A 72089-nucleotide genomic window follows, 5' to 3' on the forward strand; every position below is an offset into this window, starting at 1 on the left:
AGGCTCAGTAGTGTGTGTGGACTCCACGTGCCTGTATGACCTCCCTACAACGCCTGGGCATGCTCCTGATGAGGTGGCGGATGGTATCCTGAGGGATCTCCTCCCAGACCTGGACTAAAGCATCCGCCAACTCCTGGACAGTCTGTGGTGCAACGTGGCATTGGTGGATGGAGCGAGACATGATGTCCCAGATGTGCTCAATTGGATTCAGGTCTGGGGAACGGGCGGGCCAGTCTATAGCATCAATGCCTTCCTCTTGCAGGAACTGCTGACACACTCCAGCTACATGAGGTCTAGCATTGTCTTGCATTAGGGGGAACCCAGGGCCAACCGCACCAGCATATGGTCTCACAAGGGGTCTGACGATCTCATCTCGGTACCTAATGGCAGTCAGGCTACCTCTGGCGAGCACATGGAGGGCTGTGCAGCCCCCCAAAGAAATGCCATCCCACACCATGACTGACCCACCGCCAAACCGGTCATGCTGGAGGATGTTGCAGGCAGCAGAACGTTCTCCACGGCATCTCCAGACTCTGTCACGTCTGTCACGTGCTCAGTGTGAACCTGCTTTCATCTGTGAAGAGCACAGGGCACCAGTGGCGAATTTGCCAATCTTGGTGTTCTCTGGCAAATGCCAAACGTCCTGCACGGTGTTAGACTGTAAGCACAACCCCCACCTGTGGACGTCGGGCCCTCATACCACCCTCATGGAGTCTGTTTCTGACCGTTTGAGCAGACACATGCACATTTGTGGCCTGCTGGAGGTCATTTTGCAGGGCTCTGGCAATGCTCCTCCTGCTCCTCCTTGCACAAAGGCGGAGGGAGCGGTCCTGCTGCTGGGTTGTTGCCCTCCTACGGCCTCCTCCACGGCTCCTGATGTACTGGCCTGTCTCCTGGTAGCGCCTCCATGCTCTGGACACTACGCTGACAGACACAGCAAACCTTCTTGCCACAGCTCACATTGATGTGCCATCCTGGATGAGCTGCACTACCTGAGCCACTTGTGTGGGTTGTAGACTCCGTCTCATGCTACCACTAGAGTGAAAGCACCACCAGCATTCAAAAGTGACCAAAACATCAGCCAGGAAGCATAGGAACTGAGAAGTGGTCTGTGGTCACCACCTGCAGAACCACTCCTTTATTGGGGGTGTCTTGCTAATTGCCTATAATTTCCACCTGTTGTCTAATCCATTTGCACAACAGCATGTGAAATGTATTGTCAATCAGTGTTGCTTCCTAAGTGGACAGTTTGATTTCACAGAAGTGTGATTGACTTGGAGTTACATTGTGTTGTTTAAGTGTTCCCTTTATTTTTTTGAGCAGTGTATATAATACTTAGTGTTAACTTGAATTTGTTCTGGATTTGGGGACTGTGAAGAGACCCCTGCTGGAATGTCTGGTGAGGTAAGTACAGTGCCTTCAGAAAGCTCTTGACCTTTTCCACATTTTGTTGTTACAGCCTGAATTTAAAATGGATAAAATTTAGTTCGTTTATTGTCATTGACCTACACACAATGCAACATGTCAAAATGGAAATATGTTTTTCAAACTTTTTACAACTAAACTGAAAAGCTGAAATGTATTGAGTCAATAAATATTCAACCCCTTTGTTATGGCAAGGCTAAATAAGTTCAGGAGTAAAAATGTGCTTAAGTCACATACGTTGTGTTTAACATGATCTTTGAGTGACTACCTCATCTCAGTACCCCACATATACAATTATCTGTAAGGTCCCTCAGTTGAGCAGTGAATTTGAAACAGATTCAACTTCAATAAGAAGACATTGAATATCCCTTTGAACATGGTGGAGTTATTAATTATACTTTTGGATGGTGTATCAATAAACCCATTTGCTACAAAGATCCAGGTGCCCTTCCTAACTCAGTTGCGAAAGTGGAAGGAAACCGCTCTGCGATTTCACAATGTGGCGAATGGTGATTAAAACAATTACAGATGAATGGCTGTGATAGGAGAAACTTGAGGATGGCTCAACAACATTGCAGTCACTCCACAATACTAACCTAATTAACAAAGTGACTAGAAGGAAGCATGTACAGAATAAAAAAACTTAAACTTAAAATAAACTTTATGTCCAGGATACAAAGTGTTATGTTTGAGGCAAATCCAATCCAACACATTACTGAGTACCACTCTTCATATTTCCAAGCATAGTGGTGGGTGCATCATGTTATCCTTGTGGGTATCCTTGTAATCGTTAAGTCCTGGTAGTTTTTCCGGATAAAAAATGGAATGGAGCTAAGCACAGGCAAAATCTTAGAGGAAAACCTGGTTCAGTCGGCTTTCCACCAGACACTGCGAGAAAATTCACCTTTTCAGCAGGACAAAAAACGAAGGCCAAATCTACACTGGAGTTGCTTACCAAGAAGACAGTGAATGTTCCTGAGTAGCCGAGTTACAGACTTGATTTAAATCTACTTGAAAATCTATAGCAAGACCTGAAAATGATTGTCTAGCAATGATCAACAACCAAATTAACAGAGCTTTATTTAATTTACACAAAAAAAAAAATCAAACTGTAACAACAAAATGTGGAATAAGTAATTTAAAAAAAAGCAAAATGCTTGTACTTCCTGGAGACACTGTCAGTCAGCTTAGCTGTCAGAGATATATGTAAATTGATTATACAAACAATTTGGAATTTTGAACACAATATTGCCACAAAAACAAGAATTGATTCAGCCAATCTCTCCTCTACTTTGCACTGAGAGAGACTGATTACATTGAAGGGTAAGGTGTAACTCTGTTCTGGGCCAGCTGCAGCTTTTCTAGGTCCTTTGCAGCACTTGACCATATCACTGGGCAATAGCTATGATTAGATAAAACTAGAGTTTACAGGACTTGTTTCATTGAGCAGCCATCACTAGCTCTCTCTCTGTCTACATTGGGATTTACAATCCTATAATCTGCACAGGCCTACGTGCCAGAAATCTGGAATGTACTTTATAACATCTCAGGAACCAGTGTGACATAATAATCTTATCTTCTACAATGTGTGTGACAATTAATCTGGAACACACCCTGCCTGGGATAGGTCTTTGCAGTGCTCAAAACATCAATGACTCTGAAAAGTTATATAGTCAAGACTATTGACACAAAGATAGTATTTTCCCTCTCCTTCTAGAAATGATCAAGAATACATGTGTTGATCATTTCAATTATTTACAAAACATCTTAAATCAAGCCTGAATTAACTTTGTCCAAAGGTTATTTTGGTATGTGTGAGGTGCATGACCGATTTCAATCTGTTCAGGAGTGATGATGATGTGGAAGATGGGATTCCCGAATTGGGTGGTATTTGACATCGTGTATATGGTTTGTTCAATGCCAATGATATGCCATTCATTTTTGTCCATTTCAGGGGGGTATTCCCTTACACTAGTTATCACAGCCACAAAGTCAAAATTGGCTATATATTTATATATTTTTGTAAAATAGCTTTTTTATGGTTAGGCAAAATGTTAGCAGTGTGGTTAGGTTAAAAATCCAATTTTAACAAGATAAATAGTAGAAATAGGCTGGATTTATGACACTGTGGCTGTTGTTACTAGTGACGACCGAATAGATGTGCTTGTCTGAGTCCGTGAACTGTATAATTGCAGACTACAATTAGAGGCTTTTTTTCTGATATCGGCGTTTCTTGATGTCAAGTTACACCCATTAATGCTCGCCATTGGTTCATGGCCGTTTCTTTCCCTTTTGGGGGGGACAACAGTTGTTGACAACTGTAGCTAAGCCTAACCAACATCATTTTCTAACCTGCAACAATGTTATCTTAACGCCCATGTCAAGAAACGCCCCCAAATGGCGGTCTGCAATTACACCATATTGGAGAGGCCGGGAAAATATTGGGGAGTGGAGAACACAAACGACTCGTAACGTTGCAGAAAAAGACACCAAGGTAGGAGCTTAATCACTCCAAAATACAATATTAAATTTTATATAGCTAGCTGACAATCTTGTCTATTAAGTTAGTAAACAGACCCAGTTAGCTGGCTTTGCTGTGTGTCAAACTGGAGAGCTAGCATTGTCAATGTAACGAGCTAACGAAGCTGCTGAGTTGAAGAATGCAGTGATACGCGGTGACTACACTGCAGTCTCGGATGGTTTTGAAAATATTTACAGTAGATAGCTAGCTAATCCAGTAACGCAACAACTACCTAACAGTTAATTTAGGATTTTGCACATTTATAAGGTTATTTCAACAAAGCGAGAATAGTAGCTAGTTCGCTACTAACTAACGTTAGGTGGTCTCTAGCCCTAACTATCTAACGCATTACCTAGCGACATTCCGTAGGTAAGGTGGTACCCGGTCAGCTAGTTAACGTTAGCTAACTAAATCAATGCACAACTGCCAGTAATGTACATAATTAGCTAAGTGAGTTACAGTAGCTAATTAGTTTGCAATGCATAAAATGAGACATTGCAAATGGGGTAGGCTAGCCAGGAAAGGCTAAGATGCAGTCACATAGATGGTAAAAATGAGTTTTTAGGCAACATTAGCTAACGTTACCTCTTGGGACTTGACTAACTAATTTGTCAAATGTTTGCTTTTTTTCTCCCTAGAAGTAGGTCACGTTAGTTTCAGATGGTCTTTTCCAGAAGCTGGCACAGAGGAACGTATTACTATTGGGATGCAAAGTGTTTTAATGGGGTAGTTTACCCAAATAACATGTTTCCTAACCTTTACTGAGAGGTATTGTCTGCAAGAGACTAATATATCAGATGTGTTAACTAAGTGCCTTGCTGTGGAAGCCCACATAGGAATGTAACAGTGGTTTGGGAAGGGATTCAAAAACATATCAAATGGTTTACTCATTACATGCTATTAATCTCTAAAGTGGTTTGGTTGGTTGGGTCAGTGAGCACGAAATAATTACAATTTAGCAATTAAACACTGTAGTGATAGATGTGCAAGTAGAGCTACTGGGGTGCAAAGGAGCACAAAACGGGGAAAAAAACAATATGAGGATGAGGTGGGTGGGATATTTACAGATGGGCTATGTGTTTAGCGAAGGCCAGCCACCTGGAGCATACAGGTCACAGTGGTGGGTAGTATATGGGGCTTTGGTGACAAAACGGATGGCACTGTGATAGACTGTATCCAATTTTTTGAGGAGAGTGTTGTAGGCTATTTTGTAAATGACATTGCCGAAGTCAAGGATCGGTAGGATGGTCCGTTTTACAAGGGTATGTTTGGCAGCATGACTGAAGGATGCTTTGTTGCGAAATAGGAAGCTAATTCTAGATTTAGTTTTGGATTGGAGATGCTTAATGTGAGTCTGGAAGGAGAGTTTACAGTCTAACCAGACACCTAGAATATGTGGAAAACTACAAATACCTAAGTCAGAACCGTCCAGAGTAGTGATGCTGGACGGGCGGGCAGGTGCGGGCAGCGATCGGTTGAAGAGCATGCATTTAAGAGCAGTTGGAGGCCATGGAAGGAGAGTTGTATGGCATTGAAGCTTGTTTGAAGGTTCGTTAACAGTGTCCAAAGAAGGGCCAGAAGTATACAGAATGGTGTTGTCTGCGTAGAGGTTTGATGTATACAGAGAAAAGTCATCCCAAGAATTGAACCCTGTGGCACCCCCATAGAGACTGCCAAAGGTCCGGACAACAGGCCCTCCGATTTGGCCAGGTCGATGAAGACAGATGAACAGTATTGTCTTTTATCGATGGCGGTTATGATATCGTTTAGGACCTTGAGCGTGGCTAAAGTGCACCCATGACCAGCTCGGAAACCAGATTCGATAGTGGAGAAGGTAGAGTGGGATTCGAAATGGTCGGTGATCTCTTTCTTAACTTGACTTTCGAAGACCTTGGTAAGGCGGGGTAGGATAGATATAGGCCTGTAAAAGTTTGGGTCTAGAGTGGCTCCCCCCTTGAAGAGGGGGATCTCAGACGATATGAAAGAGGTTGAACAGGCTAGTAATAGGGGTTGCAACAATTGCAGCGGATAATTTTAGAAAGAGAGGGTCCAGATTGTCTTGACCAGCTGATTTGTAGGGGTCCACATTTTGCAGTGCTTCCAGAACATCAGCTATCTGGATTTGGGTGAAGGAGAAATGGGGGAGGCTTGGGCATGTTGCTTTGTGGGGTGCAGAGCTGTTTACCGGGGTAGCCAGGTGGAAAGCATGGCCAGCTGTAGAAAAATGTTTATTGAAATTCTTGATTATCGTAGGTAGATGCAGTGGGCAGCTGGGAGGAGGTGCTCTTATTCTCCATGGACTTTACAGTGTCCCAGAACTTTGAATAATAATCATGTTTACATGGACACCTCTGAAATCAGGCTACTGATGATGGGACTTTTGATAAATGCAGAAAATTGCTAATCAAAATAAACTTCATGCCATAGTGACCATGTTATTTTGACGAATACTTTTTGATTCTGAGTTCGGACATAAGGTTTGTATGTGAACTAAGATGAATACCTAAAAATCTTCACTTCATTCCTGCATAAGAGGGAGGTTTGCACTACTGGAACTCCAATTAAGCTGTTTACATGTTCTAATAATTCGAAAGATTGATCAGAAAACCAAGTGATTTAATCGGTGTATGCTTACTTCAATTATTACCTTAAGCCAATTAAGATAAGCAGAGTAAGGTGTTTACATGACTGATACCATACTCTGCCATAGTTAGTTGAATATCGATTTATTAGTGTTCATGTAAACGTACTTACAGTGTGGTGTCCTTTTTGATTACACACAGCAAACTTAAAAAGCTGCCCAGATTCTAAACATAATCATTTTCTACATTTATTAGGTCTATTCGTAAGGAAGCACACAGCCTGGCGTCATTGAGTCTCATGTGGTATAATTTGTAGTCTCTGCAGTCCTAACAACTTTGATCAACACAGGCCCAAATTTCCAGATTGTGCCCTTTATCTGTGTGTTTTGTGAGTCAAGACCCTGCAGCACTGATTGAACTACAATGCTGTTCACAAGACAGTGGGTTGCCAACATCTTGTGTGATGACCCTTGTAAATTTGGCTCAGGCTTCAAAAGGACATCTTATTACAGTTTCATAAATTTGCTAGTCTAAAATTCTTCAGGTTTTAGAATCGAGGCTAATTAATTAAATATGTATTGCCTGGTCCAATTCAGTGTTTTGACTAAATCAACACATGGTGCGTAATCTACTAGCACCATCCCTCTTGATAAACACAACGTGTCCATGTCTTGGCTTACTTGTTGACAGTGCTTATGGTTCGACGTGTTTAAAGGTGTGGTGGCATGCTATGAAATGAGTGCCTGACTGTGACATGAAGGGATAATGAAAAGGGTGTGGATTTGCATAGTTTAAGTTTCCCTTTCCAGGACTGCTGAGTCAAATGGAAACCTAAGTGGGAAACAGCTGGCCCATAAATGACTCCACAGTTTGCTGAGGGTGGTGTTCAAGGTTCTCAAGTACTTGGCATGATCAAACTGATTATGGACATTGCGTCTGTCAGCAAGTTAACTTGGCATATTGGCTAGTGTCAATATGTATTGCTAAAACTTCATTGTGACAAGCTATCTGTATGTCTGATTTTTGAAAAATCCTAACTACCTACTCTACTATTACAAATTCAACATGATCTCAGAGTACGTTTACATTCACACTAATTCAATATTAAATTGATTATGGCAAATGGCCAAGTATGACGTTAGTCGCGTAAACGCCTTACTCTGCTTATCTTAATCAGCTTAAAGTTCAAATCGAAGTAAGCATACGCCGATTTTAAACACCTGTTTTTCTGAGCAATCTTTCTAATTATTAGGACATGTAAACACCTTAATCAGCGTTCCAGAAGTGTATTTGAATGTGCCTGCACCGGTAGCACATTCCTTCCTCTAATGCACATAGTTTTTCCCCCGAACTCACTTCACTAAGTATGCATCTTAGAAATAGTTTTCACATGCAAACTTTATATGTCCAACTCTGAATCGAATAGGCTTCGCAAAAATAACATGGTAGCTGTGGTAGAACGTTTAATTTTGATGGGTGATTTTCTAAATTTATTTAAGTCCCATCAGGTAGCCTGATTTCAGATGTGTCCATGTAGACAGGATTATTGGAGAAATCGTTCATCTTCCAAAGCATGAAAACGTTTTTAACTATTATTAATCTGGTTATCCACAAACGTATTATTGAGTGCATGTAACTGTACTCAAAGATTTGTAGGCCTTCATATGATTTGTTTTGGAGGGTTTAACAGTTATTAGTTTAGTTAAATTATTTTAAAACTGCATCACATGCCGCATGTCTAGGTCAGATTTAACTCACCCAGAGGAACTAAACTAAATCATGATTAAAAGGTTTCTTCGACTGCATTATAGCGAAACTGAAAATATGCTGCTGCCATGTACAATATTGAGTCCAGAGTGTCTAGAAGGATGTCCCAGACTGAGTAATTTATTTAAATCTGTTTTTCATCACGTTTTATGACTTTTGAGCAAAGGAATAGTTTTTTGTGAACGTGCATGACTATTTCCAGTTCTAGACCATGCACATGCATTGTCGTCTACATTTCAAGGCATTTTCCCTAGAATAGTCTAGTTATAGACTTAACAGCACCAATGTAATAGTTCTTCTCTGAATATGCTAAATGTTACAACCATTTTATTTTGTGTACATTTGTTGGGCAATATTAATTATGAACTACTAGGTTTTTTCTGTCTGTTCACCTTAGGTCATCTCATGCAACTCTTTCTAATCCTCTCTCCTTATGACATCAACCCAAGACAGTAACCTTATTTCTGTCTCATTTTTTAAGAATTGGATCAACTTTGGGGAGAACGGAGAAGAAAAGTTGAATCCAAGCCGACGTGGTGGAGGCCTGATCTGCCCCTGCCTCCTTTAACCCCTCCCACTGCCAGATTTGTGAGCCTTTGTTGGCATCCTGTCTGAGGGGAAATCAAGGAGGAACATTTCTACACATGAAGAGCTGAAGTCTCCATTTAGGAAACTAGTTCAAACTGAATATCTGGAAAATAGTTTTTATTGATTTGTTTTTGACTTGAAGAGCTGTACTCTGGGGCACTTATCAGCTGTGACCTACTTACTTTTTGGATTAGTGGAGTTACAACATGGCGAAGAAAAACAGCCAGAAGGGTATGTATGCTGTCATTCGTCTCTGCTATTTGTTTTTAAAAACAGATAAACGAGCATTGAAAATGCTATAACCAGTGTTGGACTGCATTTTAATGTTGCATTGTAACTTTTTGGGTGACCCCTGGCCAAATTCACATAGACATTTTAGTTATAGATCTTTAATTTTCATTGAAAGCAAGTCTAAGAAGTGGTAGATCTGTTCTATGTTCGCTGTTTCTATGCTTCCCATTAAATTTCGTCTTTGCATCTTTTAGTTTTGTACACCAGCTGAAAATACAATTTCTGGTTATGGAAAATATATTTCACAGCGGTTTACATGGTACAATGATGGTCTCCACTATACTTGCTTGTTTTGTTACAAACTGAAATTAGGCAAACTATTACAATTTTAGCAACCAGGAAATGGTGGAGAGATTTCTGCATTGTGCACCATTAAATGTGTGAAGCTGATTCTCAAAGACACTTAAGTCAATCGGGACACATTTTTATAGGCCCTCCCTTGACCTAGTGATTGTGTCCTCCTAAATAAATGTTTGTAAATGGTGGAAGTTTAATCTGCTGCTCTAACTTGTGTTGCTGTATCTCCCTGCAAGAAGCAGTAGCCTAGCCCTAGATATGTTTGGTCATGTCAACTCATTGTCATGCCAAACATTAATTGGCACATCATATTTGGCATGACAAGGAGTTGATACGATAGCACACAGAGCTGGCATCAGGCTAAATAAGCAGCACTCAACAAATTGACATGCGATTTAATCAAGTGGGTCTGTTTAGGCCATAGACTCATCTCATAGTAGGCAGGGCAAACCTGTTTTGGTGATTTCTGGTAGGCCTATATCATCAAAATAAATAATTCACAGCATGTTTTTGGACTCATGTTTATGCGCTGTTGAAACTACCACAACTCAACCACATGGAAACTGGATATATTTTTACATCACTGGTTGGAGGGCAACCTGCAGAATAGTCAGGTACTTTTTGGAATGTTGCATTTTGATACGGGGGCCACCAGAACAGAAACGCAAATTTTTTTCTCACTCCCTCCTAACGATTATCCCGTTGAAATCAATTACGCAAGAGGGGGGAGATGAGGTTCCACATCCTGTTAAAACTAACACAGCTAAAAAAAACAAGGAATCTGGGAACAAATCTGTACATCACTGGTTAGAGGACAATTTTAAAGAAGACTGCTAACTACATGTTGAAGTGTTGCATTTTGTTTCAAGTGGGTCTCCAATGCAGTAAGTATAGCATAACACTTTTCCTGTTAATCACTTCCATGGATATCACACTGAAATCAATAGAACAAGGGGCAAACGTTTGGGGTGTAGTGCTGTTTAAACTAACGCTATTCAAAGGCCACAGGGAAACTTGGAATAACCTATACATGGTTGGTTAGATAGAAGCCTTCTATAAATTCTATCTATATTTTGGGATGTTGATTTCGTGAAGCTGCCATCACGGAAAAGGGAACAAACGACTTTTTCTCTTCAACGAATCACGACCCGCCATATGACGTGACAACAGTTGGCTTCTATGTAAGTGAAGGTTAGACTTTGAAATCTGTCTATTTGTGTGTGGCCAGCGACTTTTTATATAGTGACCATCATGAATTATGACAAGATATTGATCTGCTTTAAGCAATTGATCTTGTCATTGTGTTAACTATAAACGTTTGTAGTAACATCACCAATCTGAGGTAAAAAGCATATGTAATCCCCCCCCCCCCCCCCCCCCAAATTTGATGTCAAAACATCAGCTTGTGTAATGTAGTAACCCCTACTGTCCACGTCAAAGGAAAGTAGAGTAATTATACATTAATTAGATATGGCAAAATAATGACATCTTAATTTACATTTTAGTCATTTAGCAGACACTGTTCTGCAGAGCGTCTTAGTGCATTCATCTTTAAGACGCATATCTCAGTTCCTCTTGCTGCTCCATAGGCAAATACCTTGGTCTTGAAGTGGATGCGAGCTTTGACTGGAAGCCAGTGAAGTGTGCAGAAGAGCTGGGTGACATGGAAGGTTGAACACCAGGCGGGCTGCAGCATTTTGGATAAGTTTCAGGGGTTGATTTTAAATAAAGCAAATGCGTTTTTTTTTATACCCCAATCACATTTAAAATTGAACCATTTAGAGATGTTTTTTTTCTGTACAATTTAACCAGGTGCTCTAGAAGAGCGTCCATAGGGGCTGAACGTTTGACGTCCCTACTCAAAGCTATGAACTCCTGGCAAATTTCTATTTTAATATCTGGAGGTTGCATGGTGGAAGTCCCATCAGATTTTCCTGCTCTGCTATTGTACTGTAGACAAAAAAAACATTGACTGTCTCAGACCAAACATCATTGCCACTGCTGCTTTTGGCCAGAACCACTTTTGGAAAGGATACATTCTAAGACATCTTATTGAGGTAGAATGGATCCTTTCAAACACAATAGTTGAGAGAGATGGAAAGCAATTTGAACTGACATTCATGCAGTCCACATTGGATAGTATATACCCTTTTAAAGGTTCAAACTATTCTAAGATAAAGTTAGGCTATTTCATGAACTTTCTGAAATAAAGCCATCCATTAAGGCTGTTGCAGAGTACTGCAAAACTGTCTTCTGGCATTCTTTGCTCATGCCACATGTCTTTGGGTTGCAGCAACGCATCTGTTTCTCATCTCATTGAGCTTATTTTGTTTAGGGCGGTATTCTTATCCGTCTGATGCGTAAACCCCTGCTTTGCTGACTCATTCTGTTTCTAGAACTGTACATCCGTTATAACCTGTTCAAATTCAATGCAGATCTCAGATCATTTTGGGCCAGTCCAGATGCTAAGATTTCTTAAGACAAGTTTCATTTCTCTAGGGTTATTAGTTATTTTTGGTTCTATCCTAAATAAAGCCCATAGAAGTGATGTAAAATCTTTAGGCCTAGTCCTCAAGCACCTTATTAAAAAAGTTGTTAAACAAGTGCATATTTTACTTAAGAGGTCATCAAGCAAGCATCTTCTCATTATTCACCCAGTAAGGAAATGTCCAAGTCCTCCTGTCATCTGTTCCACATGATTTATGACAATCCCTGTGTTCTCAGCCATGGTTGACTTTCAACACAAATACCTTTGAATGTACAGGAATGACTAGGTATGAGGAGATCTTTGTTTGAACAAATGATGTGCTTATGCATTTACAACTTGTTTTGCAAATAGACCTAGGTCCAGCAAAAAACTGAGATTCCAAATCCACATTTATTTTTTCAAGCAATCTTCTCTCTCTTTCCCCCCAGATACTTCTGGTATGGTGTTCGACACTAACTTGAAAATGGTTATGTCCCAGGGAGGGACGTTTGAAAGAATGAAGGAGAAGGTAAGGACTGAAAAGGATCATACACCAAAATATTTCTCTCTAGGTTTGAGTACATTCCAATTGCATTGATTTGAATACAATTCCAGTTTTGCTAGGATGGGCCTCTTTTTATATCTGTTGTGTAAATTTCACAGTAAAAAAGAATATGTACGTCTAAAATATATGATTTATAAACATGGCGCATACCATACACATGCATGTTTTCCATTATAAAGCCTTCCTAAAACTTGTGTGTGTATGAACTAGGATTATAGCCTCGCCTGAAAAATGGCATCATTCACAATGGTGACAATAACACCCTTTATTTGTTGTATAATTTGGAACTATTTGAATTAGTCTATGGAAGTTTCTAAAAATAAAAAGCAATGGTTAATTTTATCACAATTATGTGTAGGTGTGGGTGGAATGTTTTGATATTTTGCCATGACTTCTTCTATTCAAATATGCATGCTGACTATAGCGAGTGCCATACACTGTCCTTGTATTCTGCAAGATTAATTATATATTCAAAACAATTTTAAAGTAAATGCTACATCCTAGTGTTTCCTCTGGAGAAAACAAAAATGCAGTGGGGGGGGAAGGATGTAAAGGTTATTTTAACATATTGGTCCATGCATATAGCCTATGTATGATCCATATTATCAGGTATGCAATAAGCATTATCACCTGTAGCCCAATTAATGCAGCATAGTGGCTAGAAATAAATAAATTGGGTAAATTGCCTAGATCCCAAATGTAGTATTTTAACTAGTTAGTATCCAATTTATTAATTTGATGTCCTATAAAACTTGCATAAACACAGTAAATAGAATGTAGGTCTACCTGTTAGGGTCACTTGGGTAACACGGCTTCTGCCTGTACTTCTCACAGAAACCACTTTGTCACAATCCCCCCCCTCCCCCCAACACTTTCCCTGGTTGCCACTTCTCTTGCTCAACAAAAAATGTAATCTGCCCCATCACTCCCCAAAAATTATTTTGAGCTAGGGTGTTTTTTTGTTGTTGTTTTTTACCCCAAGTTACCCTACAATTGACCCATGTTACATTTAGCCCTACTCTTCCCTATGCACTCAGGGAAAATTGGGTAACCTGCTTAATTATGAAACTGCTAAAATATGGTGCAGGTCACGCATATTTCGGAGAAAATCGGAGATCGCTCTCTTTTCAGTGGTGTAAAAATACTAAGCAATTGTTTTGCAGGATCTGTACTTTTGTATTTATATTTGACAACAACATTCCTAAAGAAAATGTAGTTTTCACTCCATACATTTTTCCCTGACACCCAAATGTACTTGTTACATTTTGAATGCTTAGCAGGACAGGAAAATGGTCCAATTCACACACTTATCAAGAGAATATCCCTGGTCATCCCTACTGCCTCTGATCTGGCGGACTCACTAAACACATGCTTTGTTTTGTAAATTATGTCTGAGTGTTGTAGTGTGCCCAGGCTAATAAATAAACAAGAAAATGGCGCCGTCTAGTTTGCTTAATAACTTTTGATACTTAAGTATATTTAAAACCAAATACTTTTAGACTTTTACTCCAGTAGTATTTTAGTGGATGACGTGACTTTTACTTTAGTCATTTTCTATTGAGGTATCGTATTACTTTAACTCAAGTATGACAATTGGGAACTTTTTCCACCACTGCCTCGTAACAAAGGCCATTAAAACTGCTGTTTTCCCAGTGATTACAAGAATTGTTGTGCATTGACTGCTTGTCAAAATGCATGTTTCCTATAGTGCTCTTAAATTGAAGGAATATAATTGAGGAATATCTATCTCGCATAGAACACACAACAACAAGCCAACTAGGTAAATATTCTGAACAAAAACAAAAACGCTATACGCTCACTACGCAAGTTGCATAGGGCCCCACAAATTACGCAAGGGCCCTGCCTCCCTCCGTGTCAAAGCGGGTGTCAATGTTTACAACTTGGATGAGAGGATGAAGCGGAACTATCCTTCTGGTCACGAAAAGAGAAAGAAAGGAAAAAAACACAATGAGTGAATTGCGGGAACAGCAATCAGGTAAACCTGTTTTCTCCTCTCCACGTTTGATGTCGGCAAATAACAGTAACGTTAAGTTGATGTGCTAGCTTGCAGTGCATCTCTTTAGTCTGTCTTGCTAACCTAACTGGGCAGTGCATCTCTTGGTCTGACTGTCTTGCTTGCTCTCCAGCCACTTCCAGGGCTGTGTTCTGTGAATTTGTGCCTGACAAAAGTGAGTGAAATACAACTATTTATTATGTTTGATAAATGACAACGGTGTTTATAAACTGCAGCTCGGAAAAGATAACCACGTTGCGCGTGAACATGCACGAAATGAAACTTGCGCTTTCCAGTCCAGACAATATATGAGTGTGATGGCACTCCTCATAGGCGCACATCATTTTAAAACAAGACAATGATTATCTAGTCTCACAGTCAAGATTTAGTTACAACTCTGGACTAATGCAAGATGGAAAGTAATGGATTGACATTGACTATTGATTTATATATTGAATTTTAAATGTTGATTAGCTGAGCAAACTGGGCAATATGGATGCACATCTCTCAGTAAATAATAACCATCAACTATTCAGCCAAGCCATAGTATTGTATATTTGAAAATGTATAAATGGAAATCTGGGGGAGCCAGTTGGAATGGGCTTGATGCAGCTGATAAAATTAATAATATTGTTATCGATAATTTACAGGTGCTATGCTTAAGTTTGTCAGTAGAGGAGATGCTGGATCATCAGCCAGTACAAGCACAGACTCAGTTGATCCACATCCAGCCTCAGTAAGTACTGACACAGACCCAGTACAGCTGGCTTCAGCAAATACTAACACAGACCCAGGTGAAGTACAGGCAGCCTCAGCCAGTACTAGCACAACCAGAGGTGTACAGCCAGCACCAGATACAAGCAACTCACCCTAATAGAACAGTTGCTGCTCCACCAAATGACCCAGCAGATTGGCCCCAATCTTAACAGACTTTATGAGGACTGAGTTAGTGGGCAGAGGTCCATTCCAACCAGGACTGGATTTTTCGTACCGTAAAGACAAGTCTAGAAGAGGTTTCCATTCAGGCATATTACAGAGACAGCTGTCAAATGGGGAAAAGATTACCAGGAGCTGGCTTTCATACTCAATCAAAAACAACGCTGTGTATTGGTTTTTTGTTTTTGCTCTTTTCTACAAAATAATAAAGGAAGGTGTGAATGACTGGTCAAATATCAACGCCATTCTGAAACACCATGAGGGTCTTCCTGAACACAAACAATATGATTAAGTGGAGAGAACTTGATCTGCGCCTAAGTCGGGGACAGACTCTTGACCAGATACCAATTACCATTTGAGGCCGAAGGAAAGGAATTGCGGGATGTCCTTACACATTTAATAAGTACCACCCAGTCTCTGGCTGAAAGAAACCTAGCAGTCAGGGGTTCATCAGACAAACTCTTCCAACCAGATAATGGAAACTTCCTAAAAGAGGTTGAATTACTGGTCAAATTTGACCCCGCTATGGAAAATCATCTCAGCAAAATTAAAGATGAAGAAACACATGCTCATTACCTTGGGAGGCACACACAGAATGAGCTGATACAGATTGTGAGTGACAAGATTCTGGAAGCAATAGTGAATCAAGTTAGAGACTCCAAGTACTTATCCATTATCTTGGACTGTGCACCTGACATTAGTCACCAGGAGCAAATGTCCATTATTCTGAGAAGTGTAGCTTTAAAGGGAAAGCCAGAGATCAAGGAGCACTTCCTTGGCTTTGTGAATGAAGCCGGTTGTAACCTCAATCTGTCCACTGTCGTTTTAGATAAGCTGAATGAGCTCAAGATTTCATTTGAAGATTGCAGAGGACAAGTTTATGATAATGGGGCCAACATGAAGGGCAAGCACCAAGGAGTGCAAGCCAGAATGCTGAAAAATATCCCAGAGCTGTGTTCGTCTCATGTGGAGCACCTACACTAAATCTTGTCATTGCAGATGCTGCCAAATCTTTAAAAGATGCAGTTGGGTTTTTTGGGCATGTGCAAAAGCTCTTCACCTTCTTTTCAGCTGCCACACAAAGATGGATTGTTTTGAAGAAACACGTGAACATAACCGTGAGGTCATGGAGTGACACAAGATGGGAGAGTAGGCTCCAAACTGTTCATGCAATCAGGCATCAGGCTTCTGAGGTTCGGGAGGCATTACTGGAAGCCAGACAGACGATCAACGATCTTGTGGCCAAAGTGGAGGCAGAAGCACTTACAGAGGAAGTTGGGTACTACGGCTTCTTGATTTGCTGTGTCGTATGGTGCGAGATACTGACAATGACAAACAAGGTGAACAAGCTCCTCCAATCCGCCTCAATGCAGTTGAATATCGCAGTGAATTTAATCTCAAATGCAAAGGCCTCCCTCACTACATACCGGGAAACTGGATTGTCTGAGGCCCAGACAACAGCCAAAAGCGTTGTGAAGAAATCCATGTGGAGGCTGATCTGAAAGAGAAAAGACTGAGAAACAGCAGGAGGCATTTCAGCTTTGCATGTCCTAATGAACCAGTGACTGATGCACTGAAAAACCTTGAAGTCAACTACTTTAACATTGTGGTCGACTCTGCTGTGATATCCATGGATGAGAGATTTGAAATGCTCAACCAGATATGGAGTGCTGCACTGCCTCTCAGATGTCCAGGGAGTATTTTAAAGGCCCACTGCATGGAAGTTGAAAACACTCTAACCTTCAGAGTTGACTGTGACGTCAGTGGAATGAATCTGGCACACAAGATTCAGAATTTACCTGATCTGCCATCAGATAAGATGACTGCCTTTTTGAGCTGCTTTCCTTTCTCTGTGAGAAAAACCTGGAGGAACTCTTTCCTAACCTTTGGATAGCACTAAGAATTGCAGTCGCCCTACCAGTAACAGTAGCATCGGCAGAGAGGAGATTTTCAAAATGAAAGTGCATCAAAAGCTTCCTGAGGTCTTCCATGTCACAGGAACGTTTGAGTGGTCTGGCCATCATGAGTATAAATCATGACGTGGGGAAACATGTCCTATGATGACGACATTGATGATTTTGCCTCAGTGCAGAAGAGGAATATTTTGATGGTAAGATTTAAATTCAAATGTTTGCAGTTAGTAACATTTTAAGATTGTATTTGATTGGTCGACTTCATGGCTAATTGGAGAGCTGACCCCGCCCCCTCGTCAGGACACAGCTGTCTCCAATTACCAATGCCTTCTGAAGCTATATAAAAGCCAGTGTTCTGTTCAGAAGAGGGATCATTGCTGGGAGGTCATTGCTGAGAGAAAGATCACTGCTGAGAGTGATTGCTGAGGGAAAGATCACTGCTGAGAGTGATTGCTGAGGGTTATAGCATATGTTGGTTGTTTCTCAAAGAGATTTTGTATGTACTATGTTAGTTGTTGCTGAGGGAGCTGATTGGTTATGTCTGTTGTGTGTCAATAGGATGCAGTGTTTTGATTATTGAAATTGTTTGTGTTATTCTGTTTCATTTGTTCCCAGGGGGGAAGGGGAAGGCACCAAGAGAGTGCTTAGGCATATACCCGTAGTATAGTCACTGTCTAGGCACACTAGGTAAGATCTGGGTGGACCACCCCCTGTATTTTGGTAAGGGCACCAGGTGGTGCTTTGTTAGGTAAGTAGTGGGTAGGCAGGTATGGTAGGAGAGGGGGCTTTAATATGTACTTTCTTTGCTTTGGTGCTGTCCAGCCCCTTTTCCCAAAAATTACTGTGTGACGGAATAAATTCCTTGTAAACGGTACAATTCTCTGCCTTTTGTCATCATTACTCGCACCTACAATCCATACCTCTTTCACTTCACGGAGAGTTGAGTAGCAGGGTGTTGCGTCCCCTCTTCATAGAGGCGTGTGTAACAGCAGTAATATCTAATAAGTAATCTAACAATTTCACAACTACCTTATACACACAAGTGTAAAGGAAGGAATAAGAATATGTACATTATAACGTTTATTACATCCAATTTTTAATTATTAAAGTGGATAGAAATTTGAGTCAGTATGTTGGCAGCAGCCACTCAAACAGCCATCACTAACATTAACAGTGATGGCCTTGAGATAGCTCTTTTCAGTCTCTCAGTCGCCACTTTGATGCACCTGTACTAACCTCGTCTTCTGGATGATAGCGGGGTGAACAAGCAGTGGCTCGGGTGGTTGTTGTCCTTGATCTGTTTGGCCTTCCCGTGACATCGGGTGGTGTAGGTGTTCTGGAGGGCAGGTAGTTTGCCCCGGTGATGCATTGTGCAGACCTCACTACCCTCTGGAGAGCCTTGCGGTTGTGGGCAGGACAGTTGCCGTACCAGGCGGTGATACAGGCCAACAGGATGCTCTCGATTGTGCATCTAAAAGTTTGAGTGTTTTTGGTGACAAGCCAAATTTCTTCAGCCTTATGAGGTTGAAGAGGCACTGTTGCGCCTTCTACCATTCTGTCTGTGAGGGTGAACCATTTCAGTTCGTCCGTGATGTGTACGCCGAGGAACTTAAAACTTTCCACCTTCTCTACTACTGTCCCGTCGATGTGGATAGGGTCGGTGCTCCCTCTGCTGTTTCCTGAAGTCCACGATCATCTCGTTTAGTTGACGTTGAATGTGAGGTTATTTTCCTGACACCACACTCCGAGGGCCCTCACCTCCTCCCTGTAGGCCGTCTCGTCGTCGTTATTGGTAATCCAGCCTACCATTGTAGTGTCGTCTGCAAACTTGATGATTGAGTTGGAGGCGTGCATGGCCACGCAGTCATGGGTGAGTACAGGAGAGGGCTGAGAACGCACCTTTGTGGGGCCCCAGTGTTGAGGATCAGCAGGGTGGAGATGTTGTTTTCTACCCTCACCACCTGGGTCCAGGACCCAGTTGCACAGGGCGGGGTCGAGACCCAGTGTCTCGAGCTTAATGACGAGTTTGGAGGGTACTATGGTGTTAAATGCTGAGCTGTAGTTGATAAACAGCATTCTTTCATAGGTATTCCTCTTGTCCAGATGGGTTAGGGAGGTGTGATTGTGTTGTCTGTGGACCTATTGGGGCGGTAAGCAAATTGGAGTGGGTCTAGGGTGTCAGGTAGGGCGGAGGTGATATGATCCTTGACTAGTCTCTCAAAGAACTTCATGATGACGGAAGTGAGTGCTACGGGGCGATAGTCATTTAGCTCAGTTACCTTAGCTTTCTTGAGAACAGGAACAATAATAGTGGCCCTCTTGAAGCATGTGGGAACAGCATGGATTTTTTTTTACATGGCTCACGGGTTTTGCTTAGGGCCCCAGGGAGGTCCGGACTGGCTCTGACTGCAGGGATGTTCACCAGAGCTGTTGCCAGAGAATTGAATGTTGATTTCTCTACCATAAGCCGTTTCCAACATCGTTTTAGAGAATTTGGCAGTATGTACGGACCTCCACACCTGGCTTCTTCACCTGTGGGATCATCTGAGACCAGCCATCCAGACAGCTGATGAAACTGAGGAGTATTTCTGTCTGTAGTAAAGACCTTTTTGTGGGGGAAAACTCATTCTGATTGGCTGGGCCTATGCCCTCTCAGGCACCCCCTGCTCAGTCATGTGAAATCCATAGATTAGGGCCTAAATGAATTCATTTCAATTGACTGATTTCCTTATATGAACTGTAACTAAGTAAAATTGTTGCATTTATATTTTAGTTCACTATAGATACTGTTCTACTATGGGGGTTGTCAATTTTTTCTATTCATTATTTGTTGTGTTTGCAGAGGAAAAGTACATGTCGACTGTTATAGCATCTTCAAAGTTTGTCTCGACAGAAATATTGTTTGAGATTTTTGTTTCCGTTGTGGCAGTGCCACAGTTAAATGACTGCAGCGGACACATACAGCCCACACATCTATGCAAAAGACAAATTGTTGTTGAATATTTTATCAATAGATAGAAACACAATCTCCTGCCTTGGTATAGATACTTAAGCACTCTGTGCTCCTATCGAACAGCAATATTATAGTCTACCCATATTGTCAAATATTTTACATACGCTACCGGTGTAATTGTTTGCAGTAATTTATGCTTTATTTGGCGAAGGAATGTGATGGCCATTGTTTTTTCTTTCAGAAACAAATTGTTGTCGACCTGTCAGCAGAATGTTTGAACATGTTTTGCATCAACTTTTCCCCCCAACCAAAAATATGCGGTACTGCCTGTGAATTCTAAAACATAGTCTAGGCTACAAAAAAAATAAAAGATAATTTGCAGTAGTCGCGTACATACTTCAATATAAAATATCATCTGTCTGTTTAATTAGACTGTGTAGCCTATATAAAACACACTGCCTATGGGCTCGCATACAGATTTTTTAAAAATGCATGTAGCCTATTTTTATTTTTTACCTTTATTTAACCAGGTAGGCTAGGTGAGAACAAGTTCTCATTTACAACTGCGACCTGGCCAAGATAAAGCAAAGCAGTGCGACACAAACAACAACACAGAGTTACACATGGAATAAACAAAAACACAGTCAATAATACAATAGAAAAGTCTATATACAGTGTGTGCAAATGAGGTTGGTAGGCAAAAAATAGGCCATAGTGGTGAAATAATTACAATATAGCAATTAAACACTGGAGTGAGATGTGTAGAAGATGAGTGTTCAAGTAGAGGGGTGCAAAGGAGCAAAATAAATACAGTATGGGGATGGGGTAGTTGGATGGGCTATTTGCAGATAGCCAAACTGTAAATAGCCCATAAGCTGCTCTGACAGCTGGTGCTTAAAGTTAGTGAGGGAGATATGAGTCTCCAGCTTCAGTGACTTTTGCAGTTCGGTCCAGTCATTGGCAGCAGAGAACTGGAAGGAAAGGTGGCCAGAGTAGGAATTTGCTTTGGGGGTGACCAGTGAAATATACCTGCTGGAGCGTGTGCTACGGGTGGGTGCTGCTATGGTGACCAGTGAGCTAAGGCAGGACTTTACCTAGCAAAGACTTATAGATGAACTGGAGCCAGTGGGTTTGGCGACGAATATGAAGCGAGGGCCAGCCAATGAGAGCATACAGGTTCGCAGTGGTGGGTAGTATATGGGGCTTTGGTGACAAAACGGATGGCACTGTGATAGATTGTATCCAATTTGCTGAGTAGAGTGTTGGAGGCTATTTTGTAGCTGACATCGTTGAAGTCAAGGATCGATAGGATAGTCAGTTTTACGAGGGTATGTTTGGCAGCATGAGTGAAGGATGGTTTGTTGCGAAATAGGAAGCCGATTCTAGATTTCATTTTGGATTGTAGATGCTTAATGCGAGTCTGGAAGGAGAGTTTACAGTCTAACCAGACACCTAGGTATTTGTAGTTGTCCACATATTCTAAGTCAGAACCGTCCAGAGTAGTGATGCTGGCCGGGCAGGCAGGTGTGGGCAGCGATCAGTTGAAGAGCATGCATTTAGTTTTACTTGCATTTAAGAGCAGTTGGAGGCCACAGAAGGAGTGTTGTAATGACATTGAAGCTTGTCTGGAGGTTAGTTAACTCTGTGTCCAAAGAAGGGCCAGAAGTATACAGGATGGTGTCGTCTGCATAGAGGTGGATCAGAGAATCACCAGCAGCAAGAGCGAGATAATTGATGTATACAGAGAAAAGAGTTGGCCTGACAATTGAACTCTGTGGCACCCCTATAGAGACTGCTAGAAGTCCGGACAACAGGCCCTCCGATTTGATACACTGAACTCTGTCTGAGAAGTAGTTGGTGAACCAGGCGAGGCAGTCATTTGAGAAATCAAGGCTGTTGAGTCTGCCGATAAGATTGTGGTGATTGACAGTTGAAAGCCTTGGCCAGGTCGATGAATACCGCTGCGCAGTATTGTCCCTTATCGATAGCGGTTATGATATCGTTTAGGACCTTGAGCGTGGCTGAAGTGCACCCATTACCAGCTCGGAAACCAGATTGCATAGTGGAGAAGGTACGGTGGGATTCGAAATGGTCGGTGATCTGTCTGTTAACTTGGCTTATGAAGACCTTAGAAAGGCAGGGTAGGATAGATATAGGTCTGTAGCAGTTTGGGTCTAAAGTGTCTCCCCCTTTGAAGAGGGGGATGACCGCGGCAGCTTTACAGTCTTTGGGGATCTCAGACGATACGAGAGGTTGAACAGGCTAGTTATAGGGGTTGCAACAATTTCGCAGATAATTTAAGAAAGAGAGGGTCCAGATTGTCTAGCTCGGCTGATTTGTAGGGGTCCAGATTTTGCAGCTTTTTCAGAACATCCAGAACATCAGCTATCTGGATTTGGGTGAAAGAGAAATGGGGGAGGCTTGCGCAAGTTGCTGTAGGGAGTGCAGGGCTGTTGACCGGGGTAGGGGTAGCCAGGTGGAAAGCATGGCCCAGCTGTAGAGAAATGCTTATTGAAGTTCTAAATTATCGTGGATTTATTGGTGGTGACAGTGTTTCCTATTCCTCAATGGACTTTAGTGTCCCAGAACTTTTTGAAGTTTGTGCTACAGGATGCAATTTTCTGTTTGAAAAAGCTAGTCTTTGGAAAGCAAACTGCCTGTGTATATTGGTTCCTAACTTCCCTGAAAAGTTGCATATCTTAGGGGCTATTCGATGCTAATGCAGTACGCCACAGGATGTTTTTGTGCTGGTCAAGGGCTGTCAGGTCTGGAGTGAACCAAGGGCTATATCTGTTCCTGGTTCTAAATTTTTTTGAAAGGGGCATGCTTATTTAAGATGATGAGGAAAGCACTTTGAAAGAATAACCAGGCATCCTCTACTGATGGAATGACGTCAATATCCTTCCAGGATACCCGGGCCAGGTCGATTAGAAAGGCCTGCTCGCTGAAGTGTTTTAGGGAGCGTTTGACAGTGTTGAGGGGTGGTCGTTTGACCACAGACCCATTACAGACCCATTACGGCAGTGATCGCTGAGATCCTGGTTGAAGACAGCAGAGGTGTATTTGGAGGGCAGGTTGGTTAGGATATCTATGAGGGTAAATCTATTTACTAAGCCCAATTAAACGAGAGATGTGTATGGTAATTTGATATAGGCCTTTGGCTACTTCGGAAATATGAACCCATCACGGACAGAAAAGGTGAGGAATTTATTCTTCCTATAAAATAGGAAATAAATTCTTAAGTCTAATTATTTTACTTGGAATACAACCACTAGTTATAGTGTGTACGTATGGTCTAAAGTTTGCACAAAATTAAGCACATTATCACGACAAGTTCAGATTTTATGAATGCCAACTTCTGTGTAAACTGGCGCACACATGTTGTAAAAACGCAACATTTAGAAATGAGGCCCCAGGGCCTTGGGATATGTATCACTATGCTAAATATTTTCCTTAATTTGCCAGATCATTCTCTTATTCGTTCTCTTCACAGATTAGTGCCGTCAGGGCCGTTGTTCCCAACAAAAGCAACAATGAGATAGTTCTGGTGTTGCAGCACTTTGAGAACTGCGTTGATAAGGCCGTCCAGGCTTTCCTAGAAGGTATGGGAATGCCATAGTGATCTTTTTTTTGAATGAGTATTTAAACCTTGATAATCTGCAACATTGTCTGCATGTCAATGCAGGCTGTTATGGAAAGAGAGCATTCTTCTTAACTCACAATTACTTCATTTTCCCTTCAGGTAGTGCCATTGATATCTTGAAGGAGTGGAATGTAACTGGTAAAAAGAAGGTAACCTTAACTTTGTTCTTTACTTCAGGGTATTGCATTCTGTATGAAAGGGCCACATGAGTATGAATGAAATGTATTATGTGTCATGACATTTTAAGTATGGCCTGTCCCTCACAGGATTGAGACAACACTTTTTAAAAACAAGTTCAAAGGATATACTTCCAGTGACAGACCAATCCAGACTTTGAGCAAAACAACACTTACTTTAAATCCACTTAACTTTGAACTGTAAATGCTAGTCATAGGAAATGTATGTTTAGTTTATTTGGATAGAGATGAGTAAAAATAAATTGAACAAACAATCATCGGCTGCATTTCACTATGGAGTTTCTAGCTCACACAAATTTTCAACATCCGTCCCAGATAATCTGTTTTGTTGTCACCTATCTCCCATTTTGCTTTGAAGTCAGCAGCTCAAGCTGAACATATCTGGTGTCTGTCATGAGGACCTACATTCTGCTCAACCATAGCTAAACTTAGCAACAACAAAAAAATGTCCCTTTTTCAGGATCCTGTCTTTCAAAGATAATTCGTAAAAATCCAAATAACTTCACAGATCTTCATTGTAAAGAATTTAAACACGGTTTCCCATGCTTGTTCAATGAACCATAAACAAGTAATGAACATGCACCTGTGGAACGGTCGTTAAGACACTAACAGCTTACAGATGGTAGGTAATTAAGGTCACAGTTATAAAAACAGGACACTAGAGGTTTTTCTTTTTTTGAATTGTCTCCCCAATTTCGTGGTATGCAATTGTTAGTAGTTACTATCTTGTCTCATCGCTACAACATTATGGGCTCGTACATGCTCGGGAGAGACGAAGGTCAAAAGTAATGCGTCCTCCGAAACACAACCCAACCAAGCCGCACTGCTTCTTAACACAGCCCTCATCCAACCCGGAAGCCAGCCGCATCAATGTGTTGGAGGAAACACTGTGCACCTGGCGACCTGGTTAGCGTCCACTGCGCCCGGCCCACCACAGGAGTCGCTGGTGCGCGATGAGACAAGGATATCCCTACCGGCCTAACCCGGATGACGCTAGGCCAATTGTGCGTCGCCCCATGGACCTCCCGGACCCAGAGTCTATGGTGGCACAGCTAGCACTGCGATGCAGTGCCCTAGACCACTGCACCACCCGGGAGGCCACACTAGAGGCATTTCTACTGACTTTGAAAAACACCAAAAGAAAGATGCCCAGGGTCCCTGCTCATCTGCGTGAACGTGCCTTAGGCATGCTGCAAGGAGGCATGAGGACTGCAGATGTGGCCAGGGCAATACATTTCATTGTCCGTACTGCGAGACGCCTGAGACAGCGCTACAGGGAGACAGGACGGACATTTGATCGTCCTCGCAGTAGCAGACCACGTGTAACAACACCTGCACAGGATCAGTACATTCAAACATCACACCTGTGGAACAGGTACAGGGTTACACCAGGAACACACAATCCCTCTCTCAGTGCTCAGACTGTCCGCAATAGGCTGAGGGAGGCTGGACTGAGGGCTTGTAGGCCTGTTGTAAGGCAGGTCCTCACCAGACATCACCGGCAACAACTTCGCCTATGGGCATAAACCCACCGTCGCTGGACCAGACAGGACTGGCAAAAAGTGCTCTTCACTGACGAGTCGCGGTTTGTTCTCACCAGAGGTGATGGTCGGCTTTGCGTTTATCGTCGAAGGAATGAGTGTTACACCGAGGCCTGTACTCTGGAGTGGGATCGATTTGGAGGTGGAGGGTCCGTCATGGTCTGGGGCGGTGTGTCACAGCAGCATCGGACTGAGCTTGTCATTGCAAGCAATCCCCCCCAGAAATGTCTGGGAACTTGCAGGTGCCTTGGTGGAAGAGTGGGGTAACATCTCACAGCCAGAACTGGCAAATCTGGTGTAGTCCATGAGGAGGAGTTGCACTGCAGTACTTAATGCAGCTGGTGGCCATACCAGATACTGACTGTTACTTTAGATTTTTGACCCCCTCTTTGTTCAGGGACACATTATTACATTTATGTTAGTCACATGTCTGTGGAACCTGTTCAGTTTATGTCTCAGTTTAATCTTGTGTTCATACAAATATTTACACATGTTAATAAGTTTACTGAAAATAAACAGTTAACAGTGAGAGGATGTTTCTTTTTTGCAGAGCACATTGTTATGTATGAACTCCAAAAGATGTAAGGTTTTATTGTAGTGGTTAGTCTGACTTTGATTCTACAACATCCAGCCCAAGAAGAAAAAGAAGCCCAAGCCACAGCCTCCGGGAGAGGAGCCTGCTCCAGCCGAAACCACACAGCCTTCGGAGACTGAGAGTACAGAAGCAGTGAATGGGTTCCATGCCAATGGCTCTGTGTTGGAGGGAGACTCTTTAGACTCTCTGAGTGAGCAGTTGGATTCTGCCTTCTTGGATGCAGCTGAGCTCGAATCTGAGCCTGCCACGTCGGACATTACAGGTATTGCTATAGAGCAGTCTTTATTTTATCCGTCTGTCAAACTTTGGTTTGTTGAGACTATACTACACTTTTGATAATCTTCTGTAGTTGAAGCCAACGCCTACCCATCGGAAAATATCACACTACAGTGTCTTTCTCCTTAAAGGTGTGGAAGCAGACTCTTTTTATAGTGGCCCAAGCACCACCCCTCATCATGCTCAAGAAGGAAGGAATCACCAGCCTCCCCGTGGCAACAAGTTCCGTCCCAGAACCAACTCCCAGCAATCATCCACTTCCTCTGTGCTCACCACTGATGAAAGCCAACAGGGATTTTCTGGAGCCAGGAAGATTGGTTAGTGCCAAATGTGCTTTATTTCCTTATTGTTGATACAGAATATTGTCAAATCCATGGGTTTCCTGCAGTCCGATGGTAGATTAGTAGTTCCAGGTGCCTAAACTGTGTATTATCTTATAAAACTAGGATGTGTGCACTGGAGTGTTAATGACAACAGCTCTAGTAATGCTTTGTTTAAGACAAGTGACCTCTGACCCTGTTCTTTGACACTCAGCGCCCAACATTGACCGCTCTGTGAAGGACCTGCAGAGATGCACAGTGTCGCTTACTCGATACAGAGTGTTGGTTAAGGATGAAATGGACTCCTCTATTAAGACCATGAAGCAGACGTTTGCTGAGCTCCAGAGCTGGTACATCTCCCAACATTAACTCCACTACATTAGTTTGTAAAGTTGTAGTTAATATTTGGAATATGAAATTGTTATGGTGGGATATAACATACCACAAATTCCATTATTTTTAAGCAGAATGTTTAGCTAAGCAATTTAAGAGATTTGATCACTGAACCAGTTCATTGCTCTCACATCTGCACTACAGCAACCACCACTAGTACCTCTTTCAGCATCACATGTAGCCTATTGCTAACCAATGTTGTCATAGTTGACAAATGGTAAGTATTGCCAAAATCAAAGTACAGACTATCTTAGAAATGTAAATAATCATGGTCAACTTATCGTAGTAAAGAACATGTCATTTCATATCTCTTTCTCCCAACCTCTCTCTTAGTCTAATGGACAGAGAGGTTACTCTGTTGACAGAGATGGACAAAGTCAAAGCAGAAGCCAGTGAGTACAACACCTTTCAATTAGCATTTGGACTTCAATGTACACTTGGTGTACAAAAAATTAAGAACACCTGCTCTTTCCATGACAAACTGACCAGGTGAAAGCTATGATCCCTTATTGATGGCACTTGTTAAATCCACTTCAGAGACAGGTTAAAGAAGGATTTTTGAGCCATGAGACAATTGGATTGTGTAATTCAGAGGATGAATTAGTAAGACAAAATATTTAAGTGCCTTTGAACAGGGTATGGTAGTAAGTGACAGGCGCACCGGTTTGTGTCAAGAACTGCAAAGCTGCTGGATTTTTCACGTTCAACAGTTTCCCTTGTGTATCAAGAATGGTCCACACCCAAAGGACATCCAGCCAACTTGACACCACTGTGGGAAGTGTTGTAGTCAACGTGGGACATGAATTCCTGTGGAATGCTTTTGACACCTTGCAGAGTCTATGCCCCAACGAATCGAGGATGTTCTGAGGGCATGGGGGGTGCCAATCAATATTAAGGTCTTCTTAATGTTTTGTACACTCAGTGTTTATGAGACTTTGTTTCTATTATTACTATGTTTCTATTATTTTCCTGAAAGCCTTTGTCCCAGTTAGGACATTCCATATAGGCTACCTATAGATGTCACCTACTCCCTCACAGTTCATAAGTTAACACGTAACCAACCAGCATTCTTCGAATGTATGTCCTTAAGGTTATTTTTGGCCTTAGGCATACCTGTCTTCAATGTAGTGAAACATGACAGAGCAAGACTCCATATTTCCACAAGTAGGCCATTCTCCCTTTATTCTTTACTGCCTCCAAATACAGTGTTGTGTATCCTGAGCTTGGAAAAAGTGAATAGTGTCAGGTTTCAAGGGAGACTAAATGCTTTCTTTGTGTCTAGGTGTGTGGGGAATTGAGGGAAGAAGCGAGGGAACTCTAGAGAAGTTCTTTGACATTACAGAAACTCAAAATTCCTTCAAATGTACCAGTTTCTGCCCTAATCTCTTCCCTTCCTTTAGGTGTGTGTTACTGTTAATGGATTAGACTTTCTTCCCTTCCCCTTTTAACCTCATGAGGAGAGAAGTATTTTCTGTCATTTGATTCTCCTTAGCAACTGATAAACAAACAGTACGATTCCTCTGTGGGAGTTTTTTTTTTTTTTTTTCCTCAGTCCTGATATTGGTCAGCAGCAGGAAAAGCCTGTGGAGTTATTTAGGGATGCAGTGTTGTATTCTGTATGATTTTATTTTGGAAAAACTAGTCAACTAATAGTCTTACCTTCTCATGTTGAGGACATAGCTAGTCCCAAGTTTCAGTATGGTATTGCTTATGTGTGGATTTCTCTCCGTACAACTGAAGGTGTCTGAATATTTGGTGAGCGAGCAGTTGCCTGATATTGTGTATCTGTGTTTAAGTGGCCATTTTGGATGGCCGTCAAAAAAGAGCAGAGGAGCTCCGCAGGCTAACTGACCAATCAGCATCCATGTCTGAGAACCAACTGAGTGAGCTACGAGCGGACATAAAGGTTAGTTGACAACCGTAATAACACTATCTGATGTTGGGCGATTAGGCCTGGCTCGCAGTCAGCATTCCATTTCTTTCCAAAGGTGTTCAATGGGGTTGAGGTCAGGCCTTTGTGCAGGCCAGTCAAGTTCTTCCACCGGTCTCGACAAATCATTTCTGTATGGACCTCGCTTTGTGCACAGGGGCATTGTCATGCTGAAACAGGAATGGGCATTCCCCAAATGGTTGCCACATTTGGAAGCACGGAATAGTCTAGAATGTCATTGTATACTGTAGGGTTAAGATTTCACTTCACTGGAACTAAGGGACCTAGCCCGAACCATGAAATATAGCACTAGACTAGTATTCTTCCTCCACCAAACTTTACAGTTGGCACTATGCATTCGGGCAGGCAGCGTTCTCCTGGCATCCGCCAAACCCAGATCAGACTGCCAGATGGTTAAGTGTGATTCATCAAATAAAATTTTATTGGTCACATACACATGGTTAGCAGATGTTAATACGAGTGTAGCGAAATGCTTGTGCTTTTAGTTCCGACCGTGTAGTAATATCTAACAAGTAATCTAACAATTTCACAGCAACTACCTTATACACAAAAGTGTAAAGGAATGAATAAGAATATGTACATATAAATATATGGATGAGCGATGGCCGAACGGCATATGCAAGATGCAGTAGATGGCATAGAGTACAGCACATACATAAGAGATGAGTAATGTAGGTTATGTAAACATATAAAGTGGCATTGGTTTTTTAGTTTTTTTACCTTTATTTTAACATTTAAAGTGACTAGTGATACATTTTATTAAATCCAATTTTTTATTATTAAAGTGGTTAGAGAGGCTTCCTGTGACATCGGGTGGTGTAGGTGTTCTGGAGGGCAGGTAGTTTGCCCCCGGTGATGCGTTGTGCAGACCTCACTACCCTCTGGAGAGCCTTACGGTTGTGGGCGGAGCAGTTGCCGTACCAGGCGGTGATACAGCCCGACAGGATGCTCTCGATTGTGCATCTGTAAAAGTTTGAGTGCTTTTGGTGACAAGCCGAATTTCTTCAGCCTCCTGAGGTTGAAGAGGTGCTGTTGCCACGCTGTCTGTGTGAGTGGACCATTTCAGTTTGTCCGTGATGTGTACGCCGAGGAACTTAAAACTTTCCACCTTCTCCACTACTGTGGATAGGGGGGTGCTCCCTCTGCTGTTTCCTGAAGTCCATCTCCTTTGTTTTGTTGACGTTGAGTTTGAGATTATTTTCCTGACACCACACTCCGAGGGCCCTCGCCATCTCGCCGTTGTTGGTAATAAAGCTTACCACTGTAGTGTCGTCTGCAAACTTGATGATTGAGTTGGAGGTGTGCATGGCCACGCAGTCATGGGTGAACAAGGGAGTACAGGAGAGGGCTGAGAACGCACCCCCCCATCACTCCAGAGAACGTGTTTCCAGTGCTCCAGAGGCCAATGGCAGAGTTTGGAACTCTGTGTGAACTCTGCCGATGTTTGTCTATGGAGATCGCATGGCTGTGTGCTCTATTTAATACACCTGTCAGCAACAGGTGTGGCTGAAATAGCCGAATCCACTCATTTTAAGGGGTATCCACATACTGTAGGTCTTGTCTCCTTTTTCCAGCACTTTGTAAGTGAACGCAAGTATGATGAAGACCTGGGAAAAGCTGTGAAGTTCACTTTCGAGCTAGAACCACTGAAGACAAGCGTCACAGGATTTGGATCAGGTACATTCCTTTTTTTCTTCTCTTTGGAGTCTTTCCTCTTACAGAAACTCAGTGATCATACAGTAATGCATTGCTATTTAGAGGGTAATTAATCAATTGTCTTGATGGTAACGCCCACAGAATTAAATAGAACACATATTTGTATAATAATACTATGTATCTCTATGGTAACGCCTGCCCTCGTGACGCCCTCTCCTTTCAGTGTACCACCCTCAGACAGGCTACTCCAGCCGCTCCCGCTGTAGTTCCACCTCCTCGTCCATCACAGGCCCAGGGTCCCTAGAAGCACCACCTCAGTCTCAGCACCAGGGCTCCAGCTTCGAAGGACACCCTACCCATCCGAACAAAACGGTCAGCTCACAAAGCAATCATAAACATGCAACTAAAGGAGTTGCTAACTGTTTTCAGTCATGTTTCCTTAGGAGTAAAAATATTAAACATGATATGATTGCTGTGTGTTTTAAGTGTGATTTTTAATCTGCACCTTTCAGACTTTCCAAGGCAACAGGCGGTATAAGGCGGGCCCGGGATACTACTCCGGTGGTCAGCGGTATAATGGCGGCTCCTATCGCGACAGGAACACCAATCGCGGAGGCTACCGCTCCGAGGGTTACCAAGGCTACCAGGGCAACCAAGGCCAAGGTGACGGCCCCAGCCATCCTACCAGCACTGTAACACAATCCTCCAACTCCACAAGAGGCCCTTCCAACTCCACTCCATCCTCTTCTTACCGTCAAGACCACCCTTCTCATAACGGTCTGCCCCAAAGGCCTCCGCGGACACACTGCCCCTGACACCGGAACTACCTGGCTTAAAACCCCCTACTAACCCTGGCACTCCACCCTTGATACCATGCCCCTTCCACCCCACTAACTCCTTTTTGATGAAGAATAGAATACAAGTTTACATCTTTTTGTCAAATGAGCTCTAGTGCCACCCATAGGCAAAACCATTCATCCACCAAACTTGAAAATCTGCTAATAAGACCTATTTTCTCATGCCTGTTGATTGAGCAGCATTTTGCTACTTCAGAGGCCAGTGTTATCTGATGATGAGTTCAGCACAGAGACTGCGGTGATTTTATATGCATTTTGTGCACTGCTAAAAGGCATTTTTATTTTATTTTTTCTTCTCAAGCATCGAATTCATTTTGGTTGCCTTTTTTTGTTTGGTAGTCCATCACCATTTTAGTTCCATATGTTATGGCATGCTTGCTAGTATGTATGGAAGACTTTCATCAATGGCATACAATCAACACTACATACGTTTATTTGTATCCAATTCATTTAGAGCCTTCCATAAATACTGGTTGTGTCTGTAAATAATATGTACTCCTTGAACTGGACAAAGAATCAGTTTATAATTAGAACTAGAGGCAATCACTTTGGATGTTGCCTGATGGCAGTTGTTTATTCCCTCCCTCACATGTATGAGAATAGTTTAGTGGATAGTTGTCCTGTCCTTCTCTATATTGTTATTGTATAATCCAAGGAGAAGGCTTGATTTCTTTATTACATACATATTTAATTATGAATTATTCCACTTCTCAAGTCTCAGGTATGAGAAAGGAACCCCCACTCCCCTACATCTACAGTCTGAATTTGGACTTCCCTTTGTTAGAAGTACATATATTTAGGTGTTATTTGGTCTACTCTTATTTTCAGTGCATCTCAGACAGGACCATAAACGGCACACACTTGACATGCTTGCCATGTATCACAGTGTAACTTTGCCTTTCTCGAAATGCAGAGATGCCTGCATCACGAACATCAGTGCACATTCTTTGTCCTTTTTTAATGTTAACTTTCCTCTTGATCATTTCCTAGAGAAGGGGAAAAAATCTGATCAAATTTGTGAATGCTGTTTCGATCTTAGTTCGAATACGTTTTATGACTACTGAGTTGGGACTGATTTAAGATTCTTAGTAAAGTATACAATAACTTAACAAAATCTGGAGAAATATCTGATTGTTTCCCATTGTACACTGCCTGGGATTTGCTTTTTCCCCTGATAATGTTCTTTTGAAATGGGGCTTGGTTAGCCATTTACCGAAAGCAAAGCGGTGTCGTGACAAACTGCAAGGCATGTGTATAAGGTTATACAGCTGTTTCCTCTGTGTACCAAAGGGTCATACCCAATAAGTAGAAGAATTGAGAGAACCCCCTCCATCTCCTCCAATATTACTGGTGGGAAGTTATCCATAGGAATACCTTTGTGTTTTAGATATGTTATAAACATAGGTACTGAAGTCTTCTTTTCATAATATAATTTGGCCATGAGGAAAATGTCTTCATTTTTGTTATATTGCACATCAACATAAAGATTATGTAGTTCTTACTTGTTCAATGGTTTACAAAGTCTTCTGGGGAAGTGCAAAGTGTATACAGCAGGGTAGATCAGTTGGCATGTATCAGCAACTGTGCTTGAGCACATAAGGCTTGGTAGCCAACTCCAGGAGCTTCCTGCCTTCAGCAAATTTTTCCTAATCTCAGATCTGCACTGTAAATTTAGGCCTATTTTCAGTAATCCTAATGACAGTAGACCTACTCTTCAATTGCGGAGATGCATGCACTGCATTTTCTCTCCACAACACATTGCTAGTTGTTACCTTGTGGTAGCTTCAAGCATGTACATGTAGTATTTCTTAGTCGTCTAAAAACTAGAGTTATTCTCTATGGGGAATTATTTATGCCTGTCCATCTCTTTTACCAAGTGTAAGAACTCACATTCACAGCTTTGTCTACATTCTCAACTATCTGGTGATCACCAAAGAGAAAAACATTTCCTTTTTTTCTTTCTCTGCCTATAAAAAAATAACTTCATTGTTTTCCAATTGGATAATCTATTCTAGATTGAGTAGCATGTTAATTTTTTTTCTTTTACATTTTATTTCTTTACTGTGTATATATAGCTATAATTCTGTTGCGCTCACATGGGGCATTTTGTATGTTATATACATGCTGAGCATATGGTTTACCCCTGAAATAGTTCAGTCATATGGACTGAACTAACAATCTAGTTCAGTCCAAATCTTCCAGTGCAAACTGTAAACTTAAGTGCCTTCTCTTGCCTCCATCAATTCATACAACCCCCCTCCCCCCCCCCCCCCCCCCCCTCCTTACAGCAACCATGAAGTATGGACCAAAGACATCTGCCCTCCCCATCCATTCTAATACACCTCCCCCCCACATGCAGAAAGGCACACTTTTCATTTACTATTAAACTTTGCAATACATAAGCAGGTGTCCTTTGTCTTCATATGCTTTTCATGGGCACAGTTCAAGGTGACTGTATTTTACAGATTCATGTCAACTTAACTGTAAAGCAAAGTAAATGGCGATACGCTCATCACTTCTCATTGTATGGTTAACTATATAAGAATTATGTAATTCAATTTGCCATATGGGAGCAAGTAAGGTGGTTTAAGATGTTGTGGCAGAGGCTTGATGGGACAAGTTTAAATCTCCGTTTAGAATATTTGCATGAAAATCTGTCGCCAATTGGATGGAAACCTAGCTAAAGTCTAAATGTAATTGTGTGGCTACCAACCTCAAGAATGAAAACAATGGAATGATAAACTTGTTAGTTCAGAATCCAATTTATCTAAACAAAGATGGATGATCATACGGTCCCAAGATCCAGTGGATCCTCTCTTGAATTATCAGGTGGTCAATTGAACTATTACTACAGATGGTCCTAGATCTGGTCATGACTGGGTGACGTGCTCTAGTGAAGGCCTTGGTGATGACACTGGCAATGCTAGTGAAGAGAGACTGTCTGTTGGTGCCAGAGCCAGAATGTCAGTTCTCCAAATGGGTTGGAAGGTGATGTAAAAGGACGGCTGTACTGTAAGTCTAATTAGAGAGTTAGTGAGGACCCCATAGTCATAAAACATTTCACCACAGTTCAAAAACGAATTTGCACATGCTCAGCATCCCAACATATTACAGAGTAGTGAGTCAGACTGCTGACAAATATCTATGGTGTTAACACGTGTCATATCCTGACTTAAGATGTGTGAGCGTAACTCATGAGATAAATCAATTCTGTGCATGAGCTAAAATCAGGGCCTAGACCCATCAACAGTAACACTTCAAAATGGTATGGACAAGATGTGTATTCAACAAAAAATGTTTGGGATTTTTTCGATTTACCGTTTATATGATCATCAGAGGTGGCTTCCTTATGAATGATCATAAGTGTCCTCAAGTGGATCCTCTCTCAGAAGATCAAAAGAGGGGTAAATGGCCAGTGGATCCACTTTGTTCTGGAAGGTCATAAAGTGTTAACATAAGTCACAAAGCTGTCAAACAGAAATTCTGATCCTTCCCAATCATTGTAATTCACTAGCAATTAAAACTGATGGTTCATAAACACAGCATAAAATGTCAAAATAGAGACGCTTAACTAAATAAAGTGTTATTAATTCAAAGACTTTCAAACCATACCTTCGCTTTCAACTTTGGCATCTTCTGCATTTTATGTGTCTTAGGCAGCTTTGGCAACAAGCCAAACCTCTTCTGACTCTCATCCTTAGGGAGTCTATCACTTGCTGCTGCGGCAAGTGATTTGGCATTTCCAGATAATGAGATCGCCTTACTTGGATGTCCGGAGAGAAGCAAGACAGAGGAGAGGAGGAAAGCTGGGGCAGCAAGGAATTCATTGGGGGGAGCAGTGCTTATCTCCTTTACCAGAGACCAGGCTATGACTCTAGGGACCTCTGCACTGCACTGCTCCACTGCCTGGTGCAATTCAATTGCAGAACCCTTTTCCTGCAGCAGGTCCTTGTACACTGCTTCAACTACCTCATCAGGAGGTGCCCGACTAGGGGTAGATGATTCCTCATCAACGGACATTCCGTTGACCTCTGCCAACAGTGTCAACACAGATCCACTGACAGACAGGGCTTTCTCAATCAGCTCTGGCTCTGAATGAGGAGGAGATCCATCGGCATTCTTCCGGATCTTCAAGAGGAGTGCACATACCAAGCTATGCACAGACCCACTGGAGAAGGAAACCACGGGTGTAGATGGAGTTCCTGTAGCTGTGGACTGAGATTCTGTTGTATTGCATAGACTTGGGGTGGCACTGCCACAGACTTTCGGTAGGACTTCTTGGGGACCAGAGGAATTAGCTTTGTTAGAAAAACTCTGTTCGGGTTTGTTTAGCTTTTTCTTCTTCTGCAGACAAAAGCTAGGGAAATAGGATCTCTCTTGCCTGTAATTGGTTTGCTTTCCTTGAGCAATAGTGTTAAGAGATGACTCAGCCATTTTTTCTACGCTAATCACTCTAGCCACAGACGAAGCAATGGCTTTGGAGACTTCTGTACTGCACTCCTCTACTGTAAGGTGCAATTGCTCAACTGATTGGCACAATTCTATGGCAGATCCCTTTTCTTGGAGCAGGTCCTGGCACACGTCATCAACAAACTTAGCTTTGTCAGACAAAGTAGAAACGGAACTCACTTTGGCTTTCTTTTGCTCCTTCTGTGGACAACAACTAGGGAAATAGAATCTCTCTCGTCTGTTTTTGGTTGTCTTTCCTTGAGCCTTAGTGATGGTGAGAGATGGTTCAGGAATTTTGTCAGTGCTGATTGCCTGAACCACAGACAAAGCAATGGCTCTGGGAACCTCTGCACTGAACTCCTCTACTACCTGGTGCAATTCCAAAACGGATTCAACCGAATTCTCTTTGACTTTTGAGAGAAGGGCATTCATTACACTATGCACAGACCCATTGGAGATCAATTCTACTGGGGATGGGGTTCTTGCCTCTGTGGATAGACTTGAATTGGCCTGAAATTCTTGTACATTTTCCTGAGAATTAGTTTTGTCTGAATCCAGACTTTTAGCCAAACTTACAAGGGACATTGTCTCTGGTTTCTTTTGACTAAGAACCAATAAATGGGGGAATCTCTTTGCACTGCACTCATCTACTGCAGGGTGCAATTGCTCAACTGATTGGCACAATTTTATGGCAGATCCCTTTTCTTGGAGCAGGTCCTGGCACACTTCATCAACAAACTTAGCTTTGTCAGACAAAGTCGAAACGGAACTCACTTTGGCTTTCTTTTGCGCCTTCTGTGGACAACAACTAGGGAAATAGGATCTCTCTTGCATGTTTTTGGTTGTCTTTCCTTGAGGCTTAGTTATGGTGAGAGATGGCTCAGGCATTTTGTCAGTGCTGATTCCCGGAACCACAGAGAAAGCAATGGCTCTGGGCACCTCTGCACTGAACCCGCCTGCTGCCTGGTGCAAATCCAACACTGATTCGATCGAATCCTCCTCGACTTTCAAGAGAAGAGCATTCATTACACTATTCACAGACCCATTGCTGATCAATTCCAATGGGGATGAGGATCTTGCCACCGTGCACTGACTTGAAGTGGCCTGAAACTCTTGTACATCTTCCTGAGAATTATATTTATCTGAAGCCAGATTTTTTGTCAGACTTACAAGGGACATTGTCTCTGGTTTCTTTTGACTAAGACCAAAGAAATGGGGAAATCTCTCTGCACTGCACTCTAATGCCAGGTGCAATTGCTCAACTGATTGGCATAGTTTTATGGCAGATCCATTTTCTTGGAGCAGGTCCTGGCATATGTTGTCAACAAACATAGCTTTGTCAGACAAAGTAGAAACTGAACTCACTTTGTCTTTCTTTTGCTCCTTCTGTGGACAACAACTAGGGAAATAGAATCTCTCTCGCCTGTTTTTGGTTGTCTTTCCTTGAGCCTTAGTGATGGTGAGAGATGGTTCAGGAATTTTGTCAGTGCTGATTGCCTGAACCACAGACAAAGCAATGGCTCTGGGAACCTCTGCACTGAACTCCTCTACTGCCTGGTGCAATTCCAACACTGATTCAACCGAATTCTCTTTGACTTTCGAGAGAAGGGCATTCATTACACTATGCACAGACCCATTGGAGATCAATTCCACTGGGGATGGGGTTCTTGCCTCCGTGGATAGACCTGAAGTGGCCTGAAATTCTTGAAAATCTTCCTGAGGATTAGTTTTGTCTGAATCCAGACTTTTAGCCAAACTTACACGGGACATTGTCTCTGGTTTATTTTGACTAAGAGCCAATAAATGGGTGAATCTCTCTGCACTGCACTCATCTACTGCAAGGTGCAATTGCTCAACTGATTGGCACAATTTTATGGCAGATCCCTTTTTTTGGAGCAGATCCTGGTACACGTCATCAACAAACATAGCTTTGTCAGACAAAGTAGAAACGGAACTCACTTTGGCGTTCTTTTGCTCCTTCTGTGGACAGCAACTAGGGAAATAGGATCTCTCTCGCCTGTTTTTGGTTGTCTTTCGTTGAGCCTTAGTGCTGGTGAGAGATGGCTCAGGAATTTTGTCAGTGCTGATTGCCGGAACCACAGACAAAGCAATGGCTCTGGGAACCTCTGCACTGAACTCCTCTACTGCCTGGTGCAATTCCACCACTGATTCAACCGAATTCTCTTTGACTTTCGAGAGAAGGCCATTCATTACACTATGCACAGACCCATTGGAGATCAATTCCACTGGGGATGGGGTTCTTGCCTCCGCGGATAGACTTGAAGTGGCCTGAAATTCTTTAACATCTTCCTGAGAATTAGTTTTGTCTGAAGCAAGACTTACAAGGGACATTGTCTCTGGTTTCTTTTGACTAAGACCCAAGTAATGGGGAATTCTCTCTGAACTGTACTCATCTACTGCAAGGTGCAATTGCTCAACTGATTGGCACAATTTTATGGCAGATCCCTTTTTCTGGAGTAGGTCATGATACACGTCATCAACAAACTTAGCTTTGTCAGACAAAGTTGAAACGGAACTCACTTTTGCTTTCTTTTGCGCCTTCTGTGGACAACAACTAGGGAAATAGGATCTCTCTCGCCTGTTTTTGGTTGTCTTTCGTTGAGCCTTAGTGCTGGTGAGAGATGGCTCAGGCGTTTTGTCAGTGCTGATTGCCGGAACCACAGACAAAGCAATGGCTCTGGGCACCTCTGCACTGAACCCGCCTGCTGCCTGGTGCAAATCCAACACTGATTTGATCGAATCCTCTTCGACTTTCAAGAGAAGGGCATTCATTACACTATTCACAGACCCATTGCTGATCAATTCCAATGGGGATGGGGTTCTTGCCTCCATGGATAGACCTGAAGTGGCCTGAAATTCTTGAAAATCTTCCTGAGGATTAGTTTTGTCTGAATCCAGACTTTTAGCCAAACTTACACGGGACATTGTCTCTGGTTTATTTTGACTAAGAGCCAATAAATGGGTGAATCTCTCTGCACTGCACTCATCTACTGCAAGGTGCAATTGCTCAACTGATTGGCACAATTTTATGGCAGATTCCTTTTTTTGGAGCAGGTCCTGGTACACGTCATCAACAAACTTAGCTTTGTCAGACAAAGTAGAAACGGAACTCACTTTGGCTTTCTTTTGCTCCTTCTGTGGACAACAACTAGGGAAATAGGATCTCTCTCGCCTGTTTTTGGTTGTCTTTCGTTGAGCCTTAGTGCTGGTGAGAGATGGCTCAGGCGTTTTGTCAGTGCTGATTGCCGGAACCACAGACAAAGCAATGGCTCTGGGAACCTCTGCACTGAACTCCTCTACTGCCTGGTGCAATTCCACCACTGATTCAACCGAATTCTCTTTGACTTTCGAGAGAAGGGCATTCATTACACTATGTACAGACCCATTGGAGATCAATTCCACTGGGGATGGGGTTCTTGCCTCCGTGGATAGACTTGAAGTGGCCTGAAATTCTTGAACATCTTCCTGAGAATTAGTTTTGTCTGAAGCAAGACTTACAAGGGACATTGTCTCTGGTTTCTTTTGACTAAGACCCAAGTAATGGGGAATTCTCTCTGAACTGCACTCATCTACTGCAAGGTGCAATTGCTCAACTGATTGGCACAATTTAATGGCAGATCCCTTTTTTTGGAGTAGGTCATGATACACGTCATCAACAAACTTAGCTTTGTCAGACAAAGTTGAAACGGAACTCACTTTTGCTTTCTTTTGCGCCTTCTGTGGACAACAACTAGGGAAATAGGATCTCTCTCGCCTGTTTTTGGTTGTCTTTCGTTGAGCCTTAGTGCTGGTGAGAGATGGCTCAGGCGTTTTGTCAGTGCTGATTGCCGGAACCACAGACAAAGCAATGGCTCTGGGCACCTCTGCACTGAACCCGCCTGCTGCCTGGTGCAAATCCAACACTGATTTGATCGAATCCTCTTCGACTTTCAAGAGAAGGGCATTCATTACACTATTCACAGACCCATTGCTGATCAATTCCAATGGGGATGGGGTTCTTGCCTCCATGGATAGACCTGAAGTGGCCTGAAATTCTTGAAAATCTTCCTGAGGATTAGTTTTGTCTGAATCCAGACTTTTAGCCAAACTTACACGGGACATTGTCTCTGGTTTCTTTTTACTAAAACCCAATAAATGGTGTAATCTCTCTGCACTGCACTCCTCTACCGCAAGGTGCAATTGCTCAACTGATTGGCACAGTTTTATGGCAGATCCCTTTTCTTGGAGCAGGTCCTGGTACACGTCATCAACAAACTTAGCTTTGTCAGACAAAGTAGAAACGGAACTCACTTTGTCTTTATTTTGCTCCTTCTGTAGACAACAACTAGGGAAATAGAATCTCTCTCGCCTGTTTTTGGTTGTCTTTCCTTGAGCCTTCGTGATGGTGAGAGATGGTTCAGGAATTTTGTCAGTGCTGATTGCCTGAACCACAGACAAAGCAATGGCTCTGGGAACCTCTGCACTGAACTCCTCTACTGCCTGGTGCAATTCCAACACTGATTCAACCGAATTCTCTTTGACTTTCGAGAGAAGGGCATTCATTACACTATGCACAGACCCATTGGAGATCAATTCCACTGGGGATGGGGTTCTTGCCTCCGTGGATAGACCTGAAGTGGCCTGAAATTCTTGAAAATCTTCCTGAGGATTAGTTTTGTCTGAATCCAGACTTTTAGCCAAACTTACACGGGACATTGTCTCTGGTTTCTTTTTACTAAAACCCAATAAATGGTGTAATCTCTCTGCACTGCACTCCTCTACCGCAAGGTGGAATTGCTCAACTGATTGGCACAGTTTTATGGCAGATCCCTTTTCTTGGAAAAGGTCCTGGTACACGTCATCAACAAACTTAGCTTTGTCAGACAAAGTAGAAACGGAACTCACTTTGTCTTTATTTTGCTCCTTCTGTAGACAACAGCTAGGGAAATAGAATCTATCTCGCCTGTTTTTGGTTGTCTTTCCTTGAGCCTTAGTGATGGTGAGAGATGGTTCAGGAATTGTGTCAGTGCTGATTTCCTGAACCACAGACAAAGCAATGGCTCTGGGAACCTCTGCACTGAACCCGCCTGCTGCCTGGTGCAATTCCAACACTGATTCAACGGAATTCTCTTTGACTTTCGAGAGAAGGGCATTCATTACACTATGCACAGACCCATTGGATATCAATTCCACTGGGTATGGGGTTCTTGCCTCCGTGGATAGACTTGAAGTGGCCTGAAATTCTTCAACATCTTCCTGAGAATTCGATTTGTCTGAAGCCAGACTTACAAGGTACATTGTCTCTGGTTTCTTTTGACTAAGACCCAAGTAATGGGGAATTCTCTCTGAACTGCACTCTTCTAACGCAAGGTGCAATTGCTCAACTGATTGGCACAATTTTATGGCAGATCCCTTTTTTTGGAGCAGGTCCTGGTATACGTCATCAACAAACGTAGCTTTGTCAGACAAAGTAGAAACGGAACTCACTTTGGCGTTCTTTTGCTCCTTCTGTGGACAGCAACTAGGGAAATAGGATCTCTCTCGCCTGTTTTTGGTTGTCTTTCCTTGAGCCTTAGTGATGGTGAGAGATGGCTCAGGCATTTTCTCAGTGCTGATTTCCGGTACCACAGACAAAGCAATGACTCTGGGAACCTCTGCACTGAACTGAGAATTGGTTTTGTCCGAAGCCAGACTTTTAGCCAGACTTACACGGGGCATTGTCTTTGCTTTCTTTTGAAAAAGACCCATGAAATAGGGGACTCTCTCGCGCCAATTTACAGTTTTCAGTCCTGTTTCTGGACAGTCAGCCTCAGTGTCCAACGGTTTCTCAGCCATTTTTCCTATGTCACATTCTGTTACTAGCTCCTCATAACATTGAATATCCTCAAGCGGCAAAGACATATTTGAAGGATCTTTAAAAAATAAAATGGACATTTTGTAAAAAAAATATGAATATTTGAATTGATTGAAAGTTGCGAAAGTAAGATCTTATATTCAAATCTCCCTTACATTTGAGATAATATTCAGTTTAGAAAATAATGTATAAAATGAATAAATGCCTTACCTTTGCTGAGGCAAACACTTGCATCCACTGACAGATCTCTGGTCAGTTGGACGGAGCCCATTACTTCCTGGACCATGGTTGTTGTGATCAAGGCTGTTGCAGAGACAGTTTCCACGCTTGTCTTAGTACCCTTCAGCTTTGACATCACCCAGCCGGGGATGGAGCGAATAGACTTTTGGCTTGGGCCAGAGGCAGGGTGTTGAAAGGGTTGAGATTCATCTTGGGAAGCATTTAAACCCAAACACTTCTGGAGTAGGTTCCCTACCGATGTCTTCACAAAATCCAAAACAAGTTGTTTCTGAAGGTCCTCCTTCTCAGGGCATGATTTCTTGAAAGCCATCTGTGAATTACTGATTGCCAGGCGTAGTATATTGGTGCTGTTGGAATCTAGCATTACCTGCTGGGCCTTTTCAATGAGCACAGTCTCAGTCAAGAAGTCAATCGAATCCTTAGAGAGGACGTTTGCTGTCTCCACAATAGCATGATACAAATTAGTTGTTATAGGCCTAACATCAGCAACCATACATTCGAGCTCTAGAGAACTGCTGCATCTAGTCCCTGCAATAATTGAGGTACTATTGTCAGCCACTCTCTGTTCAACAAAGCAGCTGGAGGCACCTTGTTCTGGCTGTTGATCCACATGCCTGGTGATCAGTAGCTCGAGGTTATGGATTAGGGAGTCCAAAAACTGCTTTGCAAGTGCCTCCCTGGACCCTTTCAACTCGCATGTTGGCAGTCCCTTCTTGATGTTCACCAAGATCCGGCTCAGGATCTCTTTTGCACTGGTTACTACACCGTGTTGACTAAATCCGATGTTGCTTTCAGTGTTGAGGAGCAGTTGTACGGTGAACATTTCCTTCAATTTAGCCTGTACCATTTGAAGGATAATGTCAGAAACCAATTGGACTTGCTCCCAAAAGAGTATAGGGTCTGTGAGAGTATTTAAGAAATCCTTGTTGGCATCAATTACAGTCCGCACACCCTCCAAGATGATATCTACCACACCAAATGCTGCCTCACCGGTGTTGTGTGGGAGCTTTATAGAGGGTGATCCCCCTTGGTAAATGGTGCAGATTTTGGAATCAAAAAGTGTGGTGATCTCATTTACAGTGTTTTCCAAGATCTGGCTCACTGCCATTGAGGCTATTTTATGGAATTCCATATTTTTTGATTGGCCCCAAATTGCAGATGGAATGTCTCCAATGTCAACAACCTCCTTTCTTGACATTGACGGCTGAGGTGACTGAACCACTTGTCTCTCCTGTTCCAGGTCACTGAACTCTCTGTTAAAGTCAGGTGTGGAATAACAGTAGGAGCACAGCTTTATCAAGCTTGAGCAAGACTGGTCTATGGATGAGGTGGTTGACAATAGAAGCTTGGGTTTTGAGTATGGCATTGTGTCCTGGAGAGATTCCATGGATTTGGATGTTCCGGGTTGTTTGTCAGGCTGGGGGCTAAATGATTTGATCTTCAATATCATGTCTTTGATTCTGTCAGACACAGCATGTAGAAATCTACTTAGTTGGCTATTAACAGAATCGTGTCCTTCTGTAGTATCCCTTGTGCATTCCTTTCCACAGAGATGAATCATGGTATCAATGACAGAAACAATAACCTGTGCTGTGGCATGAGGCAACTTCGATTCCAGTATCCTCTGCAATTCTACAGGGACACTGGGAAACACCTTTCCTGTCAGCTCAGGGAACAACGGCAGCAACTTCACAGAGACAACGCAAAGCATCTCTCTGGCAACTTGGCTGCTTCTGCTACATGTTGCTTGCAGGAGGACATAAGAGAGGCCAGCGTTGATGTCCCTTATTGCCACCTCAAAGATATCAGAGCTCACAGTCTTGGATGAACTCAGTGCTTTCAACAGATTGTCATCTCTAAGCTCTGACGAGAGAATTATGTTGCTTACTGACTCATCAATCTCAGACTGAATGCACTGATAGACGTTTTCTTGCGACCCACCTAACAGAACTACTACTGGTTCCACCAACAGTCTACTTCCATTCCTACTTGGCCTGGACCTGTTTGATCCACAGGGCAACTCACCGTGTTCATCGTCAACCTCATCCAACAAAGCACTCTTGGATCTGCTACTGAAATATCAAGATAGACATTGAAACATGCTATAATCTAATTTATGACATACACAAGATCATTTACCAAAACAAATGTTGCTTGCTCACTTTGTTTGTTCTGTTAGCATAGCAATGAGTTCAGAATTGTTGCTTGCTTTCATCTACATATAGGGCAGAAGTTGTCTAAAGAAACTTTGGCATGTTCAAACTCGAGCTCTTTTGTTCAAATTCTCTTTTCAGTTGAGCAATATTGGGGGGGGGGCATGTAAAGTGTTAGTCCCATGTTTCATGATCCCCAAAATGTTCCATATGCGCAAAAAGCTTATTTCTCTCAAATGTTCTACACAAATTTGTTTACATATCTGTTAGTGAGCATTTCTTCTTTGCTAAGATAATCCATCCACCTGACAGATGTGGAATATCAAGAAGCTGATTAAACAGCATGATCCTTACACAGGTGCACTTTGTGCTGGGGACAATTTAATGTTAATTTCTCTACCAACTTCATTTTAGAGAATTTGGCAGTATGTCCAATCTGCCTCCCAACGACAGACCACGTGTATTGTGTCATGTGGGCGAGCAGTTTGCTGATGTCAACATTGTGAACAGAGTGCCCCATAGTGGTAGTGGGGTTATGATATGGGCAGGCATAAGCTATGGACAACGAACACAATTGCATTTTATCGATGCAATTTGAATGCACAGAGATATCGTGACGAGGTCCTAAGGCCCATTGTGAGGCCCATTTTTTAAAATGGCATCTGTGACCAACAGATGCATATCTCTATTCCCAGTTGTGAAATCCATAGATTACAGCCTAATGAATTCATTTAAATTGACTGATTTCCTTATATGAATTGTAACTCAGTAAACTCTTTGAAATTGTTGCAATCGAACCCACAGCCCTAGCATTGCAAGAGCCATGCTCTACCAACTGAGCCACATCATCACATCAGCAAAAACTCCTTGAAGTCTCAATGTACTCAATTACTGTATTGTGCATTGTTTTTCTTCATAATAATGGAAAGTCTACAGGTACAAACCTAGATGACCAGCCTGTGTACAATACACTAATGTACAAGTGGTTTGTAAGGATGGTAAATTAATACTGCAAACAAAGTGGTTGTTTTCCATGTTATTTGATCAAGAAAAATATTTAATTTGATGTTATGTGTCTTTGCCCATAACTTTGCACCTTTTGATGTACATTTTTGAGGACAGGGTTTTGTTGTTGACAAATCCCAGAGAAAGGTTTGAGCCCTGAATGCTGATTGCCTGACAGCTGTGGTATATCAGACCGTATACCACGGGTATGACAAAACACTTATTTTTATTGCTCTAATTCCATTGGTAAACAGTTTATAATAGCAATAAGGCATCTCGGGGGTTTGTGATATATGGCCAATATACCACGGCTAAGGGCTGTGTCCAGGCACTCTGTGTTGTGTCGTGCGTAAGAACAGCCCTTAGTCGTGGTATATTGGCCATATACCACACACCCTCTGGCCTTATTGCTTAATTATACAACTACCTTTTTTGCCAAAGCAGAGATACTGACATTTTTTTGTGTGCCTGCGCTACAGATGTCTACAGTGCATTCGGAAAGTATTCAGACCCCTTCCCTTTTTCCACACTTTGTTACATTACAGCCGTATTCTAAAATTGATTAAATAAAATCCTCATCAATCTACACGCCATACCCCATAATGACAAAGCAAAAAATGCTTTTTAGATTTTTGTAATTATATATATATTTTTTCAAATGTAATTAAGTATTCAGACCTTATGCTATGACACTCGAAACTGAGCTCAGGTGCATCCTGTTTCCATTGATTATTTTAAAAATTTTATTTCACCTTTATTTAACCAGGTAGGCTAGTTGAGAACAAGTTCTCATTTGCAACTGCGACCTGGCCAAGATAATACAAAGCAGTGTGACACAGACAACAACACAGAGTTACACATGGAGTAAACAGTAAACAAGCCAATAACACAAACAAGTCAATGACACAGTAGAAAAAAGAAAGTCTATATACAGTGTGTGCAAAAGGCATGAGGAGGTAGGCAATAAATAGGCCATAGGAGTGAATAATTACAATTTAGCAGATTAACACTGGAGTGATAAATTACAGATGATAATGTGCAAGTAGAGATACTGGTGTGCAAAAGAGCAGAAAAGTAAATAAAATAAAAACAGTATGGGGATGAGGTAGGTAGATTGGGTGGGCTATTTACAGATGGACTATTATGTACAGCTGCAGTGATCAGCTGCAGTGATCGGTTAGCTGCTCAAATAGTTGATGTTTAAAGTTGAGGGAAATAAAAGTCTCCAACTTCAGCGATTTTTGCAAAATCGTTCCAGTCACTGGCAGCAGAGAACTGGAAGGAAAGGCGGCCAAATGAGGTGTTGGCTTTGGGGATGATCAGTGAGATATACCTGCTGGAACGTGTGCTACGGGTGGGTGTTGTTATCGTGACCAATAATCCTTGACATGTTTCTACAACTTGATTGGATTCCACATGTGGTAAATTCAATTGATTGGACATGATTTAGAAAAGCACACACCTGTCTATATAAGATTCCACAGTTGACAGTGCATGTCAGAGCAAAAACCAAGCCATGAGGTTGAAAGAATTATCTGTAGAGCTCTGAGACAGGATTGTTTTCGAGGCACAGATCTGGGGAAGGGTACAGAAAAATGTCTGCAGCATTGAAGGTCCCCAAGAACACAGTGGCCTCAAACTTTCTTAAATGGAAGAAGTTTGGAACAACCAAGAATCTTCCTAGAGCTGGCCGCCTGGCCAAACTGAGCAATCAAAGAAGGGCTTTGGTCAGGGAGGTGACCAAGATCCCGATGTTCACTCTGACAGAGCTCCAGAGTTCCTCTGTGGAGATGGGAGAACCTTCCAAAAGGACAACCATCTCTGCAGCACTCCACCAATCATGCCTTCATGGTAGAGTGGTTAGACAGAAGCCACTCCTCAGTAAAAAGCAAGACAGCCCGCTTGGGACTCTCAGACCATGAGAAACAAGATTCTCTGGTCTGAAGAAACCAAGATTGAACTCTTTGGCCTGAATGCCAAGCGTCACGTCTGGAGGAAACCTGGCACCATTCCTACGGTGAAGAATGGTAGTGGCAGCATCATACTGTGTGGTTGTTTTTCAGCAGCAGGGACAGGGAGACTAGTCAGGATTGAGGAAAAGATGAATGGAGCAAAGTACATAGAGATGCTTGATGAAAACCTGCTCCAGAGTGCTCAGGAACACAGATGGGGGCAAAGGTCCACCTTCCAACAGGACAATGACCCTAACCACACAGCAAAGACACAGGAGTGGATTCGGGACACGTCTCTGAATGTCCTTTGGTGACCCAGCAGAGCCCGGACTTGAACCAGATCTAACAATTCTGGAGAAACCTGAAAATAGCCGTGCAGCAACACTCCCCATCCAACCTGACAGAGCTTGAGAGAATCTGCAGAGAAGAATTGGAGAAACTCCCCAAATACAGGTATACCAAGTCTGTAGCATCATACCCAAGAAGACTTGACGCTGTAATCGCTGCCAAACGTGCTTCAACAAAGTACTGAGCAAAGGGTCTGAATACTTATGTAAATGTGATATTTCCGGGGGGGGTTTCTTCTAAAAACCTGTTTTCGCTTCATCATTATGGGGTATTGTGTGTAGTATGATGAGGGAAAATAACTATTTAATCAGTTTTAGAATCAGGCTGTAACATAACAAAATGTGGAAAAAATTCAAGGGGTCTGAATATTTTCCGAATATACTGTCTATATTGGTACTCTAATCCTACTAAAGACCCAGTGCAAAACTTTTGCCATTTTTTTTTCTTCTAATTTTTATATATTTAGAATACATACAGTACCAGTCAAAAGTTTGGACACACCTACTCATTCAAGGGTTTTTCTATATTTTTTTTACTATTTTCTACATTGTAGAATAGCGAAGACATCAAAACTATGAAATGACACATATGAAACCATGTAGTAACCAAAAAAGTGTTTGGTTCAAATCAAAATATATTTTAAATCAAAATATATTTTATATTGAAGATTCTTCAAAGTAGCCACCCATTGCCTTAAAGACTTTTGTTGTGGATAAAGAGTTACCTGTCCAACAGAACACAGAGGGTGTTCTTTAATGGAAGCCTATCCTAACGACATGCCACTGGCTTTGAGTAAAACCAGTGTGTCTATGTATGTGGATGACTCAACACTATACAGTCGTGGCCAAAAGTTTTGAGAAGTCTCCTGCCTCAGTTTGTATGATGGCAATTTGCATATACTCCAGAATGTTATGAAGAGTGATCAGATGAATTACAATTAATTGCAAAGTCCCTCTTTGCCATGCAAATGAACTGAATCCCCCAAAAACATTTCCACTGCATTTCAGCCCTGCCACAAAAGGATTAGCTGACATCATGTCAGTGATTCTCTCGTTAATACAGGTGTGAGTGTTGACGAGGACAAGGCTGGAAGTCACTCTGTCATGCTGATTGAGTTCGAACAACAGACTGGAAACTTCAAAAGAAGGGTGGTGCTTGGAATCATTGTTCTTCCTCTGTCAACCATGGTTACCTGCAAGGAAACAAGTGCCGTCATCATTGCTTTGCACAAAAAGGGCTTCACATGCAAGGATATTGCTGCCAGTAAGATTGCACCTAAATCAACCATTTATCAGATCATAAAGAACTTCAAGGAGAGCAGTTCAATTGTTGTGAAGAAGGCTTCAGGTTGCCCAAGAAAGTCCAGCAAGCGCCAGGACCGTCTCCTAAAGTTGATTCAACTGCGGGATCGGGGCACCACCAGTACAGAGCTTGCTCAGGAATGGCAGCAGGCAGGTGTGAGTGCATCTGCACGCACAGTGAGGCAAAGACTTTTGGAGGATGGCCTGGTGTCAAAAAAGGCAGCAAAGAAGCCACTTCTCTCCAGGAAAAACATCAGGGACAGACTGATATTCTGCAAAAGGTACAGGGATTGGACTGCTGAGGACTGGAGTAAAGTCATTTTCTCTGATGAATCCGCTTTCCGATTGTTTGGGGCATCCGGAAAAAAGCTTGTCCGGAGAAGAAAGTGAGCGCTACCATCAGTCCTGTGTCATGCCAACAGTAAAGCATCCTGAGACCATTCATGTGTGGGGTTGCTTCTCAGCCAAGGGAGCGGGCTCAATCACAATTTTGCCAAGAACACAGCCATGAATAAAGAACGGTACAAACACATCCTCCGAGAGCAACATCTACCAACCATCCAGGAACAGTTTGGTGACGAACAATGCCTTTTCCAGCATGATGGAGCACCTTGCCATAAGGCAAAAGTGATAACTAAGTGGCTCGGGGAACAAAACATCGATATTTTGGGTCCATGGCCAGGAAACTCCCCAGACCATGAATCCCATTGAGAACTTGTTTACAATCCTCAAGAGGCGGGTGGACAAACAAAAACCTACAGATTCTGACAAACTCCAAGCATTGATTATGCAAGAATGGGCTGCCATCAGTCAGGATGTGGTCCAGAAGTTAATTGACAGCATGCCAGGGCAGATTGCAGAGGTCTTGAAAAAGAAGGGTCAACACTGCAAATATTGACTCTTTGCATCAACTTCATGTAATTGTCAATAAAAGCCTTTAACACTTATCAAAGGCTTGTAAATATACTTCAGTATTCCATAGTAACATCTGACAAAAATATCTAAAGACACTGAGGCAGCAGACTTAGTGAAAATTAATATTTGTGTAATTCTCAAAACTTTTGACCACGACCGTACATGTCAGCTAATACAGCGACTGAAAGGACTGCAACACTTAACAAAGAGCTGCAGTTAGTTTCAGAATGGGTGGCAAGGAATAAGTTAGTCGGAAATATTTATAAAACTAAAAGCATTGTATTTGGGATAAATCATTCACTAAACCCTAAACCTCAACTAAATCGTAATGAATAACGTGGAATTTTAGCAAGTTGAGGTGACTAAACTGCTTGGAGTAACCCTGGATTGCTTTCTTAACAGCACTATAAACAAGGCAGGTCCTATAAGCCCTAGTTTTGTCGCACCTGTTCAGTCGTGTGGTCAGGTGCCACAAAGAGGGACTTAGGAAAATTGCAATTGGCTTGGCCATAGTGGAGTTTGGAGTGTGACTGTTTGAGATTGTGGACAGGTGTCTTTTATACTGATAACAAGTTCAAACAGGTGCCATTAATACAGGTAACGAGTGGAGGACAGAGGAGCCGCTTAAAGAAGAAGTTACAGGTCTGTGAGAGCCAGAAATCTTGCTTGTTTGTAGGTGACCAAATACTTATTTTCCACCATAATTTGCAAATTAATTAATTAAAAATCCTACAATGTGATTTTCTGGATTTTTTTCCCTAATTTTGTCTGTCATAGTTGAAGTGTACCTATGATGAAAATTACAGGCCTCTCTCATCTTTTTAAGTGGGAGAACTTGCACAATTGGTGGCTGACTAAATACTTTTTTGCCCCACTGTAGGTCTGTAGCAATTTGGGTCTAGAATGTCTCCCCCTTTGAAGAGGGGGATAACCGCGGCAGCTTTCCAATCTTTGGGAAGCTCAGACGATATGAAAGAGAGATTGAACAGGCTAGTAATAGGGGTTGCAACAATTTCGGGCAGATAATTTAAAAAAGAGAGGGTCCAGATTGTCTAGCCCGGCTGATTTGTAGGGGTCCAGGTTTTGCAGTTCTTTAAGAACATCAGCTATCTGGATTTGGGTGACCGAGAAATGGGGGAGGCTTGGGGGAGTTGCTGTGGGGAGTGCAGGGCTGTTGACCGGGGTAGGGGTAGCCAGCTGGAAAGCATGGCCAGCCGTAGAAAAATGCTTATTGAAATTCTCAATTTTAGTGGATTTATCAGTGGTGACAGTGTTTCCTAGCCTCAGTGCAGTGAGCAGCTGGGAGGAGGTGCTCTTATTCTCCATGGACTTTACAGTGTCCCAGAACTTTTGAGTTTGTGCTACAGAATCCAAATTTCTGCTTGAAAAAGCTTTCCTAGCTGCCTGTGTATATTTGTTCCTGACTTCCCTGAAAAGTTGCATATCACAGGGGCTATTCGATGCTAATGCAGAATGTTTTTGTGCTGGTCAAGGGCAGTCAGGTCTGGAGAGAACCAAGGGCTATATCTGTTCCTGGTTCTACATTTTTTGAAAGGGGCATGCTTATTTAAGATGGTGAGGAAGGCACTTTTAAAGAATGACAAGTCATCCTCTACTGATGGGATGAGGTCAATATCCTTCCGGGACACCCGGGCCAGGTTGATTAGGAAGGCCTGCTCCCTGAAGTGTTTTAGGGAGCGTTTGATAGTGATGAGCGGTGGTCGTTTGACCGCAGACCCGTTACGGATGTAGGCAATGAGGCAGTGATCGCTGAGATCTTGGTTGAAAACAGCAGAGGTATATTTAGGTTCATTGATCATTTGTGAGAGGTTAAGGGCATCAAGCTTAGATTGTAGGATGGCCGGGGTGTTAAGCATGTCCCAGTTTAGGTCATCTAGCAGCACAAGATCTGAAGATAGATGGGGGGGCGATCAGTTCACATATGGTGTCCAGGGCACAGCTGGGGGCAGAGGGTGGTCTATAGCAAGCGGCAACGGTGAGAGACTTGTTTCCACACAAAGTGGAGGAGAGATTGACTTCATCACTACTTGTATTTGTGAGATGTATTGACATGTTGAATGCACTGAGCTGTCTGTTTGAACTACTGGCACCCATGCATACCCCACAAGACATGCCACCAGAGGTCTCTTCACAGTCCACAAGTCCAGAACAGACTATGGGAGGCGCACAGTACTACAAAGAGCCATGCATAAATGGAACTCTATTTCACATCAAGTAACTCATGCAAGCAGTCAAATTACATTTGAAAAAAATACACCATATGGAATAGTGGGGACTGTGAAGAAACACAAACATAGGCAAGACACATGCATACAAACACACGATACCATACGCACAATACACAAACGTACACATTCATTTTGTGTTGTAGATACAGTGCCTTGCGAAAGTATTCGGCCCCCTTGAACTTTGCGACCTTTTGCCACATTTCAGGCTTCAAACATAAAGATATAAAACTGTATTTTTTTGTGAAGAATCAACAACAAGTGGGACACAATCATGAAGTGGAACGACATTTATTGGATATTTCAAACTTTTTTAACAAATCAAAAACTGAAAAATTGGGCGTGCAAAATTATTCAGCCCCTTTACTTTCAGTGCAGCAAACTCTCTCCAGAAGTTCAGTGAGGATCTCTGAATGATCCAATGTTGACCTAAATGACTAATGATGATAAATACATTCCACCTGTGTGTAATCAAGTCTCCGTATAAATGCACCTGCACTGTGATAGTCTCAGAGGTCCGTTAAAGGCGCAGAGAGCATCATGAAGAACAAGGAACACACCAGGCAGGTCCGAGATACTGTTGTGAAGAAGTTTAAAGCCGGATTTGGATACAAAAAGATTTCCCAAGCTTTAAACATCCCAAGGAGCACTGTGCAAGCGATAATATTGAAATGGAAGGAGTATCAGACCACTGCAAATCTACCAAGACCTGGCCGTCCCTCTAAACTTTCAGCTCATACAAGGAGAAGACTGATCAGAGATGCAGCCAAGAGGCCCATGATCACTCTGGATGAACTGCAGAGATCTACAGCTGAGGTGGGAGACTCTGTCCATAGGACAACAATCAGTTGTATATTGCACAAATCTGGCCTTTATGGAAGAGTGGCAAGAAGAAAGCCATTTCTTAAAGATATCCATAAAAAGTGTTGTTTAAAGTTTGCCACAAGCCACCTGGGAGACACACCAAACATGTGGAAGAAGGTGCTCTGGTCAGATGAAACCAAAATTGAACTTTTTGGCAACAATGCAAAACGTTATGTTGGTGTAAAAGCAACACAACCCATCACCCTGAACACACCATCCCCACTGTCAAACATGGTGGTGGCAGTGACAGGGAAGGACAGGGAAGATGGTTAAAATTTATGGGAAGATGGATGGAGCCAAATACAGGACCATTCTGGATGAAAACCTGATGGAGTCTGCAAAAGACCTGAGACTGGGACGGAGATTTGTCTTCCAACAAGACAATGATCCAAAACATAAAGCAAAATCTACAATGGAATGGTTCAAAAATAAACATATCCAGGTGTTAGAATGGCCAAGTCAAAGTCCAGACCTGAATCCAATTGAGAATCTGTGGAAAGAACTGAAAACTGCTGTTCACAAATGCTCTCCATCCAACCTCACTGAGCTCAAGCTGTTTTGCAAGGAGGAATGGGAAAAAATTTCAGTCTCTCGATGTGCAAAACTGATAGAGACATACCCCAAGCGACTTGTAATCGCAGCTAAAGGTGGCGCTACAAAGTATTAACTTAAGGGGGCTGAATAATTTTGCACGCCCAATTTTTCAGTTTTTGATTTGTTAAAAAAGTTTGAAATATCCAATAAATGTCGTTCCACTTCATGATTGTGTCCCACTTGTTGTTGATTCTTCACAAAAAAATACAGTTTTATATCTTTATGTTTGAAGCCTGAAATGTGGCAAAAGGTCGCAAAGTTCAAGGGGGCCGAATACTTTCGCAAGGCACTGTATGTAGTAGTAGAGTAAGACCCTGAGGGCACACACTTAATGTGTTGTGAAATCTGTTGTGAATGTATTATAATGATTTTCAAATTGTATAACTGCCTTAATTTTGCTGGATCCCAGGAAGAGTAGCTGCTCTCGGTGTACATTAATGTTAGCTCTCTGTATACATCTAAGGGCCAGCCGTGCTGCCCTGTTCTGAGCCAATTGTAATATTCCTAAGTCCCTCTTTGTGGAACCTGACCACACGACTGAACAGTAGTCCCTGGTGCGACAAACCTAGGGCCTGTATGACCTGCCTTGTTGATAATGCTGCTAAGAAGGCAGAAGAGCCCTTTATTATGGACAGACTTCTCCCCATCATAGCTAATGTTGTATCAATATGTTTTGACCATGACTGTTTACAATCTGTGGCATCAGCTAATGGGGATCCATAATAAATACAATTCAGAGAACAGCAGAGTAGCAGTACAGTCAATGTATGACATGTGATAATTAACACAGGTCAAAGTTCTTACCACTGACCATAGAGTACTATTACGTTAAAAATACCTTGATGGAAAGGGACAGATCACAACTGAGCATTCCTCTGTTCGTGAGCAGCTGGAGGGGGTGGACAATATTGAAGATCCGTTAGTGGTGATGATTTCCCAGGTCAGGTCCAGGGCAGGCTTCACAGCAGTCCCAACGGCCTCTTTCACCCATGATAGGATGGTGTTGCAGGTCTCATTAAAGTCCTCTCTTGTCATCTTTTTTTACACAGAGTGGCAAGAAAAGTCAGATCTTTTTTTAAATTATAGGTAATGTGAATGCCAAAGATATTTAGCACTTTGTCTTTTGACATGTCTCCTGAAACTACATTACTAAAGAGATTTTTAAATAGATTTTTACAATATACTGTAATAGTATATGAGTAACAAATATGAGTAACAACAATTGAGGGATTTGATGGTGAGGAAGGGCACAGTTGAAGTCAGAAGTTTACATACACCTTAGCCACACCGTAGCCACATTTAAACTCAGTTTTTCACAATTCCTGACATTTAATCCTACTAAACATTTTCTGTTTTAGGTCAGTTAGGATCACCACTTTATTTTAAGAATGTAAAATAATAGTAGAGAGTGATTTATTTCAGCTTTTATTTCTTTAATCACATTCCCAGTGGGTCAGAAGTTTACATACTCAATTAGCATTTGAGAGCATTGCCTTTAAATTGTTTAACGTGGGTCAAATGTTTCAGGTAGCCTTCCACAAGCTTCCATAAGTTGGGTAAATTTTGGCCCATTCCTCCTGACAGAGCTGCTGCAACTGAGTCAGGTTTGTAGGCCTCCTTGCTCGCACACACTTTTTTAGTTCTGCCCACAAATGTTCTATAGGATTGAGGTCAGGGCTTTGTGATGGCCACTCCAATACCTTGACTTTGTTGTCCTTAAGCCATTTTGCCACAACTTTGGAAGTATGCTTGGGGTCATTGTCCATTTGGAAGACCCATTTGCGACCAAGCTTTCACTTCCTGACAGGATGTCTTGAGATGTTGCTTCAATATATCCACATCATTTTCCTACCTCATGATGCCATCTATTTTGTGAAGTGCACCAGTCCCTCATGCAGCAAAGCACCCCCACAACATGATGCTGCCTCCCCCGTGTTTCACGGTTGGGATGGTGTTCTTCGGCTTGCAAGCTTCCCCTTTTTTCCTCCAAACATAACAATGGTCATTATGGCCAAACAGTTGGGTTGGCGCCCTCCCTTGGGTTGTGCCGTGGCGGAGGTCTTTGTGGGCTATACTCGGCCTTGTCTCAGGATGGTAAGTTGGTAGTTGAAGATATCCCTCTAGTGGTGTGGGGGCTGTGCTTTGGCAAAGTGGGTGGGGTTATATCCTTCCTGTTTGGCCCTGTCCGGGGGTGTCATCGGATGGGGCCACAGTGTCTCCTGGCCCCTCCTGTCTCAGCCTCCAGTATTTATGTTGCAGTAGTTTATGTGTCGGGGGGCTAGGGTCAGTTTGTTATATCTGGAGTACTTCTCCTGTCCTATCAGGTGTCCTGTGTGAATTTAAGTATGCTCTCTCTAATTCTCTCTTTCTTTCTCTCTCTCGGAGGACCTGAGCCCTAGGACCATGCCTCAGGACTACCTGACACGATGACTACTTGCTGTCCCCAGTCCATCTGGCCGTGCTGCTGCTCCAGTTTCAACTGTTCTGCCTGTGATTATTATTATTTGACCATGCTGGCCATTTATGAACATTTGAACATCTTGGCCATGTTCTGTTATAATCTCCATCTGGCACAGCCAGAAGAGGACTGGCCACCCCACATAGCCTGGTTCCTCTCTAGGTGTCTTCCTAGGTTTAGGCCTTTCTAGGGAGTTTTTCCTAGCCACCGTGCTTCTACCCCTGCATTGCTTGCTGTTTGGGGTTTTAGGCTGGGTTTCTGTACAGCACTTTGAGATATCAGCTGATGTACGAAGGGCTATATAAATACATTTGATTTGATTTGATTCGGTTTGTTTCAAATTTCTCCAAAAAGTACGATCTTTGTCCCCATGTGCAGTTGCAAACCGTCGTCTTGTTTTTTTATGGCGGTTTTGGAGCAGTGGCTTCTTCCTTGCTGAGCGGCCTTTCAGGTTATGTCGATATAGGACTCGGTTTACTGTGGATATAGATGCTTTTGTACTTGTTTCCTCTTCACAAGGTCCTTTGCTGTTGGTCTGGGATTGATTTGCACTTTTCGCACCAAAGTACCTTCATCTCTAGGAGACAGAACGCATCTCCTTCCTGAGTGGTATGACGGCTGCATGGTCCCATGGTGTTTATACGCGTACTACTGTTTGTACAGATGCACCTGGTACCTTCATGCGTTTGGAAATTGCTCCCAAGTATGAACCAGACTTGTGGAGGTCTACAATATTTTTTTCAGAGGTCTTGGCTGATTTCTTTTGATTTTCCCATGATGTTAAGCAAAGAGGCACTGAGTTTGAAGGTAGGCCTTGAAATACATCCACAGGTACACCTCCAATTGGCTCAAATTATGTCAATGTCAGTCAACTTAGTGTATGTAAACTTCTGACCCACTGGAATTGTGAAACAGTGAATTATAAGTGAAATAATCTGTCCGTAAACAATTGTTGGAAAAATTACTTGTGTCATGCACAAAGTAGATGTCCTAACCGACTTGCCAAAACTATAGTTTGTTAACAAGAAATTTGTGGAGTGGTTGAAAAACAGGTTTTAATGACCTAGGTGTATGTAAACTTCCAACTTCGACTGTATGTTGAATGAACAGGAGGCTGGTGGGAGGAGCTCTATGAAGTAGGCTTCGGTGATAATACCATTTACCCTGTATGGTACAGAAACGGTATGACAAGGAGTCTGGTGGGAGGAGCTATAGCAGGACGGGCTCAATGTAATGGCTGGAATGGAATATTGGAACGGTGTCAAACGTGGTTTTCATATGTTTGATGTATTTGATACCGTTCCATCTTTCCATTCTAGCCATTGCAATGAGCCCGTCCTCCTATAGTTCCTCCCACCAGCCTCTTCTGGTGGAATAAAGATAAAATAATCTTACATTGCCTGGCATCTCCCCTTGTATGGACTGCCACTGCCTGAAACAAATGTCAATTAAAATGTGTTCCAATTTGATTTAAATGTAGATTGAGTAATATGATGTAAACATGAGCCGTGGCACAACTGCCGACACAAAGACAGTGCGAAACAATGTTGCAGGAGAGAGAGAGAAGCTAATTCCTGTGCACATACGCAGATGCTTAATAGTATCTGTGTTTGGGTGCTGATGAGTGCAGCCTCATGCTTCGCCATCTCTCTGCAATATCTTTGGTTGCCTTTGGTCACGTCATAAATCAAATCAAATAACAACACCTTACAGTGAAATGCTTACTTACAAGCCCTTAATCAACAATGCAGTTTTAAGAAAATCCCCCCCAAAAAGTATGATATAGGGGTACCGGTACAGAGTCAATGTGTCAATATGAGGGGGGGGGGGGGCAATGCAAATAGTCTGGTTAGCCATTTCATTGGCTGTTCGGGAGTCTAATGGCTTGGGGGTAGAAGCTGTTTAGAAGCCTCTTGGACCTAGACTTGGCGCTCCAGTACCGCTTGCCGTGCGGTAGCAGAGAGGACAGTCTATGACTAAGATGGCTGGAGTCTTTGACAATTTTTTGGGCCTTCTCTGACACCGCCTGGTATTAAGGTCCAGGATGGCAGGAAGCTTGGTCCCGGTGATGTACTGGGCCATATGCACCACCCTCTGTAGTGCCTTGCTGTCCGGAGGCTGAGCAGTTGCCACACCAGGCAATGATGCAACCCGTCAGGATGCTTTCGACGGTACAGCTGTAAAACCTTTTGAGGATCTGAGGACACATGCCAAATCTTTTCAGTCTCCTGAGGGGGAATAGGTTTTGTTGAGCCCTCTTCACGATTGTCTTGGTGTGGTTGGACCATGTTAGTTTGTTGGTGATGTGGACGCCAAGGAACTTGAAGCTCTCAACCTGCTCCACTACAGCCCCGTCGATGAGAATGGGGGCGTGCTCGGTCCTCCTTTTCCTGTAGTCCACAATCATCTCCTTTGTCTTGATCACATTGAGGGAGAGGTTGTTGTCCTTCCACCACATGGTCAGGTCTCTGACCTCCTCCCCATAGGCTGTCTCATCGTTGTCGGTGATCAGGCCTACCACTGTTGTGTCATCAGCAAATGTAATGATGGTGTTGGAGTCATGCCTGGCCGTGCAGTCATGAGTGAACAGGGAGTACAGGAGGGGACTGAGTACGCACCCCTGAGGGGCCCCCGTGTTGAGGATCAGCGTGGCGGATGTGTTGTTACCTACCCTTACCACCTGGTGGCGGGCCGTCAGGAAGTCCAGGATCCAGTTGCAGAGCGAGGTGTTCAGTCCCAGGGTTCTTAGCTTAGTGATGAGCTTTGAGGGCACTATGGTGTTGAACGCTGAGCTGTAGTCAATTAATAGCATTCTCACACAGGTGTTCCTTTTGTCCAGGTGGAAAAGGGCAGTGTGGAGTGCAATAGAGATTGCATCATCTGTGGTATGCAAATTGGAATGGGTCTAGGGTTTTTGGGATAATGGTGTTGATGTGAGCCATGACCAGCCTTTCAAAGCATTTCATGGCTACAGACGTGAGTGCTACGGGTCGGTAGTCATTTAGGCAGGTTACCTTAGTGTTCTTGGGCACAAGGACTATGGTGGTCTGCTTGAAACATGTTGGTATTACAGACTCAGACCGTGAGAGGTTGAGAATGTCAGTGAAGACACTTGACAGTTGGTCAGTGTAACGGATGTGAAACGGCTAGTTTAGTTAGCGGTGGTGTGCTCTAAATAGCGTTTCAATCGGTGACGTCACTTGCTCTGAGATCTTGAAGTAGTGGTTCCCCTTGCTCTGCAAGGGCCGTGGCTTTTGTGGAGCGATGGGTAACGATGCTTCGAGGGTGACTGTTGTTGATGTGTGCAGAGAGTCCCTGGTTCGCGCCCGGGTATGGGCGAGGGGACGGTCTAAAGTTATATTGATGCTGTTGACTCGGATGACTGTTTGCTGCGGAAAAGGAGGAGGTCAAAAGGGGGGTGAGTGTAACGGATGTGAAACGGCTAGCTTAGTTAGCGGTGGTGCGCGCTAAATAGCGTTTCAATCGGTGACGTCACTTGCTCTGAGACCTTGAAGTAGTGGTTCCCCTTGCTCTGCAAGGGCCGCGGCTTTTGTGGAGTGATGGGTAACGATGCTTCGTGGGTGACTGTTGTTGATGTGTGCAGAGGGTCCCTGGTTCGCGCCCGGGTATGGGCGAGGGGACGGTCTAATATACTGTTACATCAGCACATGCTCGGAGTACACGTACTGGTAATTCGTCTGGCCCAGCGGCCTTGTGAATGTTGACCTGTTTAAAGGTCTTTACTCACATATCGCTGGTCAATAGAAATCATTCAAATGGCTATGTTCCAGGTCTACAACAGAGCCATAGATTTCTACATAGCCTATATAAAGCTCTGATCATATGGCATTTGCATTGCAGAGATGATCAGATCTCACAACGCCTGGAGAAGTGTTGAATATTACTGCACTGTTGGAACTAGAAGCAGAAGCATTTCGCCACACTCGCATTAACATCTGCTAACCATGTGTGTGTGACAAATAACATTTGATTTTATTTGAAAGTCTAGGGATCCACTTCAATATGATACATCCTGAGACAATAAAACAACCAGACGTTGTCAGATCTGATCATGTGTGCAATGCAACTTCAATACAGCCAGAGCCATATCAATCTATGGCTCTGTTGTAGGCCTAATGTGTATATGCACTTCATAAATTGACAACTGCTGGGGATCCGTCGACATCATACCAACCCTGAACCACAAAGGATATGTAAAAAATACCTTACTTGTCAGATAGACCCTTAGTGACATTGAACACAGCAGGTGTTGGACTGGTTGCTCCGACAGCCAGAGTTGATTTCTTCCCTGTCTTCTGGAACCAAACCAACTCTGTAAGCCCAAAAATGAAGTTGATTTAGATGTTTAATCTTTACAGTGTAACAAGTACTTGACAAAGGCTGTTACGACTCCCGCCGAAGTTGGCTCCCCCGCCTGTTCGGGTGGTGCTCGGCGGTCATCGTCACCAGCCGCCACCGATCCCTTTTTCTTTTCTGTTAGTTTTGTCTCATTTGTTACACCTGTTCCTATTTTGTGTGTGCTTGATTTTCTTCCCTATTTTAGCGTATGGAACCCGCCCCTTTGTTGTGCGGGATTATTTTGATGTTCACGTTGTATCGTTGGTGTTGTTAGTGCTCTGGACCTTGTTACCCGTTGTTTTGGGTTAGTCAGTGTTTGCGCCCTGCGTGTTGGGCATTTCATTTTTGTGCCATATTAAAGTGCACTTTTCCCCTGGACCTCTCTGCGCCTGATTCCTCGCTACACACCTAGCCAGCCGTGACAAAGGCTTAACAACGAGTCTAAGTATCAACCCACTGGGCACACATGTCATTTCAACGTCTAGTTTTGAATTACATTTGGTTGAGTTGTCAACTAACGTGAATTCAACGTGAAATCAACAAAAAATGTCACCATGTCATTAGACTTAGGCTAAAATTAGTCTGAAAAAATAAATAATTATCTTGCATTGATTTTCAAATCCAATCAGTTATCCACTTTGATTCAACATCATCACATTTAATGTTTTGGTTGAAATGAAGTGGAAACAACATTGATTCAACCAGTTTTTGCTTATTGGGAAATGTATGTTGTCCTTCATCTACACTGAGCAAAAATATAAAAGCAACATGCAACAATTTCAAAGACTTAACTGAGATACATTCCATATAAGGAAATCAGTCAATTGAAATAAATTCATAAGAACCTAATCTCAGGCTAAGACCCAGATGCAGACACAATTGGCAGGCAAAAGGTATGTCAAGGCAGGCAAAGAGTCGTAATCCAAATCAGAGTCAGGCAGGTACAGGGCGGCAGGCAGGATCAGGGTCAGGACATGCAGAAAGGTCAGAGCTGGGAGGACTAAGAAAAACAAAAACTAGAGCACAGGAAACACGGTGGTAGGACTTGATGGGACAAGATGAACTGGCAACAGGGCGGCAGGCAGGATCAGGGTCAGGACATGCAGAAAGGTCAGAGCTGGGAGGACTAAGAAAAACAAAAACTAGAGCACAGGAAACACGGTGGTAGGACTTGATGGGACAAGATGAACTGGCAACAGACAAACAGAAAACGCAGGTATAAATAAATATAAATACACAGGATAATGGGGGAAGATGGGAGACAACTGGTGGGGGATGAAGACAAGCACAAAGACAGGTCAAACAGATCAAGGTGTGACAGATTTCACATGACTGGGAATACAGATATGCATCTGCTTGTCACAGATACCTTAAGAAAAGGTGGGGACGTGGATCAGAAAACCAGTCAGTATTTGGTGTAACCACCATGTGCAGCGCGACACATCTCCTTTGCATAGAGTTGATCAGGCTGTTGATTGTGGCCTATGGAATGTTGTGCCACTCCTCTTCAATGGCTGTGTGAAGTTGCTGGATATTGGCGGGAACTGGAACCCGCTGTCGTACACAGTAATCCAGAGCATCCTAAACATGCTCAATTGGTGACATGTCTGGTGAGTATGCAGGCCATGGAAGAACTGGGACATTTTCAGCTTCCAGGAATTGTTTACAGATTCTTGCGTTATCATGCTAAAACATGAGGTGATGGTGGCGGATGAATGACATGACCATGGTTTGATCAGGATATTGTCACTGTATCTTTGTGCATTCAAATTGCCATCCATAAAATGCAATTGTGTTCGTTGTCCGTAGCTTATGCTTGCCCATACCATAACCCCTCCGCCACCATGGGGCACTCTATTCACAACGTTGACATCAGCAAATCGCTCGCCCCCATGACCCAATACATGCTGTCTGCCATCTGCCCGGTACAGTTGAAACCGTGATTCATCCATGAAGAGTATACTTCTCCAGTGTGCCAGTGGCCATCGAAGGTCAAAATTTGCCAACTGATGTCGGTTACAACGCCGAACTGCAGTCAGGTCTAGACCCTGGTGAGGACGACGAGCTTCCCTGAAACGGTTTCTGACAGTTTGTGCAGAAATTCTTCAGTTGTGCAAACCCAGTTTCACCAGTCTGGGTGGCTGGGCTCAGACGATCCCACAGGTGAAAAAGCAGGTTGTGGAGGTCCTGGGCTGGGGTGATTACACTTGGTCTGCAGTTGTGAGGCCGGTTGGACGTACTGACAAACTCTCTAAAATGTTGGAGGTGGCTTATGGTAGAGCAATTAACATTCAATTCTCTGGCAACAACTCCGGTGGACATTCCTGCATTCAGCATGCCAATTGCACGCTTCCTCAAAACTTGAGACATCTGTGGCATTGTGCTGTGTGACAAAACGGCACATTTTAGAGTGGTCTTTTTTTGTCCCCAGTATAAGGTGCACCTGTGTAATTATCATGCTGTTTAATCAGCTTATTGATATACCACACCTGTCAGGTGGATGGATTCTCTTGGCAAAGGAGAAATGCTCACTAACAGGGATGTAAACAAATTTGTGCACAAAATTTGAGAGAAATAAGCTTTGTTCATATGGAAAACTTCTGAGATCTGTTATTTCAGCTCATCAAACCAATACTTTACATGTTGCGTTTTTTCCCCGTTTTTTTCAGTTTACCAAACTGGTACTCAAGTATTTCCTTATTATACAAAATCTGTTGTGTAAGACGCCCAAACTGAAAAAACACCATCCATTTGCCTATTTAACCCTTGGCCTATAGGTCTAAATTGAAATGTTTCTAACAGAATAAATATAAAAAGCATATGCATAAGCATAGTAGCATTTGAAAGGGAACAGTTTGCGGATTTAGGGAAAATTTGAACCAAAGATGGGGACACAACAGTTCACCTGACACAAGACTTTTGATTTAATGTGCATTTTATATTCACTTTACTTTTCGCTGCATTTGTTGATTACGAAATCTGAAAATAAGAAAGAATATTCCTGGAAAATATGGAGTAGGTGCAACATGACAAAAAAATGGGTTTGAGTGAGAGGACTAACCTGTATCTCCAAGTGGACACACACTTCTCCAAAAAGTGCAAAGTTCCTAAGTCATTACAATGCACTTTAATCGCTCAAATGAACCAGAGCAAACACACTTGTAGTTGTTTTGAACACAACCTTGCATCTCCACCATCATACGATTACTGTTGTTGTTTACGCAATCAAAAAAAACAGCCCATGGGTCAGGTGGGCATCATTTGAAATCTTGTTCTATTGCCAACATGACTAGCTAAGTTATAAAATACAATCTTACAGTGTTAGGCTTTCACAGGGCAATTCAGAGAAACAAATCATGATTTTGATGCGCATTGAAAGGAGTCATGCATGCAATCAGGTACGTGTTCCACAGCAAATTGGCTCCACAATAGACAAACATAGGCTCATTCTGTTCAGAACAACCCAGGGTACCACGTTATGTCATCTTGTAACTACATCAAACATAGTGATCATAAACGTTGACACTGTATATGACATGAGTTTTATGATATGGAAATGTCAAGTGCACATTTGGACTCGGGTGCTTGACTTGCTTTGTAGGACATCAAAGCAATATTTATTATAATCCTCAACCTCATCTTTCAAAATACATTGAGCCCTCTTCATTTACAGCATTTCCCTCACTCAGACAACGAAAAAGGTGCAAACATTGCACAATTAGCGGGAGGGATGGGGGTAACTTTGTTGCGTCCACATTCTGCGCTGTGAAGCTTAGAGCCTGAGCTCTGACGTAATTTATAGCATTTTACTGAATTGCCACTGCGTTCCAATTTAGGCGATTATCAGGGCCCAAATCAGCCGTTTTCAAACACATATATGGGTACGAGTTTTAAGGGCTACCAACATCTAAGTGTTTCAAACCTATCTTCTGTTGTTTCTCCAGCAAGTATCGGTTGTAGGTGTTGTTGCTGATCGAAGAGGAGATGTCTCTCCGACTGACCGATGTCATCTCCACACTCCGAACGATCACCTCAGGGTAGGTCAACGTGGCCTGTGAACATAATTGTATTTCCTGTACCCTTATTAATAAAATGATCTGTCCCAAATGGCACCCTATTCCCCTATGGGTCCTGGTCAAAAGTAGTGCACTAAATAAGGAATAGAGTGCCATTTGGGATTGTCATAACAAAACAAAAAAGATTATCCTGCCATGGACTTAAAAGCATCCTCTATGTAGAATCATCAGTATAGTTGGGTCTCAGCTGAATATAGGCCTAATGGTATGATGCATCGTTGCAACAGATGTTAACAGACTGCACGGAAAGCATGCTAGCATACAGCAACCTCACCTGCATGGCACGGCGACTGCTACGCCTTAGACTATTGCCCTGTAGATGAAGAGAAGAGAGAATGGATTGCATATGTGAAATAAATGATCTACTACAGTTTTTTAAAAAGGGTTCCAAAAGGGTTCAACTCCTCAAGTTTAATTATGGATACGCCATTCTGCTAAATGTAAATAGTAATCAGATAATGTAATTCTAGTTCAGTCCCAGAATAGAGTTTTTCATAAGAGGGTACTCACTACATAGCACCAGAAAGGGTTCCCTTGTAGATATCAAATAGTCCCCTTAAATTTGTTCCAAATGTAGGAGAACAGCAAAACGGTTCTCCTACAAGGACAACCCAAATAACCTTTATGGTTCTTCAAAAATTGGTTCTACATAGCATGAAAAAACATTCCCCTACACTGGCCTAAAGGGACAAATCAGAGAACCCTCTATGGGTCTAAAAAAAAAGGTTCTACATTGCACCAAAAACGGTTCCCACACAGCAACAATATCAACCCCTTATGGTTCTTTGATTTGTCCCTGTATAGGAATCATAGAACACTCTAATTAAGTTAGATCTAGTTGTGGATGGTTATACATAGAACCTTTATAAAAGGTTATCCAAAGGGTTCTCCTACAGGTGCAAATGAATAACCCTTATTTGGTAGGCTATATTACCTAGCACCTTTTTTGAGAATGCATTGGTCTACACACAACGAAATAAAACGTAGCCCCCTCAATTTTCTATGGAAAGCCAGCGGCAGATTTGCCTCCCACCCAGCGGCATCGAAGGCGCAGCTAGCTACCGACCACAACTACTGCCGCACGTGCTGGTCATTTTTCTCTGCCGCTTGAGAAATATATTTTCACTTGAAAACGAATAGAGGCAGCAGCGTTTTCCCGGACTGTCTGTATGCGGCTTAATAAGGACATAATCTGCTAAACGTATCCTAAAACATTAATAAACCTATGGAGACTAAATTGATTGCAGTCGAAAAGTCCATTGGCATTATTATGGACTGGATATTTGGCTATGGGATATTCTAGGGTAGAGAAATACAGGATTTACTTTGTTCTTCTGTCCGATCATAATTGTCGAGACGGTGGAGTATGATCTAGGGGTCTACTGAGTAGGGTGGCTGGCTGGTAAGATCTCTGCTGATCGACTGCCTCATGACCTGTCTTGTAGAAACTGATGACCGTATGATTAGCCATTTTCGGACATTGAAAACCACCTAATCTCATACATCACAATAGAGACACGGATGACGTAACAGCACGGGTTAGCGCACGGCTAATGAAACGTTGGGTGTTCGTCATCGCAGGATCCCGTCCAATAACCCAAATAGCACGTTTTAGGCCTAATTCAAATCCATTTTAACATTTATAAATACGTTCACCCAGTGTCTACTCATTTAAATTGCAACTCTGTGCAGCGTTAACCAATAAAAATCTAATTTTTTACTTGCTCCAGAAAAACATTTTCAAAGGCTGCAAAAGTAAATAGACTACCTCCCGTCGTTCCTGCACAAATGTAGGGTAGCTAACAAAAACGTATTGGACATTGCAAAATTAGGCCAAGAAAGAGTTTCTGATGAAGAAAACTTTTCAATGGTTTATTATGGTCAGACAAGCAGACTGGAAGTAGCCTGCGTTGACCTATTCAAGATGAATGATTACACCCGTCTCACCTGGAATTACAGAAGCAAACATTTCCAAGTATGGTCAGCAGGGGGTGCTATAAACACGTGCCGTCACACAATGTCGCACTACACTACAATATATGGGATAATTAGCCCTCAAAGTGAAACATGGGTTACCCCACCTCTGTTTTGGTAAAAAGCAATGGGCCTGGAGAAATGTAACCCCTCTCAAATTCAGACAGGGCTGGGGATGCAAGGACTCATCAATGATATCAACATCATGTTTTAACCATGTTTTGAGGCTATATAGTGTTGGTTTAAATTTCACATTGTTTAAAAACATTGGTGTAAAACACCCTTATATTTTTGGTTCTGCTGGGGTATGACAGTTGAAATAAGTTCATGAAGCATATTTAAAATGGTTTCTCAAATGATTGCCTCGCCTGGTTTACCAACTACTTCTCTGATAGAGTTCAGTGTGTCAAATCTGAGGGTCTGTTGTCCGGGCCTCTGGCAGTCTCTATGGGGGTGCCACAGGGTTCAATTCTTGGACCGACTGTCTTCTCTGTATACATCAATGATGACGCTCTTGCTGCTGGTGAGTCTCTGATCCACCTCTACGCAGACGACACCATTCTGTATACTTCTGGCCCTTCTTTGGACACTGTGTTAACAACCCTTCAGCCGAGCTTCAATGCCATACAACTCTCCTTCCGTGGCCTCCAATTGCTCTTAAATACAAGTAAAACTAAATGCATGTTCTTCAACCGATCGCTGCCTGCACCTGCCCGCCTGTCCAACATCACTACTCTGGACGGCTCTGACTAAGAATATGTGGACAACTACAAATACCTAGGTGTCTGGTTAGACTGTAAACTCTCCTTCCAGACTCACATCAAACATATCCAATCCAAAGTTAAATCTAGAATTGGCTTCCTAACAAAGCATCCTTCACTCATGCTGCCAAACATACCCCAATCCTTGACTTCGGCGATGTCATTCACAAAATAGCCTCCAATACCCTACTCAATAAATTGGATGCAGTCTATCACAGTGCCATCCGTTTTGTCACCAAAGCCCCATATACTACCCACCACTGCGAACTGTACGCTCTCATTGGCTGGCCCTCACTTCATTCTCGTCGCCAAACCCACTGGCTCCAGGTCATCTACAAGTCCCTGCTAGGTAAAGTCCCCCCTTATCTCAGCTGGCTGGTCACCATAGCAGCACCAACCTGTAACACGCGCTCCAGCAGGTATATCTCTCTGGTCACCCCCAAAACCAATTCTTCCTTTGGCCGTCTCTCCTTACAGTTCTCTGCTGCCAATGACTGGAACGAAGTACAAAAATCTCTGAAACTGGAAACACTTATCTCCCTCACTAGCTTTAAGCACCAGCTGTCAGAGCAGCTCACAGATTACTGCACCTGTACATAGCCCATCTATAATTTAGCCCAAACAACTACCTCTATCCATACTTTATTTATTTATTTTGCTCCTTTGCACCCCATTATTTCTATCTCTACTTTGCACATTCTTCCACTGCAAATCAACCATTCCAGTCTTTTACTTGCTATATTGTATTTACTTTGTCACCATGGCCTTTTTTTGCCTTTACCTCCCTTATCTCACCTCACTTGCTCACATTGTATATAGACTTATTTTTCTACTGTATTATTGACTGTATGTTTGTTTTACTCTATGTGTAACTCTGTGTTGTTGTATGTGTCGAACTGCTTTGCTTTATCTTGGCCAGGTCGCAATTGTAAATGAGAACTTGTTCTCAACTTGCCTACCTGGTTAAATAAAGGTGAAATAAATAAATAAAGTTATATTCCTCAATAATCAATGCGTATATATCATTAATGTATAAGTGGATGTAGCAACTGAGGATTCTAGCTTTTAAGCTAAATGTCTATCTCCCACTTTATCATAAATTGTGAATTAGGAAGAAAATAGAAATATGAATATACAATTCAGTGTACTATATTAAGCTTTTATTTTAAAAAACCTCACTATAAAAAGTTTATCAAAATTTTAACATTATTTGCCCATGTAAGCAGCATAATGTACAGCATAATGACAAACACTCTTTACAAACCTAAAGAAAAATGCTAAATGAAAGTAGAAATTGTTTTGACTTCTGTTTTGGAGAAGATCAAAACTGTTCAGTCCTTTTTCAAATAATGTAAATGGCAGAGTCAGATCAGGGTACTGTACAGGCAAGCAAGATGATATGGAAAGTTGGGACACTGACACAACCTCTTTCATCATTCTGCTCTTGTTGATAACCTGTCCAGTTTCATACTTTATGGGAGTCAATACCTTGTGAGTACTGGTTTTTAACAATATATAAAAGGCTGATTGAAATCATTAAACACCAGGATTAAATCAGTTTGGCAGGAATGTCTTCAGGCACTCTTCACAGACCCTTCACTGAGGGGAAGACTGTACTGAGGGGACTACATTCAATCAACGAAGATTGATAGATCCCGTATACTGCTAATAAAAATAAAGTTAGCCCCAATAATATCCAGATCCCACCAACATTACACCCTCTATTGCAATGCCAGTTTCATACTTTTTGGGCTACCTTGACCATCTCCTGTGTCACAGTCAGGGACTTTCCAGTCTAGCTTGCGGCCTTTCTCATAGAGTCCCTTCAGAACTTTGCGGACTTCGTCAATCGCTCCTCCACAACTCAGTTCCAGGTACTTCCTGTACAGAGCAAGGGCAGTCCGTGCGTCCTCAATACTGTCATGTCTCACCTTGGATGTTAAGGTCTGGAGAAGGAAGTAGAAGTTTGCCATTTCACACAATTTGGTTGTTGCATGGATGAATTTGGAAAATGGCAGACTAAGTAGTCATTTCTATATGACCAAAACAGTGGTGAAGGAGTATAAGCTCTTACCCAGAAAGTACCAGGCGAGGAAGCGCAGAGAGATCATCCTCTTACGGAACAGGTAGACGGTGTCAACTACCTGATCCTTCAGCACCTGAACAAGGTATATCAAAATGAGCTCCCACACTCCCTCCATTGAAATTACCCTGTCTACTGTTAATCTAGCTAACCTATAGGGCTGGTTTCCTGGACACATATATAGACTAGTCCCTGGCTAAACAGCCATTTTTCAAAGCAGATTCCCCATTGAGCATGCTTTTAGTCCAGGACTAGGCTTGATCTGTCTCCGGGAAACCGGCCCATAATCTTTACTAAAACTGTGGCCAGGGGTATAGAAACACAGATTAAATTGGTTCCATTTAAAAATCAGGTAAATTAAGTATACAAACTTACCAGCAAATTTATAACCCGGAAGTCCTTCTGTAAACCATGGCCAACAAAGCGCACTCCGGTGTCAATGAGGAAGCGCAGCTTCAGGTATGTTGACTTCAGAGTGGTCAAGTGCTTAGAAGAAATCTTAGCATCCAGGTCCCCTGGTTTGATGCCTGAGTACTGGGTCAGATAGTCCACCACCTGCACCAGCAAAACAGCGAGGAAGAATAAACTTTAAGAACTAAGATTAGTTAAAACTAGGTCGCTTTGTTAGGAAGCTGTCACATCAGATTTTACTGCATAGCAATAATTATCTGGACATCCATCTATCCTGTTAAAGTAGTCATTATTATTGCCAGGGCGAGAGGGGCTGCATTACCTGCTCCTGAGTAGAGATGTAGTCATCGATGAGCGGTACTCCCTCGTTGGGACCCTGACCACGCACGCAGGTGATCCGTGCCATAGACATCTGACTTGGCTTAATGGTGGACTTGGTGCCGTCGCTGCGTAGCTCTGCCTCCTCCTATATATAGACAGTATGCGGTCCATAAGGGGGAATTTACACAGTGGATCTCCAAGCAGAGCTCCTTGATGTATCACAGTTGTTAATTATTATCCTCATTGCTATGTTGCTAGGGTGAAGCTGCCCCTATTATACACCTGTTAAATGGTTAAGGTTAGGATCTGGGCAGGAAAAACTGATCCCGGATCTGTACCTAAAGGAACCTTCTACCCAGATACATTGTTGACCTAGCATACTCTGACTTACAGTGCATTCTGAAAATATTCAGACCCCTTTACATTTTCCACATTGTTACGTTACAACCTTATTCTAAAACGTATTAAATAAATTCCTAATGTATGTACAGACAATACCGCATAATGACAAAGCGAAAACAGGGTTTTATACATTTTTGCAAATATATATATATTTATATATTTTTTACAGAAATACCTTATTTTCATAACTAACCAGACCCTTTGCTACAGTCAATTGATTCGACATGATTTGGAAAGGCAAAAACCTGTCTATATAAGGTCCCACAGTTGACAGTGCATGGCAGAGCAAAAACCAAGCCATGAGGTCAAAGGAATTGTTCGTAGAGCTCCAAGACGTGGTTTGTTTTCGAGGCACAGTTCTGGGGAAGGGTACTAAAAAGATTCTGCAGCATTGAAGGTCCCCAAGAACACAGTGGCCTCAAACTTTCTTAAATGGAAGAAGTCTACAACCACCAAGACTCTTCCTAGAGCTGTCCGCCTGGCCAAACTGAGCAATCGGTGGAGAAGGGCCTTGGTCAGGGAGGTGACCAAGAACCCGATGGTCATTCTGACAGAGCTCTAGAGTTCCTCTGTGGAGATGAGAGAACAACCATCTCTGCAGCCCTCCACCAATCAGGCCTATATGGTAGAGTGTCTAGCTGAAAGCCCCTCCTCAGTAAAAGGCACATGACAGCCCGCTTGGAGTTTGCCAAAAGGCATCTAAAGGACCATGAGAAACAAGATTCTCTGGTCTGATGAAACCAAGATTGAACTCTTTGGCCTGAATGCCAAGCGTCACGTCTGGAGGAAACCTGGCACCATCGCTACACTGAAGCATGATGGTGGCAGCATCATGCTGTAGGGTTTATCAGCGGCAGAGACTGGGAGACTAGTCAGGATCGAGGGAAAGATGAACGGAGCAAAGTACAGAGAGATGCTTGATGAAAACCTGCTCCAGAGCACTTAGGACCTCAGACTGGGTCGAAGGTTCACCTTCCAACAGGACAACGACTCTAAGCACACAGCCAAGACAATGCAGGAGTGGCTCCAGGACAAGTCAATGAATATCCTTGAGCAGGGGTTCTTAAACTTTTTCAGCCTGGGACCCAAATGAGAAATTCTATGTTTTCCTGGGACCCAAGCTTAGGAAAATATGCAACTATACGTAAATATCGGTACATTTCATTGCCCTTATGCCTTAAAAGAATATAGACAAAAACAAATAACAATGAAATACCCATAAATCTAATGTTTATTTTTCCCATTAAAAACACTCTTACATACCTGTCTAGGTTGGAACTGTTGCTGTTAAAATACAATAAATAATTTCATTCTGAACTGGAATAAACATATTGATCACATCACACAGATGTCTAACAGAACACACACATACAGGCTTTTTGCTTGTGCATCCCTAAGTAGCAGTAGATAAAAAATAACCAGGCCTACTGTACATATTACTGTACATCTTACTGTATGAATTATTGTTGATAGAAATTCTAGGTTGGAACTGTTGCTGTTAAAATGCATATTTTTTATTCTGAACTGGAATAAACTGATTGATCACATCACACAGATGTAGACCAGAACACACAC

The 72089-nt window shown here is 42.5% G+C and overlaps 1 protein-coding gene and 1 pseudogene across 1 annotated transcript; one reads left to right on the forward strand and one right to left on the reverse strand.

The window, feature by feature from the left end:
* Window positions 1–3793: 3793 nt before the first annotated feature.
* On the forward strand, window positions 3794–34150 carry LOC109908196 (spermatogenesis-associated serine-rich protein 2-like). Its single transcript, XM_020506743.2, has 13 exons — window positions 3794–3919; window positions 8777–9114; window positions 12388–12467; window positions 23813–23921; window positions 24062–24111; window positions 26332–26557; window positions 26703–26888; window positions 27106–27241; window positions 27618–27676; window positions 29081–29190; window positions 30810–30912; window positions 31115–31263; window positions 31404–34150. The coding sequence occupies exons 2-13, from the start codon at window positions 9090–9092 to the stop codon at window positions 31704–31706; spliced, it is 1536 nt and encodes a 511-aa protein (XP_020362332.1). The 5' UTR covers window positions 3794–3919; window positions 8777–9089; the 3' UTR covers window positions 31707–34150.
* Window positions 34151–68435: 34285 nt separating this feature from the next.
* The window catches only part of LOC109907044 (PAN2-PAN3 deadenylation complex catalytic subunit PAN2-like), an 18151-nt pseudogene continuing 14497 nt past the window's right edge, over window positions 68436–72089 (reverse strand).

This window comes from Oncorhynchus kisutch, linkage group LG17 (assembly GCF_002021735.2).
Source record: "Oncorhynchus kisutch isolate 150728-3 linkage group LG17, Okis_V2, whole genome shotgun sequence".
In the NCBI taxonomy this organism is placed as follows: Eukaryota; Metazoa; Chordata; class Actinopteri; order Salmoniformes; family Salmonidae; genus Oncorhynchus; species Oncorhynchus kisutch.

Excerpts from the sequence above, each read along its gene's own strand:
- LOC109908196 (XM_020506743.2), top strand. The coding sequence starts at position 9,090 with ATGGCGAAGAAAAACAGCCAGAAGG. Across the intron at positions 9,115-12,387 it reads GAAGAAAAACAGCCAGAAGG|ATACTTCTGGTATGGTGTTC; the intron begins GTATGTATGCTG and ends CTTTCCCCCCAG. Across the intron at positions 29,191-30,809 it reads AGCTACGAGCGGACATAAAG|CACTTTGTAAGTGAACGCAA; the intron begins GTTAGTTGACAA and ends TCCTTTTTCCAG.